Raw genomic sequence first — 70,640 nt, forward strand, 5'->3', positions numbered from 1 at the left:
TACATGGTGATTCCATAATATTTTCCTCAGAAAATATTTTCTGAGGAATACTTTTTTCGCTTAGTAGGTTATGAAGTTATACAAATTAAAATTTTACTATAACTTATAAGTTGCATAAGTTAAAACAAATGTTTACAAGCATTATGTGTGACTTATTTGTAAATAAGCTATTTAAGTTCTAAATTACAGAATGTTAAAAAGCTATAAAATATAAGTTCTAGGTTGTAAATTCAGTTTATTATCGTTTTGATCATAAAGTTATAAGTTCTAAGCTTCTATTTATTACACGTGATGTATTCGTAATTAAGCTTCCTAAGTTATAAATTACAGAACTTTTTATGTTACAAAGCTATAAGATATTCTACAAAAATATGAAAGTTCTAGGTTGTACTATTAGTTTTAACATCACGTATTATCATTTTGAACATAAATGATCATAAAGTTAGAAGTTCGAAGCTACTATTTATAACATGCGATGTAATTAAGTATACTTTCTTTGCATTATTTATATAGTTATAAATTAGAAAATGATACGAATTAGAAGCAAAATTTCAATTTTCGAGCATCACGTATAATGTACAAGAATTAATATTTTACATTACACAGCAAATAACAGCAGTGAAATTACTACAGTTTTTTTTAATTAATAAGTTTCAGGTTACGAAGTTATAAAAGTTAAAAGTTCTAATTTCAACATTAGCTATAACTTACATAAAATAAAATGATTAAATGAAATGCAAGTTATAATAAAAAAAACTATCTAAGTTATAATTTCAGTTTATGAAGATTATTATTATTATTATTATTATTATTATTATTATTATGTAAATAGAAGTAAGTTTTGTAAGTTAAAAGTTGAAATTTCAACATAAAGTATCACTTGCACAAGTTAAAAATCATACTTTATGAGCATTACACATGACGTATTTAAACTTCCATAAGCTAAATATGACAGTTATAAGATAAGTTATGATATGATATGATATCAGTTATTTAGTTTTTAACACATATTTTCCCACATGATCCAGATTTCCAGCTACATAGCTTGCGTCACTGCAGTAAAATTACAGACAATTTCTTTTTTTAAGTTATAAAGCTACAAACTAAAAGTTCCAAGCTGAAATTTTATTTTAGGTGAATTAGATGTATTTAATGTTGAAAAAGTACACAATTTTTTCCACATTACTCAGATCATTTGCTAAAAGCCAGCAGGGTTTTATTGTGAAATTATTGTGAATAATATTTTAGCTGAGTTAGATTTTTTTTTTAGCTAAGTAATTTAGGCTAAAAGTTGTTGTTTTTGGTCAAAGTTCTAAGCTATATAAGGTTACATATCAATTAGTTGCAAATTTTAATCTACAAAATTGTTTTTTATTTAGCCTTTTGTGGTTGTTTCTTTTTTTATTTAGCCATTTTATTTATTTATTTATTTTTTCAAATTCAAAACTTTTTCAATCAGGCATTTTTTCTTTCACATTTCTAAATTTTTGTGTGTTGTAATCATTCACAAGCTTTAAGTTAGCTATGTTTGCTATAATAAATATCAATCACTCACTTTTTTTATTTATTTATTTCTAGTTTTTGTCTCCGGATGATATAGTTGAGTGTTCTAAAAGATGTTATCTTGTATTTAAAAGATTTTTTTTTTGCAGACATTGCTGATGATCTTCGTCTGATCTTTGGCCTTTGGAGGATCGAGATAGTTTATCACTTTGCCTCCTTGCAGTTCAGTCCCATCTTATCTCCATTAGCTAAAATTAGCCCAGAAACATCCAAACACTGATTTTATTACTGCTGAGGAGACGTGAAGCTGCATGACATCAGCAGGTGATTGATTTTTTCAACACAGCGCTGTTGAATCCTAAAATCTGATTGGTTGTTCTGAACGGAAGGAGCCTCCAGCATCAGCAGGTTTTTCCAACATGGAAAAGATTGTTGAGATGGACGTCGGTTTGGAACGTGACCGAGTAGCAGATGATTTGTTTTTATCAGCAGGTAGAGTGTCCAGAGCACAGCTGGAAGAACTCCATAACGTCATACATTAGCTAAGAGATTAAGAGTGCACTCTGTTTGTATGACTGATGCTGTAGGAGTCATAGAGTGCTCCATTTTTCACTCACGGCAAGCCGAAGACTTGAACGTGTCTCAAATCATGACTTAATCCTAACAAGAACTTCCCATGTACTAGTAAACTTCAAGGACTTTCCCTAGTTGCAGATTCTAGTGTTTAGGACAGAGTCAAAATGGCTGACATTCTACTAAGGAATGGAAACAAAACTGTTTTAATAGCAGCTAGTGAAGTAAAAACACTAACTTGTTATGAATTCTGTCATTTGGAACAAGCCCCAAATCCACAATCTACCTGCATTGGGAACATTAACGAGACTTCTAGATGATTTCTAGAATTTAGGATGGAAAAATTTTGTTAGTGCTGAATTTTAACATTTGGGGCAGAACCAAAAAGTTTAACTATCACTAAGCAGGCTACCTAGTGGTCTAACTTCTGGAACAAAACCACAGTGTCTCCCCTATTGGGAAATACACTAACTAGTTTCTAGTATCTGGGACAGGGCCAAAATGTCTGACTGTTAGATCAAACTACTTCAGATGTTTGGGTTTCGTCACAAATGCCAGTGTTCTCTATCATTTAGAGCCGGTATGAACTCTGTAGGGCACCTAGTCACATCCAGTGCACTTTATCTTGATTTTATGGTGAGTATTCACTATCTTGCCCCTGAAAACAACATGTAAAAGACTAACTAGTTAGAAATTCTGGAATTTTGAGATAAAATGTCTGACAATGATTAAGAACACTAAGTAGTGCTGAATTCTAGTGTTTTGAACAGAACCAAATAGTTGTTGTTTTTTTTATTGAATATTAGTATTTGGGACAGTCAGAATGGCTGAATATTCAGGAAGAGCACCAAATACTGCTGAATTCTAGCATTTGGGACAGAACCAAATAGTGTTTAGTGACTTTTAGTGTTTGGGACAGAGCCAAAATGGCTGACTATTCAGGACAAACACTACGTAGTGCTGAATTCTAGCATTTGGGACAGAACCAAATACTTTTTACCGAATTCTAGTGTTTGGGGCAGAGCCAAAATGTCTGGTTATTAGCAAAAACACTATGTAGTGCTGGATTCTAGCATTTGGGACAGAACCAAATAGTTTTTGCTGAATTCTAGTGTTTGGGGCAGAGCCAAAATGTCTGGTTATTAGCAAAAACACTATGTAGTGCTGGATTCTAGCATTTGGGACAGAACCAAATAGTTTTTGCTGAATTCCTGAATTTTGCTGAATTAATTAATAATATCAATTAATAATAATTGGGACAAAGTCAAAATGGCTGACTATTTAGGAAGAGTCCTAAGTAGTGCTGAATTCTAGTGTTTGGGACAGAACCAAATAGTTTTTACTGACCTTTAGTGTTTGGGACAGAGCCAAAATGTCTGACTATTCAGGAGGTGCACTAAATACTGCTAAATTCTAGCATTTGGGATAGAACCAAATATTTTTACTGAATTCCAGTGTTTGGGGCAGAGCCAAAATGTCTGGTTATTAGCAAGAACACTAAGTACTGCTGGATTCTAGCATTTGGGACAGAATCAAATAGTTATTTACTGACTTTTAATGTTTGGGAAAGAGCCAAAATGGCTGACTATTCAGGAAGATCACTACGTACTGTTGAATTCTAGTGTTTGGAACAGAAAAACTGTTCTGTCAGTTTTTATCACTCTCTTAGCCTTTGCTTGAACTTGGAGATGTTCTGTTCCCTATCTAGGGCACTAAAGTGTGTGTGTGTGTGTGTGTGTGTGTTCTTTTACATTGAACATTGAAGCTTTTCCGCTGAAGCAGAATAACCTCAGGATCATCGCACGTTGTCTTTCTCCACATTCCTTGTAAGTGTGTACTTCACCACTTTGTCGCTGGTCCGTTCCCCTGGCTGATTCTCACCAACTGTAAATATTTATAAGACCTTTTAAAGAAAAAAATTAGCAACTTTTTTTCCTCCTCTCTCCAAACGTGCACTGTCTCAATTCACCATCTGCTCTCTTGCACTAAACTCATCTGCACTTCCATTTGTTTACTCTAAGATCCTGGCTGCAGAGAGAGAGAGAGAGAGAGAGAGAGAGAGAGAGAGAGAGAGAGAGCATGCTGGGTGGAAATTCAGGTTGTTGGAGATGATCTCAGAGTTAGTTCCCTTTAGAGAAAGTTCCCTTCTCCAGCAACAAACCCTTCACTCGTTTCCTAAACACAAAATCAAGTGCCCTTTCAGCACTAAACAGCAGAGTACCTTTCATACACACCACACTCTATAGGGTTTAGCCTCCGATCTAATAAAAGGGGAAACAAATATTATAAATTGGATATAAAGTGCAAGGCAACCTACAAAGTGCACTAGGAACCACTAGTCGCCTCAGAGGGTTCAAAAGACATAATACTAATTAATGGTAAGTTCTGCCATTTGGGACAGAGCCGGAAAGTCTAACTATTAGCTAGCACACCATGTAGATCTTGGTGAGTTCTGGCGTTTGGGACGGAGCACAAATATCTGCCTCTTGATGTTTTGACCGTGAGCCAGAGCAAACAGAACCTCAGATAAAACGGACACTTAAAAAAAAGAGCACATACTTGACTGGAGGATTGAAACACGTCCAGTTCTGCTCAGGCTGTACAAACCCTGGACGTCTCCAAAATACACACAGATGTGTTTTACGAAATACACTCTAACCACTGTTTTATGACCTTCTCTCCACCAAACACCCAAAACTTCAGGCTGTATCTCAATTCCCTAAAGACACCAGCACTAACAGGGTCACAGGCCGGTGTGGAATGCCACACAGCTCCACTTATTGTTTCAGCCGCTTATTTTAGCTTCGTGGTCAGTTTATTTTTACAGAGGGGTTAAAAAAAAAGAAAAAGAGGGGGGGCAGGAAGGGAAGGGCAGTGTTTGCCCTTAGGGGACTATATTTGGGCAGTGACCCTTTATCTTGTTCACTTGACGGCTAGTCAGTGAGCATGAAGGCGTCCGTTTATCTCCCTCCAATAACAACGCGGCGTAAAGCTTTGTAGTGCAGGACTGGGGGGAAAACCCCCAGCGTTGTCTCTCTCTCTCACACACACACACTGTGTAGTTCCCCTTAACTGTGTCCCAAATGACACACACACACTTACACTTTTTTTTTTTACACACTATTAACTTCTAAGTGACTTTAATTCAATCACCGTTCACTAGAACACGAGCGCTAGCATTTAGAACAGAGCCAAAATGTTCTCTTCTCAGACCAGATAACTAGTTAGCATGTTAGATGGAATTAAAATGGTGGATGCTTTAACAAGAACACTTTGACAAAGCTAAAAAAAAATCAGAAGGTTACTATCTAGACATTTCTCTTATTTGGGACGGAAGCAGAGCGGTTAACGTTCTAGCAGAAACTGAAAGATTATCCTGATCTTTCTTCTGTTTTAGGCAAAACCCAAATGGCCGACATTCCAGAAAGAATAAGAGTTAATCATGTTTTCTAGCTTTAGGAACTAGTCATGAACTCTGAACATTCGGGATGAAACCAACATGGTGGCAGGAACATTAAAGAGTTCTTGAGAATTCATCCGTTTGGGTTGAAATCGAAAAAAAAGCTACACTGACTAGCTCCTCATTTAGGACAGAGCCAAAGATCCTTCTGAAAACAGCTAACTAGATCCAACGTTGCCGAAATTAGAGATAATTCTGTATAGAACAAGTAGCAAGACTGATGAACACTAGAGAGTTTTGATTTCCAAGCTGCTTTAGGAACACTGACTAGACCCAAGCTTGGGATGGAACCAAAATGGCAGCTGTTTGGGGTGGAGCCAACAAAAATTTTGCTAACTAGACTTTAGCATTCTGGATGGAACCAAAATGGCAGCCGTTTGGGATAGAGCCCAAAAAAATTTTGCTAACTAGACTTTAACCTTTGGGCAGGAACCAAAATGGCTGACACGGTAGAAGCTACACACTAACTACACCCAAGCTTGAGCATTTGGGATGGAACAAAATGGCTGAAAGAGTAAGGAGGTCTTCAGAATTCTAGTGTTTGGAAAGGAGCCAAAAAAATGGCTAGTGAATTTAGCGTTTGGGACAGAACCAAATCTCCAGAATTTTAAGTAGAAAAACAAAATGGCGGCTGGACTGGTGGAAAATATTCCCACAGAACTGGACCATGACCATGGTGCTTTTTTTTTTTTTTTGGCAGACGTTAGATCAGATTCTGTATATTTTATTAGATACTTAGAAAATATGAGGTTATTATAGACATGTAACTTTATAAAGAATTTATAACCCTTTGAATTCAGTAGAAGATGGTTGCCATGGTTACTGAAGGAGTGTGTGTGTGTTAAGTAAGGGACTATTAATCAGTGGAAAACAGATTATATCACTAAAGGAATGGGGGGGGGGTTAAGAGAGATGACTAAAATTGGAAGAAGTGGAATAAAGAGGACAAGTGTGTGTGTGTGTGTGTTCATGAAAACAGGAAACTCTGAACATGCGTTTCTCTAATTGGGAGAAAGCAGTGGACTGGAAACAATCAGAGTCACTCAGTGACACACACACACACACACACAGAGAGTCCTCAGACAAGGACAAAACACAGCTCAGACAGGGTCAAAATATGAACCTGCACACACACACAGTCTTACTTCAGACAAGGACAAAACACACACACAGTCTTACTTCAGACAAGGACAAAACACACACACAGTCTTACTTCAGACAAGGACAAAACATATACACACACACACATCTCAGAATATGAACCTGCACACACACAGTCTTAATTCAGACAAGGACAAAACACACACACAGTCTTACTTCAGACAAGGACAAAACATACACACACACACATCTCAGAATATGAACCTGCACACACACACACACACACACACACAGTCTTAATTCAGAAAAGGACAAAACCCACACACAGTCTTACTTCAGACAAGGACAAAACATATACACACACACATCTCAGAATATGAACCTGCACACACACACACACAGTCTTAATTCAGACAAGGACAAAACACACACACAGTCTTACTTCAGACAAGGACAAAACATATACACACACACATCTCAGAATATGAACCTGCACACACACACACACACAGTCTTAATTCAGACAGAGACACTCAGTCCTCAGACAAGGACAACACACATCTCTGCCAGGGTCAGAATATGAACCTATACACACACACAGTCTTACAGAAAGGGACACAGAACACACAGAGTCACTGTGTCAGACAACAAGGTCAGAAAAAAGTAGACAGGGTCAGAACACACTCACACACACACAACTAGACGGGACAAGAACACACAGAATACCGATATATAGTCTGACCACACACACACACACACTTACTTCCGACAGGGGGACACACACACATGCACTGTGTTAGACAACAGGGTCAGAATACACACACACACAGTCTTGCAGAGAGGGACACGGAACACACACACATGCAGACAGGGACACTGAACACACAACCAGACAGGAGGAGAACACAGACACCACCAAAACTATAGTCAGACCACACACACACACAATTCAGACAGGGACACAGAACACACACACACACAAGACTAGACGAGGCAATAGTGCAATAGTACAGGGACAAAGACACCAACAAACACTCAGGTCTCAGGGAAGGGACACACACACACACCGAGCCAAGCAGACTTTCTTGACAGAAAGGTGAGAAAGGTTCAAAGTCTGTTTGTTCCACATGACGGTTTGAACACAGAGGGAGAATTCAGATAGAGTGTGTGTGTGTGTGTGTGTGCGCGTGTGTGTGTACACACACTGATGTTATACCTCTTGCTACATCAACATTCTAGATTTTGCCCCAATTCATCCACACACACACACACACACACACAAACGTCTGTTCTTACTTTCTTCTTTCTGATGGCTCTGTGGTCAGTTTGCACCCCTTCTGATTCCAGGAAGAGCTTCACACAAACACACACACACACACAAAAGAAGCGATTCTTTCTCTGGAGCTGCAGGTCACCTAAAGTTCACCAGCTATTATTTTTAGCAGGAGGGAAAGAGATCCAGACCGAACAGCCATGAAAACCCTGTGTCACACACACACACACACACACACCAGAAAGCACAAGACAACATTACCAGAATATCATTTTATTATAAATATCACACAAGCAAGGACGACAGGATCTCTGACTCTCTCACACACACACACACACACACACACACACACACACACACACACTCTGTTCAGGTGAGTTTTCTTTCTTCTGTAACACAGGTGTGTTTTCTCAGAAATGCTCCCGGTTACTGCGAGTCTCTCGGAGCTCCGTCAGTGATGTCATCACTTCCTCCAGTGACCTCTGCCCCAGCTGTTTCCCTCCTCTCGTCCTCACGCTGACTGTCCCGCTCTGTCGCTCCTTCTCTCCTATCACTGTGAGTGAGAGAGTGAGAGGGAATGAGGGAATGAGAGACAGAGGGAGGGAGGGAGAGAGAGAGAGAGAGAGAAAGAAAAAGAAAGAGGGAGAGAGAGAGAGAGAGAGAAAGAGAGAGAGAAAGAAAAAGAAAGAGGGAGAGAAAGAGGGAGGAGAGAATTAAAGAGAGGGGGAGAAAGACAGACGGAAAGAAGGAGAGAAAGAAAGTGTGAGAGAGAGGGGTAACAGCAGGGGGGCGAGAAAGAAAGAGAAAGATGGAGGGAGAGAGAGAGAGAGAGAGAGAGAGAGAGAGAGAGAAAGAAAGAAAGAAAGAAAGGGGGGAGAGTGGGGAGAGAAAGAATGGGGGGGCAGAAAGAGGGAGAGAATGAAAGTGAGAGAGAGGGAGAGAGAGAAAGGGGGAGTGGGGAGAGAAAGAAAGAGAGAGGGGAAAAGAGAGAGGGAGGGAGAGAGCGATAGAGAGAGAAGGAGAGAAAGAAAGATAGATGGAGAGAAATAGAGAGAGTGAGCTAATGTACAGCCTTTTTTGCAATAACACAAGGCAACCAATCATCTGGCAGAAATGAAGCCCGGCAACCAATCACCCATCATCAATAACCCCTGGTAACCAATCACACATCATCAGTAACCCCCAGCAACCAATCACACACCAGCAATGAACCAATCACACATCATCAGTAACCCCCAGCAACCAATCACACATCATCAGTAACCCCCAGCAACCAATCACACACCAGCAATGAACCAATCACACATCATCAGTAACCCCCAGCAACCAATCACACATCATCAGTAACCCCCAGCAACCAATCACACATCATCAGTAACCCCCAGCAACCAAATCACACATCATCAGTAACCCCCGGCAACCAAATCACACATCATCAGTAACCCCCGGCAACCAATCACACATCATCAGTAACCCCCAGCAACCAATCACACATCATCAGTAACCCCCAGCAACCAAATCACACATCATCAGTAACCCCCAGCAACCAAATCACACATCATCAGTAACCCCCGGCAACCAAATCACACATCATCAGTAACCCCCGGCAACCAAATCACACATCATCAGTAACCCCCGGCAACCAAATCACACATCATCAGTAACCCCCGGCAACCAATCACACATCATCAGTAACCCCCGGCAACCAATCACACATCATCAGTAACCCCCGGCAACCAATCACACATCATCAGTAACCCCCGGCAACCAATCACACATCATTAGTAACCCCCGGCAACCAATTACACACCAGCAATGAACCAATCACGCACCATCAGTAACCCCCGGCAACCAATCACACACCATCAGTAACCCCCAGCAACCAATCACACATCATCAGTAACCCCCAGCAACCAATCACACACTAGCATTGAAGCTCAGTAACTAATCACAAGCTAAGTTTGTTACATCAACCAGTGTGTGTTTGTGTGTGTGTGTGTCTTACCAAATATATAGTTATACTGGGAAAGCTGTGCTAAGCGAATCTTCTTATTTAAGGTGGAACCATGGTCATCGTCAAGGTCAGCCATAAATCCTGCCTCCTTTAATCTCCGGACCACCTTAAATTTACCAGAGGAACCTCAGATGATCAGTTCAATTTAATCTGTATTTAAACTTCTAGATCAGTTCTAATAATTTACTCACATCCCGGGCAAACTGCTCTCTGTCATCCCCTACTGGCAAAACCATCACCTGCACTGGGGACAGCCAGAACGGCCTGAGAGAGAGAGAGAGAGAGAGAGGACGCCACTGATGTCTTCGGCTTTCAGCCAATCACAACATGCCATAACGAACTGGGTAAATATAATTTCTCTAAATATTTCTCACCACTTGCCGCCAAAGTTCTCAGCCAGAATGGCAATCATTCTCTCCAGTGAGCCCAAAACCGCACGATGCACCATCACGGGTCTGTGAGTCTGTCCATCCGCTCTGAGGGGGAATAATAAAGAATAATAAAGAAAAAGTTTCTCTCTCTCTGTGTGTGTGTGTCTGTGTCTGTGTGTACATACCCTACATATTCCAGGTCAAATCTGATTGGAAGCTGGAAGTCCAGCTGGATGGTGGCACACTGGTGCTGTCGGCCAATCGCATCTCGGATCTGTATATCGATCTTAACACACACACACACAAACACACGTAACACAAACGAGAGAGAGAGAGAGGGAGAGAGAGAGAGAGTAAAAAGTCTGGGGACAACTCAGTGACACTGTTTGTAGTCAGGGTTGGTGTGTGTGTGTGTGTGTAATCATTACGAGATTATAGATGACACTGTGTTCTGGAATGTTTTCCTCAAGGCTACACACACACACACACACACACACAGCATGCAACATTGTCTTCTTATTTAATCTCCAAGGCTGAGTGAGGCCATCTTGGCTGAACGTATGATTGAAACCGTGTGTGTGTGTGTGTGTGTGTCTGTGGCACCTTTGGACCGTAAAAAGCACCGTCGCCCGGATTGAGCTCCCAGTGCTCTCCAAACAACTGCAGACTCTTCTCTAACTGCTACTCCAACAGAGAGAGAGAGAGGGAGAGAGGGAGGGAGGGAGAGAGGGAGGGAGGGCGGGAGGGAGGGAGGGAGAGAGGGAGGGAGAGAGGGAGGGAGGGAGGGAGGGAGGGAGGGGGAAGAGGGGAGGGGGGGGGGAGAGAGGGGGAGAGAGGGAGAGGGGGGGTGAGGGAGGGAGAGAGGGGGAGGGTGGGGGAGAGAGAGAGAGAGATGGAGGGAGGGAGAGAGAGATGGAGGGAGAGGGAGAGAGAGGGAGGGAGAGGGAGAGAGAGGGAGGGAGGGAGAGTGAGAGACGGGAAGAGAGTGAGAGACAGAGAGGGAGAGCCAGAGGGAGAGAGAGACGGAGGGAGAGAGAATGAGAGAGAGAGACAGAGACACAAAAAGAGGGAGGGGGGAGAGAGGGGGGGGAAGAGGGACTGACACAAAAAGAGGGAGGGAGGAGAGGGGGGGGATGAGAGACAGAGGGAGAGAGAGAGAGGGAATGAGAGACAGAGGGAGGGAGAGAGAGAGAGAGAGAGAGAGAGAGAGAGAGAGAGAAAGGGAATGAGAGATAGAGGGAGAGAGGGAGAGGGAATGAGAGACAGAGGGAGAGAGAGAGAGGGAGAGGGAATGAGAGACAGAGGGAGAGAGAGAGGGAATGAGAGACAGAGGGAGAGAGAGAGAGGGAATGAGAGAGAGAGAATTAGAGAGAGAGACATTTGTTCATTTTACAGTCTCTTGTGTGGTTAAGATTTCAGTCATATGTATAATTCGAGGTGTTACCTGTTCTGCGGTGTCCCAGAGGGCGGAGTCTCCCAGAAACTGGGCGGGGCGAGTGGAGAGCAAGCAGTGGAATGTGAAACCGAACACACGATACACGCTCCTCACAAAGTCCAAACACGCCGTCATCTCCTCCTCTAACTGCAGAGACAAAAAGACGTGTCAATACACCGAGCCTGCCTAAGGCCACGCCCACTTGCGTGACTGAGGCTGAAGCCACGCCCTCCACTTCACCGAGCTTGCCTGAGGCCATGCCCATTTAGACTGACTGAGACTAAAGCCACACCCACTTCATTTAGACTGACTGAGACTAAAGCCACACCCACTTCATTTAGACTGACTGAGACTGAAGCCATACCCACTTAATTTAAACTGACAGAGACTGAGCCACACCCACTTCATTTAGACTGACTGAGACTAAAGCCACGCCCACTTCGTTTAGACCGACTGAGACTGTGCCACACCCACTTCATATAGACTGACTAGCCACTCTCTCTCAACTGAGTCTGACACAGAGGCTACACCTCCTTCAGAGACTAAGAGGCCACACCCACTCAACTGAGCTTGACATAGGCCACACCTCCTGACACACAGGCCACGCCCACTCCAGACAGATAATCACAGAAGCCACTGCACCTTAAACTGAGACTGACAGGCTGCGTATTAGAGGCCACACCCCTTTTACTTAAATTAACAGGCACAGAAGATGCAGCCACACCCTTTTGACATGAGAAACATCTAGCTGAGGTCACTTGAGGTCACTAAAGTGTAATTTAATTCTGTTGTTTAGTGACGTGTGACTGTATCACACACTTTCAGACTATATCAGATTAATGTGTGTGTGTGTGTGTTCCATACCTGCTCAGGTGTGCAGAAGATGTGTGCGTCATCCTGACAGAAGCGTCGTACCCTAGTTAGGCCCCCTAGTGCCCCCGAGTGCTCGTTGCGGTGCAGCGCTCCAAAGTCGGCCCATCGGAGGGGCAGCTCACGCCATGACCTCACTCTCTGCTCATACATCACACTGCAGTGGGCGGGGCCACAACACTCATTATCTCATTAACATCAGTTTAAATAGATCAGAGCTCATGAGATGACACAAAAGGTATCAAAATAAATTTAAATAAAAATATATAAAAAAAATAATTCATAACCTTCACTTATGAAATATACTTTTATAAAAATTATGATTTTTTTTCTTAAACTGAGTTTTTTTTCTCATTCTCGTGTCCTCCTCACCAGTGGGCGGGGCAGTTCATGGGCTTGAGGGCGAAGGTGTGAGGCTCGCACGTCACCGTGAACATGTTCTCGCTGTAGTGTTCCCAGTGTCCTGAGCGTTGCCATAACGACGTGCTGTACAGGGTTGGGGTCACAACCTCACTGAAGCCCCGCTGCCTGTACTCGCTCTGACGGAAAGAGGAAAAGACGGACACTGGATTTGGATTTGTTTCGTTTATGTATAAAGTATACTCAATATTCTCGTATACTCATATTTCAATAAAATTTTAATTAGCAAAACATAATAGATGGACAGATTGAATTCAATAAATATTTCTTATTTTAAAAAAAAGGTTAAATATAAATAAAAATTCATTCCAATAATTTTTAAGTGACAGTTTATTGTTCTTATTCTTATTTAAAATAACTAATTTAAATAAATTCTTAATTATAGGTTTTGTGTCTAATAAAACTATATATTATAAATGTTCTTTTAAATATTTATAAACTCCAATATGCAGATAATTATACTAATAATTATAATTAATTATAATAATAATAATTATAATAATAATAATCATTTTGCTCTAGCGCTCTACACTGAGCCATGTTGGAGTGTTACCTTTATAAAATCCGTGAGCGTGTTGTAAATATGAGCTCCTTTAGGTAGGAAGAAGCAGCTTCCTGGACTGACATCGTTAAAGAAGAACAGCTCCTGCTCCTGATTAAAAAACAAAGAGTATTAACCACACACACTCACACACACTCACACACCCTACAGATTTCCTAAAGCTGTGCGTTTTTCCAGACCGAACCTTGCCGATGCGTCGATGGTCGCGTTTCTTTGCCTCCTCCTGCTCGTGCTCCCAACGCTCCCGCTCTCTTGCCCCTGGAAATGAAACTCCCAGAATCCTCTGCACCCCCGTCACGTCGGAATCAGACGACAAAGTCACGGGAGAAACCTGCAGCATCGGAGAGTTCACGGAGAGATGACTTAAATGTGAACAAGGAGGAGTTTAGGACCCTGAGGATTTGGCAGTGGCTCACCTGTAACATCTTAAAGCAGCGCAGGAAGCCTGTGTGAGGGAGAAGTGGACCGGAACTCACACCTACACACACGCCACACCTGCACACACACACACAGTTACAGAAAGACGTTAAAATCTGAATTTTTGCTCAACACTGACACCTAGAGGCCAGATCGCAGCACAGCATCCTCTTTAATCCATAATCTAAATGGATGGCTGTGAATATTTGTGAGTGCAGCTGATGTGAACTCTATACTTAGATAAACACACACAGATTGATGTAAAATAAAGTCAATCAGAGAAAATTTGAGGAGAAAAAACATTACTACTGTCAGATGGGAGAAAGTGGACGGGGCTTCCAGCTTTGTCAGTTAATATGGGGAGTTCTTCTGAAGCAAATAATGACATACTCAATACTTTTTGTCCGTTTAGAGTTACTTTTAACGTTAAGGCTAGGCCTTCATGAGCTGATGTCATGCTACGTGTGTGTGAGAGAGAGACACCTGTACACGCTGACCGTGTCTCCAAGCATCAGCGCCTCCTCGGCACACCGCAGCCTCACCTCGTCGTCCTGCCACAAACATCGCATCACTTCATCAGCGCCACTACAGCTTGCAACAGCTGAAAGGTTAAAGGTCATGACCTGTAGCTGACCTGGAAGAGCTGCTGGAGTTGGTGCGCGCAGAGTTGTGTCGTAGCGATGGGGAGTTTTAACGCCGCCGCCTCCTCACACCTCCGCTCCACCTCGTCTAAACACACCGAGCTGAGACAGACACCACTATTATTATTATTATGCCACTTAAAGTCATGCCATCTACTGACTCATCCCAAGCCCTAACCCTAGATTGATTGATTAAATAAATAATATATATATATATATATATATATATATATATATATATATATATATATATATATATATATATTTATATAATTGAAAAGATAAATAAATAAATAAATAAATAATTATTATGCAATACATAAAAAAAACTGTCAAGTTTTTAAAAACAGTTAATTAAAAATTATGATAAAATGATAAACTAATTTTATAATATAATATACTACAAAAAAGATATTTAAATATAAAAATAAATAAAAACTGAACATGTTTACTAAAATATGAAATTATATTCATTATATAATGTAACAAAAACATTGAAATCAGAATTTAATGAAAACAAACAAAAACAGAAAAGAAGAATTTAGAAGGTATTAGGAGACAGTACTGTGTGTGTGTGTGTGTGTGTGTGTGTGTGTGTGTGTACCTGTGGTCCAGTCTGTAGTCACAGTAGAGTCCGGTGTCTGAGACGCCTTCACGACACACCTGAGCACCAAGCTGTGTTTCCATCACACTTGCTAACACACACGCACCTGTCCTCCACACCACCTACACACACACACACACACACACACACACAGTGTGTAATATGTCAGGGATTTATCTTAAGAACCACTCTCTCTCTCTCTCTCTCTCTCTCTCTCTCTCTCTCTCTCTCTCTATCTCTCTCACACACACACACACACACACCTGTCTTCCCTCCAAGGAGTCGTAGCCGAGCAGCTGCAGCTCACAGTCGACCTCTAGAGGGCGAGATAACTCCCACAATGCACCACTCACTCTGCTCACCACGGCTCCTCTAACCCTGCAAAACCGGTGAGATTTAAGCCCCGCCCCCTTTTGACTCACTGTCAGTAAATAAAACCTGTGTGTGTGTGGACGCACCGTGTGTCCTGCGCGATCTGTAACGGGGTCGTGACCCCTGAAACTCCTTTCACCATTCGCCCATCAGCCAATCGGACGCTCAGCTCTCGCCCAGGCTCCGCCCCTTTCAGGTCTGGTCTTTTCGAGAAGGCCTCAAAGAGTCGCAGTCGCTCTGACTGACTGGCTGAAGGCTGAAGCTGCAACACACACACACACACACAATCAAATAGATGCTACAACACAACATTTAACACAAACAATGATGCTGTAAAAACATTGCTGCTTTAAATCACTCAAACCCACAACACACACACAGCTGTGTCTTACAAAAACACACTCTGGGCTGTGTCGCAATTCACAAAAACACACAAGCCTTAGAAGGGCTCAAGGTAAGCACTTTAGGACTAGGAGTTGGGCAGAAGCCCTGAATCTTCTCTACTCATTTCCCCCTCAAACTCTGTAAAGCACTCTGTGTGTGTGTGAGGACCAGGAAGCGTTAATATAATTTATTTCACTCTGAAACACAGCATGATCCGGTGTGTTGTTCCTCTTGTGTCACAGCAACATTTACAGACTGCAGCTTTAATGCATTTATATGGAAGACCTTTCTGACCAATCAGAATCCAGAAGTCAGAAAGTGACCCTGTGTGTAAGGTGTGTATTTGTCAGACAGACGTTTGTTGCTCTCTTCATTAATCCAGGAGGAGGAATGAGCGAGTGTGTGTGTGTGTGTTTCAGGAGGTTAGGGAACGAGTCAGAGTGTTTGTACAGATGCGGCGCTCTGGCCTCGTTCTCCGGACGGTCATGTGACCAACAGGGTGTCACCACGGTAACGCTAGGATTCGAACACGCTTTGATCTCACTCACACCGACTGCTCAGCTCTTTAACACACATGAGGGGAAACATTAATATAATCTGTATCACTCCTGTGTGCAAAGGTTTGTACACCCCAATGGGTTTTTTTTGGGTCGGAAGGATGCAAAAGACCTGGCTAGAGATCCAAGTGCTAGGAGAACAATCAATCAAGGAACAAACAAACAAACAAACAAACAAACAAATAAATAAATATCAGCAAAATAATGATTTTCAAAAAAAAAAAAAAAAAAGTTTTGTTCTTTGAAGAAAAATAATTCAAGAAATACAAACAATGTAAAACCAAACCAACAAAAATTTGTGGGAAAGAAAAATGAGAAAACTAAAAATAGATAGATAGATAGATAGATAGATAGATAGATAGATAGATAGATAGATAGATAGATATTTAATCAATGTATTAATTAATAATAAAATATCACTAAAATGATGTTTTTGTTGTTTTAAAAAAAAGAATTTTGTACGTAAAAGAAAAATAATTCAAGAAATACAAATGATGTAAAACCAAAGCAACAAAAAAAAAATTGTGGGGAAGAAAAACTACATAAAACTAAATACATAAATGAATAGCTAGATAAATAAAAAATAAAAATAAAAAAATAAATAGCCAGATAAATAAATATATTAATTAATGATAAAATATCACCAAAATTATTATTATATGAGAAGAACCGAGAAGATCGTCCAAAAAGCCAACTTGAGGACGATAGAAACGCTGGACACCGCTCCACCACACAGTGTTATATTCTGTCGCTCTAACTGCATTTCTTTGACCCAAGGGTGCACAAGCAAGTCATTTCTGATCCTCTGTGGACTTCCTTTCGATAAAGGCATGCACAGTGAAGTGTTTCCTGCTCCATCACACACACAAACATACACACTTTATCCTCAGTTGTTGTGTGTGTGTGTGTGTGTTTATGCACCGAGGAATTAAACCATCTCGACTCCACTGGCGCAAGAACGTGAAAAAAGTCTGCCAAGATGAGGAAGAGGAGTACACCTGAGTTTTATTCATCATACATAGCTTTAGATGTGTTCTCACACTCTCTCACACACACAGCTGTATCCCCACTGACCCTAACATCTGCATCACTTCAGTCTATCACTAAAACACAGGATTTAAGAGATGCTTCTTTCTTTCTTTTTTGGTGTCAAGATGAACACTGAGGAATCTCCTAAGTCCTTCCACCTGCGCACGTGCTGCTTCCTGTTCATGTTTACATCATGCAGGATGCCCCTGTTTAGCTGATCAAGCTCAATCATTTTTCCAGATCCACCCACAAACAATTAGCTGACCGTAATCTACTCGCTTCAAACTCGGAAGTGAGAGATGGAAAAGAAAAACATATCTATATATAAAAATCTAAGGTTTGAAAGATAACCTTGCTGTAGCCTCTGTGGCTCCTCAACGCCGACCCCAGGGTCTCGTGGCACAGAGCTCGCCGCAAATACAACGCCACTAGCATTTTATTTTTAAAAGATTCACAAGCTCAGAGTTGTACAAAACAAAAATTCCACCATTTTTTTTAATCCCACAACGTCGTTCCCTGTCGTCCTCTGTGCGCCGCCATGTTACCGGAATAAACCACGAAGGAGGCAGATGATTGGTCGGATCTTTGCCAGGGGCTTGACCAATCAGAAGGCGCGACAAACTGCGTGAGCGCATTCGAATGCGTCAACCGTGCACACACAATGCGCATAAAGTAGCTCCACTAGCTTTAAAAAAAATAAAAAATAATTTTTTTTTTTAAATCCTCCTCCTCCTCCTGAGGTAATTTCTGCGTGCTAAAGCTAATTTACCACACTCTTTGCACTGTAAGGAAAGACACGACGCCGTTCTCATCCACCTATGCCCAAAATGCATCACTGTTGGATGAATAAGTGCACTAATATAGGATTTAAAGATGGAATAATTCCTACTTTAGGTAGTGATCTGTTACCATCTTCAGTATGGAGCTTCTTGGATCACAAATGATAACTGGGCAGCATTTTAACAGTGTTCAGTACAACTTAATGACCGTAATTAAATGAACGCCATAAACAGCTATTTATATTCATTCTCATGAAAACCAAAATCAATAGAATGGCTTTTAAAATTCCACCGAAATACTAAACGAGTATGTTTTCGCCTGGAAAGGCGGTTAGAATGGCCCAAGTCCATCTTTTTAACACCACAGTCTTGTCTAATACACGTTTATCATGGATAGAGGAGATTACGGGGACGGAAATGAGAACGTTCTGGAATCGGGACCTCTTACATCCATGGTGCAACTGAGTCCTGTTGTAAAGCGATACGTCTAAATAATCAGCCATGTGCACCGTTCGGTTCTGGAGTAATCGAAACAGCGGAAGGGAAGTGGACACTTGCGTGATTTGGAAAAGATCTCAACCTACATTTCAATCCTGTGTAGAAGATGATGCTCTCTTAAAAAACCGGTTCTATTTACTGAAAGGTTTCTTTTTGGCTAGTTAGAGCTCCTTAGTTTCTGAAATGTCACAATGTGCTGGACTGACGGTTCTCCAGGACCAGGGTGGGGAACCTGTGCCACCATAGGTGACAAATTAACCCTTAGGGTAACGGTTTTAAGTCCAGATAAATGACCTTTCCTTTTTTCTTTTTTTAAAAAACGCGTGTACCAAAGAAAGGATTGATTAAAACGATAACAAATGTTAGTCCTGATTTAAAACCTGAACAGTGGTCAGCAGTGTGGAAAGGTGTTTCATATATTTATACTGAGAGCAGTCAGTGTTGTGCGTCTCGTACAGATCTGTATAATGAGAAACAAAACAAGAAGTAAATAAATAAATAAAAAAATAGGAACTCATTAGCTGGTGGGATGGAGTGTGTGTGTGTGTGTGTGTGTGTGAGAGTGAATGCAAATGCAAATCATTTGTCAAGTCTTGGATTCGGGTTAAAAAGATCAATTTTACATGGTATGTAATCTTGCCCCAAAATAAAATGAACAAACAAACAAACAAACAAACAAAAAAGGAGCAGTGTGTGTGAAGAAGCTAACAGCTAACTTGCATGTTTAGCAATAATGGCCGTCTCCCAAACATCAGCACTTCATAAAAATAGCTCTCAGTAATGTACTGATGTTAAATGTTAAATCCTGACAGATGACACGGAGATGCTAACACCACGATGCTGTACGTTACAGCTAGTCAGAGATATGGAATATAATCTGTTACCACAGTATTTCTCATCTAGCCAGCTGCTAAAACAGCTAGCAGTAAAGACTGGCTAGTTACCAGCCTCCTAAAATGCTAATTTACCTCTAATAAGACAAACTGAGGTAACAGAGATGCTAAACATGTGACTGCTAGCTCTGTGATACAAGAGAACATTAACTAGCTAGCTTGTTTATTAGTTACAGGTCAACGCATGACTAACAAAACATGTGACTGCTAGCTCTGTGGTAGAGAGAGAATAACAAACTAGCTAGTTTGCATACTAGGCACCTCAGAATGTTATCATCAGTAAATAAGCTTTGCTCAAGGCTAAAAGATACAGGGATGCTAAACTCATGGCTTTGGTTAATATATGCAATTAGCTTTCTTTAAGAAGTAGTACATTTAGCTACAGAGGACACAGGGATAAAGTGCAAGCACTAGCACTAGTCTGAGAACATAGCTAATATGAAGTCTAGCATTTGGGACACAGCCATTTTGCCTGAACCCTTAGCATGTGGTCATACTGGTCAGAGAGAGAGAGAGAGAGAGAGTTGTGTATGCATTCAGGACAAAAGAAGACACCGTATATCACCACCACCACGTTCCTTAAACTTTCACATGTTAGGAACCAAAATGAAGAAAGAAAGAAAAAATAATAATAATAAATCACATGACTACTTGTACAAGCAGTATTAGCAATATTTACATTCATCACAGTTTTTCTCTCAGTGTGGGTGGAGCCCAGGAACAGGACATTCCTCCAAAACACTCGATCCTCAAATCTGAAGTGTTTTATACATATCTAATGTAAAAATCTAATCTGAACTCTTCCTTTTTTTTTAAATATATATATTTAGCAATGGTTGGCTTGTTTATATACACACAAAAACAAAGATTTTGACTCGTGTTTCAATACCGTTTCCTTTAGCACGCCCTCGACCACTTTAAACTGCAAAACGGTCACAAAACGTTTTCATTTCCTTACTAGCTGGCATGCTAAGTGGCTAGCAAAGTAAAGTAGGATGACGGAGGAATAAAAATTTATTTTATTTTATCCTGCTGGCATTGTGACTAGCCAGCAGACTAAAGCAACATTCTAACTAAAGATTCCTCACAACCCAGGTAGTAACTAGCTTGCTCAGCTAGCAACATGTGGCTTTTTTATCAACTAGCTGGCAGTCAGCGACTAGCAGATCGAAGGCAACGTTCTAGCTAGCAAAATAGAACCATACACGAAAGTGGAGAAATTGTGCTAGCTAGTTGTTTTCGTCTCTCTTTGCTAACCAGTTATTACTACCTGAAAGGGTCAATATCATGCTAACTAGCTGGAAGATTAACATTCCAGCTAGCTTGCATGTATAAATAAATTTCTCATATTTCATGTATACTAAATCAGCTGAGTGTAAAAAACAGACTGCAGCAATGCCTTCTGGGTAGTGACAAATTCCTTAGCGAAGCAAATTCACTCAAACTGATAAAGTAACAATGTGAGGAAAAGGAAACTTGTCAACAGGAAGTGGGCTAGGATGCATCAGAAACGGTATTCGAAAGCGATTTTGGGCTCGAAGATTTTGAACATTACGAACTCTTGAAATGCAAACAAAAAACAGACAAAAATACAAAGTGAGTGCATCTCATCAGATTCCGAGGAAAGGGCGTCCACCTTTAACCAGCTATGTGCACGATTTTGACATTTCAATTTTAATTACTTAACGAGTGCTGAGATTCAAATGAAAAGGTTTAAGTGTCAGAGCAAAGTGGGCGGAGCCTACGTATGGGTTTAGACCATAGTCTTGCATTGTTATTGCTCTGACAAAGGGGTGGAGCCTAAATATGCATATACACATTGATATTTAAAAAAAAGAGGGCGGGCTCAAATGCGCAAATTAGATATAGTCTGTAATGGTCAAGTGCTTTTTTTTTCCTTTGTAAATCGCACACATAGCTTGCTTGTGTACAGCTTCAGAAACAGCTACTTATTATAAATCAAACAAATTTACACAACTGGTATTCACATTTTTCTTCAAAAGGAAAAAGAACAACAAAAAAAAAAAACCACACCAAAAAGCAAAACATCATAATCATAAAGATAAAGATAAAGAACTGTAAGCCCCTGACCATTCTTGTTTCTCAACGCAGGGCTTTTATTAATATTAATACACGCAAAAACTAAAAAAAAGAAGAAAAAAAAAGAAAAAAAGAAATGAACCAAAGTCTCAAAAGACAGGAAGTAGAAAGAAGGAAGCAGTAAGATTGACTTGTGTGGTGTTTTGTTTTTGCTGCTAGATTAATGCTGCTTTCATTCCAAGTTGAAACATGAGATTGTTTATCCTAGCTGTAAAGCAACGATAAGCCTGCGTTCACGTTAGCGAGTGACAAAGCCCCACCCAAAAATTCTCTACTCTCGAATATCTGCTTGCGTTTCGTCTCGATTGCGAAAGAATAAAATGGTTTTCGGCAAAAGTCACGTACAAGTTACATAGTAGATTTGGATATGCCACGCCCACAAACCTACAGCGAGTTGTCGAGTTTTAGTGTGAACGCAGGTTTAATCTGGATTTTTTGATATAAGATTGAAGCAGAGGATAAAGGTGTGTTTATAGAAAGAGAGAGAGAGCAGGAATGCAGAAGCCACACAGGAAGGAGAGAAAGCTTCTATTTACATTCTTAGGTACATACCTAGATCATTCAAAAATAATCTGGTTGTACGTATTCACACACACACACACACACACACACAAAGATAAGTGGAAATGATCAGAATAACCACCTTTTCCTCTCTCTGTTCATCTTCCTTTCCTTTTTCTCCCAGTTCATCCCACCATCTTGTCTAAAGTGACTGGCTTTAAAGAAAAACCAAGCTGAGGGGGGCGGGGCTTAGGTACGCATTTGTTTAGGCTGCCAGCATGTGACCTTCAACTTTACTAGCAAGGGAGCAGGGCCTAAGCAAACACATGCGTCTGATTAGTCAGCAACGTACCCCTTAATAGCGAGGAGGCAAAAACGGTCGTTTAGGAGCGTGTAAGGATGCACCTCGGTAGCCAGGGGCAGGCCGCTTCGCACCTGGCAACAAGGACTCTCGGGGAAGGGGGAGGGGCAACGGAAGCCTCTGCGAAGGCAAGCGCAGAAGAGGTCGTGGTGGGGAAGGCAAAAGCGGCCGGGGCTCTCTGGAGAGGGGAGGGGTTGTGGGAGTGGTTGGAGTGGTGGGTGAAGGCGAGGTCGGGCTTTGCCCCAATAGTGGGCGGTGAAGGGGGCGCATGGAATGAGATTTACCCCTAGAATTGTTTGAAGTGATAGCCCCGCCCCCATGGGCTGCCACAGCCTCAGGACGCAGATTGGCAGGTGGCAGGGGTAAAACTCGGTCAATGGGGACCAGGATGCCACCCACCATCACAGCAGAAGTAGTAGGGGAGTGAGGGAAGTCCCTAGAAGGGGTCAAGGGAGGTGGAGTGGGCGGGACAATGTGAGGAGGCGGGACAACTGGAGGGGCCGGGGTTTGAGAAGGAGGGAAGAACGGAGGGGGTGGTGGTGATGAGTACTGCCCCTGGGAAACTACCATATGAGCTTGGGCAGATGTGGCGAGGTCTCCAGAACTCTCGGGGCCATGATTTCCAGGGTGAGGCAGAGGTGGGGCTTCCATAAACTCCGCCTCTTCATACCACACCCCACCCCCTCTGGTCGCACCACTGGACCTTCTGGGACCTCGACCAATCACGCGAATGCTCTCAACTGTCTGGATGCGGTTGCTGTAGCCGAGCGGATCTATGGTCGCGGCTTCGTCGCTGGTTGCCGCAGTAACCACGGTTTCGATGCGATGATAGCGTTCCTTGTCTCCAGCCATCGCTTCCTGTTTCTTTGCTGCCTTTTTCCCTCCTTTTTCGTCCTTGCCTTTTTCTCTCTGAGATCCTACACTCGCTCTTCTCCCTTCTGTTTTAGCTTTCGTGGGAACTTCCTGCACAGAGAAGGAAGACAAAGTGGAAGATGAAGAGGGGGCGTGGCCAGGGGATGACTCATTCCTTCTCTTCCCCATTTCTTGCTCTTTGTTTTTCACCGCGAGCTTTCCCGTGAGGGTTCGGTAGTCTCTGTCTTTCCGGTCGTCTTCGGCGCCCCACGATGAAACGTGGGCTTTGTGGCCCATAACACAAGGGCTGTCAACTATTTCGTCCTGTGTCGGAGTCCCGCCTCTTTCGTCTCGAACCGGCGTGGCGTCTCCACCCACAAGCAGTGGGCTGTTACTTTCCGCCTCAAACACACCTGCAAATCCAGGATTCACCTGCAGGAAGTTGTTGATTTTTGACTCCAAGCTCGGCATCACGACTTCCTGTCTGTCTTTCTCCCTCTCTTTCTCCCTGTCTCTCTCCCACTCCATTACTCTCTCTCGCTCCGACTCATGGCACAAGCTGTTGTTTTCGGAAGCTTTCGGGGTCTTCGGGGTGGTTGGTGCTGTTGGAGTGGTGGTTGTTGTCGTTACTGTCGCCGTTACTGTCGCCGTGGTGACAGCAGAAGAAGAGGGGACAGAGTTTGGGGAGGTGAGAGAGCCAGTGCGGGCGGAGGAGAGCAGAGAAGACAAACCTATAGGAAAAACGAAGGAGTGTGAACAAAACCCTATTTGTGTGTGTAACTTTGTGAAAATGTGTGTGCGCTTGTGTGTGTGTGTTTACCAGGATGTGTGTGTGTCTTTGTGAGTGCATTAAGGATTCCCTCTGGCGATATATCCACTCTCGACAGGATGCTGGCCAGCGGATTGGGCGCCACAGTTCCAACAGTGGGTGTGGTTTTTGTTGTGGGGGTGTGGCCTGGCTGTGTAGTGGGAGTTCCCGGAGAAGGGCGGGACACGGGACTCACACCTGTGTAATAATAAACAAACAAACAAAGGAAAAAAAAACAAAAAAAACAGTTGGAATGAAACAGATGCACATTATGAGCGTAAACAAATTGCATTTTTTTTTTAATTGAGGAAAAATTCAGCCATTAAAACAAAATCATTCAAATCATAACTAGAGGAAAAATTCTAATAAAACAAAAATTAAACAAAAGAAAAAAATGGAATTTTTTTAAAAAAAATTAATAAATAAATAAAATTACAGCTGATGAACGTTAATTGTATAAATTATAATAAATATTAATATTCATTGGATCTAATGTAGTCAGTGTAAAGACTTTAAATCTGTATTTGACTGCATGTTGCTCACCTGTGTTCTTCATGGCATTAGTGATGCTGTTCAAAATGGAGCTGATCTTCCCCAGATCCACATTGGCCAGATTTAAAGGGGCGGGGCTGAGAGTACTAGTAGGCGTGGTCACCGGAGACGAGGATACCGTCTGAACCGTGGCTGCAGGCTCGGGCGTCGTTTTTGTGGAAGGGGTTAAAGTCGGGGACTTGGCTGCTGTTGCATTGGTGGCTTTGGAAATTACAGACGGAATCACTTTTTCCTTTTTGTCTTCAACTGAAGAAAAGAAATAGCTATTAAAAATTTCAGATAAAAAAAAATTATAATAAAGGAATAAATAAATAAATAAAATGCTCACCAATAATGCTTGTGGCGTTTGCAGTCTCCTCGTCAGACATGTCCATGTCCTCCACATCTCTGTTGTCTTTCTCTTCTTTTGTTCGTTGGTTGCGTCCCAATCCAGGAAAGGGTGATTCGGAGCCGGAGGGCGAGGGCGCGTCCTCGGAGGGTGAGGGAACCGGAGACTCAGCATCAGGTAGCGTGGCTTTCAGAGCGTCCAGCTTGCGTTTCAGATTCAGAACGCGGTTCGCAAATGTCTTGTATGCCTAGGCAGAGAGATGGAGGGACGTGTCCAACAATAAGATTCTGCTTCCATGAAGGCACTTCTTTGTACACTTTATGTAATACTTTAATTATTTGACCATGGTCAAGTGATTAAGACAAACATTTAAACCATTTGGTTTTTGTTTGGTGTCAGTTCCTTTACTCCAATAAACCAACACCCGAGCTCTATATGACCATCGCTCGGTATCAAAACACAACTTACATTAGCGACGATTTTGACCTCTTTGTACTGCATTTCGTAAAATATATCAGCGTTCCCCAGAGCCTCCAGCAGCGCCGGCCCTGCCTCTCTCTGTCCCTCCAGAAACTGCACAATCTCCTGCAGCTTCATGCTGCCTTCCTCAAAATCCTTTGAGAATTTATTTCCTCCTGCTTTATCTGGAGAAAAAAATAATAATAAAAGGAGAGATGGCAGGTTTAAATGTTAGTAAGTTTGGACGCGTCACTTAAACAAATTAAACAGGAGACTTTGAACAAACCTTTGAGTTGTTTGAGAGCTTCGGTGCTGCAGACGTCGACTCGGAGAGCGGCGAGTTGTTTCTCTTTCAGCTCACTCTCCTCTAGACCACGTTTGTACGCAGAGAGGCGATCGATGAACGCCTGAGGCTAAAGCGACATCAAAAGAGCATTAATAAGGACAGATTTTTTTTTTGGGGGGGGGGGGGGATAAATCAGACAACATAATCCAAGATACTTACTGCAAACTCAGCTACAATCTTGGACTTGAGGGCAGCTTTAGGTGTAACTGGAGATACAAACAAAAAAACATTAGCACTTTTCCTGCCTCAACAGTCAAATTTCTCTCTCACTTACTAGTATTTTTGAGCCGTTTTCACCTGCAGGGGGCGTGGTCTCTTTTTTCTGCAGATTTGCCTTCAGCTCGGTGATCAGCTCCTCTGGATAAACACTCCGCTCCTGCCAAATGTTGAAGATTCTCTCCACTGACTTACGCACTTTAGCATCCCTACAGCCAAACAAAACGGACCCATTTAGCTCAAATTCATGGATCAACAACAAAAGCAAATTTCCCCCATCTTCTACGCATACCTGACCAGCAGGGCGGCATTGGGAAGGACTTCAGCGAACGCGCCGCGGTAAACGATGGCGTTTTTCCTCTTGCAATTCTGAATGACATCATTAGCGAGGTAGAAGAGATTCAGCCTGTGATTAGCATCCGCTAGGGAAACAGAAACCAATCACTTATTACCACTTCCAAAAATTAAAGCAAGCACTAAATAGACATAGCTTTGGAATTGTAGCCACTGTTACATTCAGAGCAGTTTTATTTCTAACTAAAAAAAAGCTTTGTGGTCTAAACATGTTTATCTATAACTGAGGTTCTGTGCTTGGGAAAGAAGCATTTAAGGCAACCTGAAGGACATTATGTGCAATTTATAACCCAATTCCCAATACAATACTACCATTGAAATATTTTCAGCGTAAAGAGTGAAAATGTGTTTCTAAAAACTGCTTAAAACATGAAACAGACCTGCAACAAGCAACAAGAACATGCAGCAATACTCTTAGACATGTATAAACATGGACAAAACAAATACACCAATCAACCATTCATCACCACACTTCAAAACACCAGCAACAGTATCAACTATGCAGTGATGCCTTCTCTCTAACATCCACCAAGCTGCATTGCCCTCAAACACAGCAGAAAGGGTCTTTAGCATAGCTATAAGGCCCTCTGTCGCGCACAGCGAGAGCAAGGCCCTCCGTCGCGCACAGTGATATCCCATGCCTTGCATCAAGACCATCAACCATACAGTATGGCCCTCTAACTTTAGGCAAGAACCTCTACAAGGCAGCAAGAAACTCCACCAGGTAACAAGGCCATGTTCCATGAAACAAGGCCATCCACCATGCAGAAAAACTTTACACGAGGTAACCAGGCCACCTGCCATGAAGCAAAACCCCCTCGGCTCCCTACCAACACACAATTTCAATAAATCAAGTACCAAACACTCTCCCAAAACCATCTCAAGCATTTAGCACCACATTTGCTTCATAACACCAGCAACACCCATGCGCCATCATGCAACAATTACATGAAGCTTGGTCCAAACACCTCAGCCACACAGCAAGGCCCTCTGCCACTCAGAAGCATTAAGACATGGTCGACGGGGCGATGCTGGCCAACATGGTTGTAAAAATTGTTTGTTGTCTAGTTCTGGCACCAGTGCTAAATGAATACATATAAATTGATTTTCTGCTGTAAAATACTGCTAGTAGAATTCTAGTACGGCTACTAGTAGTCTAGGGTAAAAGATAAAATCACTTGACCTTTACAATTTTCATTCAATGTGTGCAGCAAGACCTGCTGCCATGAAACTCTACCATGATCCATAACCACCTTTTATGCAACAAGACCATGTATTAAGCAGATCAACTCTTTCTGCCACACAGCAAGGCCCTATAGTATACAGAAAGGACTTCCACCAAACAGCAAGGCCCTCTGCCACTAAAAAAGCAAGACTGTCTACCACATCTGCACCACAGCAGCAAGATCCTTCCGTCACAAAAGTGGCCAGGCCCCACCGTCGCAAAAACAGATACATCAGACATTAGCCAAGACCCCTCTGTCATGCAGAGGCAAGGCCCCTCCATCGCAAAAGTGGCTACGTCAGGCAGAGGCGAGGCCCCTCCATCACGCATAGGCAAGGCCCCACCGTCGCAAAATTGGCTACGTCAGGCAGAGGCAAGGCCCCTCTGTCATGCAGAGGCAAGGCCCCTCCGTCGCAAAAGCGGCTACGTCACACAGAGGCAAGGCCCCTCCATCACACAGAGGCAATGCCGCTCCGTCGCAAAAGCGGCTACGTCGCAAAAGCGGCTACGTCACGCAGAGGCAAGGCCCCCTCCGTCACGCTGAGGCAAGGCCCCTCGATCACAGAGAAGCAGGACCCCTCCATCATGCTAAGCCACTATCAGGAACACAATCAAACTACTATCACAGAGAGATAAAAACACATTGCCACCAATTAGGAACAAGTAGAAACCTCTCGTAGTTTCTGATGCTTTTGTAGTACTTCTAGAACCTGGTACTTTTTACATGGAACTGTGGGCCAAATTTTTGAGTTACTGACAGTACTTAGCAATTTGACTGATCTATATAACTGCAAGCTACACATGATTAAACTGCACAACACTTCACACACTCAGGTCTGATACTATAGTCCAGTGCAAAGGTTTATACACTCAAGATGTAGACGGGCAGTGGAATGGAATTTCATCTTTCTTTACGCCATGCCAGCTTCTATGGCTATATTCATGGCGAGAGACAGTTTTTGTTATTCAATATTAAAACTATATAAGATGTTTAAGATTAACTTTTTTTAGGAACTTTAAAACCGAAGATGGGTTTACTTGTTTAAAAACTTTTGAAAAAAAGTGTTGAATGGAATTTCACTTGGATTTATTTCACAAATGTTCCTTCATTACTCCAAGTAACACAAAGTGTATGCCAAGATGCAGTCCACCTTCCTGGACATTCTTCCTGACATTCCTGGTCTAACACTGGCAGTCTGACTGCAGTTGTACCAGACAGACTACCTTACCTTCTTCAGATCAGGTATTCCATTAAGTAAGACAATAAGTCAAAATTTGGCTAATCGTCAGTCTTGGTTTCATGCAGATCATTTTAAACCCTGTTCACTTACATATGTATAACTGTGGAAATTACAATTCAAATAATACTTAGCAGAGTAAAGCCAGTAAAGTCTGCGATACTTCATCATTAGTGTGTGTAACTTATTGTGTAATAAGCAATTCTTGCTAATCAGGGGGAAAAAAGTTTCCTAGCTATGTGTCCTGTATCTTCTAGCTATACTTTGACATACCTCAGGAATGGGAACATAATTTAAAGCTAAGACTGGGAGGGATATGCAACTATACGTAGTACACAACTTATAAAGCCAGAATTGTAATCAAATTGGTCAGTCCATTGTTTTAAACATTTTATTAATTGTATCCGTCAGCACTAAATTGTAATTTAAAATGTTAGGGCTACCTAAAACCATAGCCAGGCTTTTAACTTCCCCCTATACACGTTATAACATTAATTTCTTTGTAGGCTGGACGAGACAGGTCGGAGTTTTATTATTTTCCAGAACAAGAGTTTAATATTCATCTCTTGCTAGCTGCACGACTAAAGCCTTGAGGGAAACGTGGCTAGCGAGTTCATTATACACTACAATATTTCACTGGAGTGTAACTAAACCGCCAGGAAAATCTGATTATGCTTAAACTGATTTTATAATACACTGGATGTAAAGTAGGTGGAACTAATTTTGGGCGTAAGCTCCACCCTCAAAGTTCACAGACGGATCACAACCATGCACTTAAACAGGACACAAGGCCATGACCAACCACATCTCAGATACATCTGGGCAGCAAGTTATCATATTAGTGTTCCATTTTGTCTTAAGGCAAACCTTTGCCCCCAGGATATCCAAATGATATCCACCTAAACCAGATCACAAAACTCAATAACATCAGTACTCAAAAGATCAAATCATTTCAGTAAGCAGATCACGTCGGCGCTCAACAGATCACTTAACTAATCAGAGCCAATCATAACATTCATCCAAATATATCCAATCACTCAGCAGATTACAACTGATCACATCACTCAGTTGATCACCGATCACTTAACCTAGCCCACTGCTCATCCCTTCCATGATCGTATCACTCACCAGATCACATCACTCAGATTATTCTCTGCATTACATCATTAATTCGATCGCAAGTGATCACTTCACATAGCATCACTCACCGGATCACTTCACTTAACCCATCGCATCACTCACCGGATCACGTCACTTAACCCATCGCATCACTCACCGGATCACGTCACTTAACCCATCGCATCACTCACCGGATCACGTCACTTAACCCATCGCATCACTCACCGGATCACGTCACTTAACCCATCGCATCACTCACCGGATCACGTCACTTAACCCATCGCATCACTCACCGGATCACGTCACTTAACCCATCGCATCACTCACCGGATCACTTCACTTAACCCATCGCATCACTCACCGGATCACTTCACTTAACCCATCGCATCACTCACCGGATCACGTCACTTAACCCATCGCATCACTCACCGGATCACTTCACTTAACCCATCGCATCACTCACCGGATCACGTCACTTAACCCATCGCATCACTCACCGGATCACTTCACTTAACCCATCGCATCACTCACCGGATCACGTCACTTAACCCATCGCATCACTCACCAGATCACTTCACTTAACCCATCGTATCACTCACCGGATCACGTCACTTAACCCATCGTATCACTCACCGGATCACTTCACTTAACCCATCGTATCACTCACCGGATCACGTCACTTAACCCATCGCATCACTCACCGGATCACTTCACTTAACCCATCGTATCACTCACCGGATCACTTCACTTAACCCATCGCATCACTCACCAGATCACAACTGTTCATGTCATTCACTCAAACACACCAGATCACATTTCACTTAACCCATCACAACAGATCAGTTCCCTTAACAGATCCCATCACTCAGCCGTTCAACTAATCACATCGCTCACCCAATCACATCCCTCACTTAAAACTGGACAGTAGTTACACTCAGTAAACACCTACAATAGTTGCACCGGATATCCTCGAATATCATCACCACCACACCTGAAAGACACTCCAAAATCATGTCCTACACAGTGAATATGGTATAGTGTGACAGTTCGATTTTCTCTGCACTGCTCCTGCAGGTAATATGACAGATCGAACCCACAACACACACACACACACACACACACGTATATATACACAAATTTATCAGGTTGGTCTTCTTCAGTCAGGTTCACACGCTCAGAAAGCCACTTCATACCATGTGACCTGTGTGTACGATCTGACCGATCTGACCTCACAACCCTCTGAGACCCAGTGATCCGGAAAGTACACGTTATGGCAAAAAAAAAAAAAAACCTGTGCACAGGTGCATTCTGGGACATTAGCTCTATAAAACAAACACAACGTGTCACTAGTTTGAGTCAAAAAAACTATTTTTTGACAATTAAGAAACACTGATTTGCGTTTGTTTCGTTTTCTCCTTTCCTTGAAACATTCTATAATGCCTAAAATTCCCCCAAAAAATAAATAAATAAATTCTACAGAATGCCTTCATTTAGAAAGGTTATTAGACATTTTTTTTAAAATATATAAATAAAACAAACACCAGCAACATAATTCTCTTTTTTATGCTTGTGCATTGAGTGTGTGTGTGTCGTCTGTAAAAAGGGAATCATAAAAAGAAACACTACAAAAATAAGCCTTAATATGAGCTGTTGCAGTTTTGATTCAAAAACATCTAGAGCACGTGAGATTAATGAGAATACACTCCCGCAGTGTGCTCATCTACAAGCCTGGCCTGTAAACCCAAACACCAGCTGTAATAGCATGCTAGCAGCTCGCATCATGGTGTGTGTGTGTGTGTGTGTGTGTGTTCACGCCGAAATGAAACCATGAAAAAAATGAAGAATTGTTCATGCAAATCCAAAAACGAAGCACGCGCTACATTGTGCACGAGTACAACACACACGACGCAGCACAGCGCGCGCTACAGTGTTTGTTGTTAGTGTTGTGTACAAGTCAAGGCGACTCACATTTTTTGAGCCACTTCATCCAGTAGCGCACTACGACCCTGTGGTGCTTCTTATTCTCGAGGCACCAGGAGGATAAGCTCTGAATGGACTCCATGGTGTTCGTAACTCCCTGAAATCGACGGTCCAGACTCGCCTCCAGGGCTGCCGAGGAGCTGCTGCTGCTGCGGCCGCCGCTACTGGCCGCTTCGGCTCCGGCCGCCATCTTTCCTTCACTGTGCCTGGGACGGAGGAGCGCGGCTTCATTTACGGAGAAGACCGCTAGAGGGCGCACGGATGGACAAAAACTTTTCACCCTGTCCGCCATTTTTGAACCTCCTTATATAAATAAAATCGACATATAAATAAAAGACATAAAAAAGGTGTACAAAATTTATTAAACAAAAACAAAGCTATTTATGAAAAGACTTTAGTAAAGAAATGGAGGGAGGTGTGGAAATCAGTAGATTCGGTCACTTCAGCTGTATATATATATATATATAGTTTAAAAATTATATATAGTCTTCTATAAAAGTATATTTATGAACATACTTATAAAAAGCCCATTTTCATTACACCCCACATTCATTTCTGTGCTTTCTTTTGCACATTACTTATCTCTTATACCTATACATTTTTTAGTATGTAGTATTTTTTGTTATATTTTATTTATTTGTTAGATTTTTTTTGTTATATGTTGTACCTTTAAATTCTAGTATTTAGTATTTTTTTGTTATATTTCTTTTTTCTTTTTTTTTTTAATTTATTACCTTAGTACCTATGCTTGTGGATACTGCTGGAAGTTGTAAATTTCCCATTGGGATAAATAAAATATCTCTATCTATCTATCTATCTATCTATCTATCTATCTATCTATCTATCTATCTATCTATCTATCTATCTATTTATTTATTTTTAGTTTTCTCTGTTGTTTTTCTTCCCCACAATTTATTTGTTATATTTTGGACCCTCCAAAATAGATGGAGAATTAATATGAAGTAATATCAATATCAAGCCTTAACCTGAATACTGCTTTACTGAGCTCCAAAATCAAAACATATTTTAATAATATTTCTGACTGAACAATAACAAAAAAAAATGCCATCTCTGCAACTGGACTTCAACAAAATGACCACTAGATGGCATCCAAACTGCAGAAACTGTGAGATGGACTGCATGAAACTAAACACACGACACTGAATATGAAGCTGTGAACATTTATTATAAACAAAAACGGGTGAAACCCCTGGAAGTAATAGTTAGCACACCTGTAAAACCTGTTAGCAAAATACAACATATCTAATTCCATAATATAAACTTCATACTTTGCATATTTTGTGCTAATTAAATCAATTACAACACGCTTTTTTCAAGTAATGTTTAAAATATAGAGGAGAAATGATTTTTTTTATTTTATTTAATGCCTAACAAATCAGAAAGTTTGATTTCTTTTAGACTTACACCTAGATGCTAAAACAGATCTATATCATGAGTAGCAGATATGAAAATGTAATGAATTTTACTGTTTGGTTTTAACAGTAAAATTATGGCTACATCCAGGTCTGTATCTCAGAAAGTAATGTAGACACATGTCTGAAATTCAGCACCTGAGTACCTGGGAATTGTCTCATAATTTCCTGAAAATATGAAGCAAATCGAGCTGGTCAGTCAGGTAGCCTTAGGTGCTTGGACATAGTCCATCCATCCATTTTCTATACCCGCTTTATTCCTAATTAGGGTCACAGGGATCTGCCGGAGCCTATCCCAGCACACATTGGGCAAAAGACAGGGGTACACATAGACAGAGAACCACACACACACACACACACACACACACACACATACCTACGGGCAATTTAGAATTACCAAACAATCTAATGTACATGTTTTTGGGAGGAAACCAGAGTACCCGGAGTAAACCCATGCAGGCACGGGGGAGAACATGCAAACTCCACACAGAAAGGCCCCGCCTGTTCGAACCTGTGTAAGAGTGAAATTGTCATGGGAAAAGTTTCAGGAAATAAATACAAAAAAAATAAATAAAAAAAAACACTTTATAATGTTTAACGTTTACTTTAAACAGAAAAAAATGACGTTTCATTTTGAAACATTTTTTATTTCCATTTCAATACAAACAGTGTAACTTATGGAACCGGTTCTTCGGTCAGTCTTCAGCACAAAGTTCTCCTAAAATGACCCCCACCCCCCCAAAAAAAAAGCAGGCAGTCATGTTTTATATCTTATGTGCAAATGCAAAACAAAAGTCCTGGCATCATGGCACACACTGGCAGGAAAGGGGCGTGTCCTAATTCTTCAACCCTTAATGTGAGGGACTTCCCTGTCTCTCTGTCCATCTTGAACACGAGTCCACACATCCCCGCGTCTCGGAGCTGCTCCAGACGCACTACAGACACACCTGCTGTTTGTGTGTGTGTGTGTGTGTGTGTGTGTGTGTGTGTGTGTGTGTGTGTGTGTCTCAGTCTCACATGCTAACATGCTACTTCATGATTTTTTTTTATTAGCGGATGCAGATCAGAAGTTGGTGTTTGAGCAGGAGAGACAGCACTGCGTCCTGTACAGGTGATGGTTACACACTCCGTGCTGCTGCACCAGGGGACACCAACTGTACGAGTCCTTACACACGTGGTCTATAACACACACACACACACATCAAAAGTAGAGTAAGTGTTTCAGATTCTCAAACATGCAAATGAGAGAGATAAGATGGTTAGATGGACAGATAGATAGAAAGATGTGTGTGTGAGTGTGTGTGTGTGTGTGTACCTCTGTTCTGCTGAGGGCAGAAGTTGGTGTTGCAGATTTGAGACGCAGCCGGTTTCACAGGAAGGGAACAAGTGGACGAAGGGCGTCTGTGGAGGAGACACTGAACAGAGCGGAGCTGGACACCACCACCACACGACACTGTACACTACACACACACACACCCACAGTTGTGTTACTGTGTGTGTGTGTGTACCTGAGACCAGGTTGATGTGTACCACTGTGCTGTGTGAGAGTGGTGTGTGTGTGTGTGTGTGTGTGTGTGTACCTGAGACCAGGTTGATGTGTACCACTGTGCTGTGTGAGAGTGGTGTGTGTGTGTGTGTGTGTGTGTACCTGAGACCAGGTTGATGTGTACCACTGTTCTGTGTGAGAGTGGTGTGTGTGTGTGTGTGTGTGTGTGTGTGTGTACCTGAGACCAGGTTGATGTGTACCACTGTTCTGTGTGAGAGTGGTGTGTGTGTGTGTGTGTGTGTGTGTGTGTACCTGAGACCAGGTTGATGTGTACCACTGTGCTGTGTGAGAGTGGTGTGTGTGTGTGTGTGTGTGTGTACCTGAGACCAGGTTGATGTGTACCACTGTGCTGTGTGAGAGTGGTGTGTGTGTGTGTGTGTGTGTGTGTGTGTGTACCTGAGACCAGGTTGATGTGTACCACTGTTCTGTGTGAGAGTGGTGTGTGTGTGTGTGTGTGTGTGTGTGTGTACCTGAGACCAGGTTGATGTGTACCACTGTGCTGTGTGAGAGTGGTGTGTGTGTGTGTGTGTGTGTGTACCTGAGACCAGGTTGATGTGTACCACTGTGCTGTGTGAGAGTGGTGTGTGTGTGTGTGTGTGTGTGTGTACCTGAGACCAGGTTGATGTGTACCACTGTGCTGTGTGAGAGTGGTGTGTGTGTGTGTGTGTGTGTACCTGAGACCAGGTTGATGTGTACCACTGTGCTGTGTGAGAGTGGTGTGTGTGTGTGTGTGTGTGTACCTGAGACCAGGTTGATGTGTACCACTGTGCTGTGTGAGAGTGGTGTGTGTGTGTGTGTGTGTGTGTGTACCTGAGACCAGGTTGATGTGTACCACTGTGCTGTGTGAGAGTGGTGTGTGTGTGTGTGTGTGTGTACCTGAGACCAGGTTGATGTGTACCACTGTGCTGTGTGAGAGCGGTGTGTGTGTGTGTGTGTGTGTGTACCTGAGACCAGGTTGATGTGTACCACTGTGCTGTGTGAGAGTGGTGTGTGTGTGTGTGTGTGTGTACCTGAGACCAGGTTGATGTGTACCACTGTGCTGTGTGAGAGTGGTGTGTGTGTGTGTGTGTGTGTGTACCTGAGACCAGGTTGATGTGTACCACTGTTCTGTGTGAGAGTGGTGTGTGTGTGTGTGTGTGTGTGTACCTGAGACCAGGTTGATGTGTACCACTGTGCTGTGTGAGAGTGGTGTGTGTGTGTGTGTGTGTACCTGAGACCAGGTTGATGTGTACCACTGTGCTGTGTGAGAGTGGTGTGTGTGTGTGTGTGTGTGTGTACCTGAGACCAGGTTGATGTATACCTCTGTGCTGTGTGAGAGTGGTGTGTGTGTGTGTGTGTGTGTGTACCTGAGACCAGGTTGATGTGTACCACTGTGCTGTGTGAGAGCGGTGTGTGTGTGTGTGTGTGTGTGTGTACCTGAGACCAGGTTGATGTGTACCACTGTTCTGTGTGAGAGTGGTGTGTGTGTGTGTGTGTGTACCTGAGACCAGGTTGATGTGTACCACTGTGCTGTGTGAGAGTGGTGTGTGTGTGTGTGTACCTGAGACCAGGTTGATGTGTACCACTGTTCTGTGTGAGAGTGGTGTGTGTGTGTGTGTGTGTACCTGAGACCAGGTTGATGTGTACCACTGTGCTGTGTGAGAGTGGTGTGTGTGTGTGTGTGTGTGTACCTGAGACCAGGTTGATGTGTACCACTGTGCTGTGTGAGAGTGGTGTGTGTGTGTGTGTGTGTGTACCTGAGACCAGGTTGATGTGTACCACTGTGCTGTGTGAGAGTGGTGTGTGTGTGTGTGTGTGTGTGTGTGTGTACCTGAGACCAGGTTGATGTGTACCACTGTGCTGTGTGAGAGTGGTGTGTGTGTGTGTGTGTGTACCTGAGACCAGGTTGATGTGTACCACTGTGCTGTGTGAGAGTGGTGTGTGTGTGTGTGTGTGTGTGTACCTGAGACCAGGTTGATGTGTACCACTGTGCTGTGTGAGAGTGGTGTGTGTGTGTGTGTGTGTGTGTGTGTACCTGAGACCAGGTTGATGTGTACCACTGTGCTGTGTGAGAGTGGTGTGTGTGTGTGTGTGTACCTGAGACCAGGTTGATGTGTACCACTGTGCTGTGTGAGAGTGGTGTGTGTGTGTGTGTGTGTGTGTGTACCACTGTGCTGTGTGAGAGTGGTGTGTGTGTGTGTGTGTGTGTGTGTGTACCTGAGACCAGGTTGATGTGTACCACTGTGCTGTGTGAGAGTGGTGTGTGTGTGTGTGTGTGTGTGTGTACCTGAGACCAGGTTGATGTGTACCACTGTGCTGTGTGAGAGTGGTGTGTGTGTGTGTGTGTGTGTGTACCACTGTGCTGTGTGAGAGTGGTGTGTGTGTGTGTGTGTGTGTGTGTGTGTGTGTACCTGAGACCAGGTTGATGTGTACCACTGTGCTGTGTGAGAGTGGTGTGTGTGTGTGTGTGTGTGTACCTGAGACCAGGTTGATGTGTACCACTGTGCTGTGTGAGAGTGGTGTGTGTGTGTGTGTGTGTGTGTACCACTGTGCTGTGTGAGAGTGGTGTGTGTGTGTGTGTGTGTGTGTGTGTACCTGAGACCAGGTTGATGTGTACCACTGTGCTGTGTGAGAGTGGTGTGTGTGTGTGTGTGTGTACCACTGTGCTGTGTGAGAGTGGTGTGTGTGTGTGTGTGTGTGTGTGTGTGTGTGTACCTGAGACCAGGTTGATGTGTACCACTGTGCTGTGTGAGAGTGGTGTGTGTGTGTGTGTGTGTGTGTACCACTGTGCTGTGTGAGAGTGGTGTGTGTGTGTGTGTGTGTGTGTACCTGAGACCAGGTTGATGTGTACCACTGTGCTGTGTGAGAGTGGTGTGTGTGTGTGTGTGTGTGTGTACCACTGTGCTGTGTGAGAGTGGTGTGTGTGTGTGTGTGTACCTGAGACCAGGTTGATGTGTACCACTGTGCTGTGTGAGAGCGGTGTGTGTTGATGCAGTCAGGTTGAACACACACTCTCTGCAGCTCGGCTGAAGGTTTGTGTGTGTGTTGGCATTTCTTCTCTGTCAGTGTTCTGTGTTTCCCCGTCATGTCCTTCTCCACACACTGCAGAGAGCGAAGCTGTACACCTACACCACACGTCACTGAACACTACACACACACACACACACACACAAACACACACACACACACACACACACAAAAACACACACACAAACACACACACACACACACACAAAAACACACACACGTTTAACGTGAACAGCCATGCTGTGTTACTGTTATTTCAGGAGTGCTTTTCTGTCTGTCTGTCTGTCTGTCTGTCCGACTGTCTCTGTCTAACTGTCTGTCCATCTCAGTCTGCTTCTGTCTGTCTCATTGTCTGTCTGTCTGACTGTCTGTCTCATGGTCTGTCTCTCTCTCATTCTGTCTGTCTCTCTGTTTCAATCTGTCTGTCTGTCTCTCTGTTTCACTCTGTGCCTGACTGTCTGTCACTCTGTCTGTCTGTCTCTGTTTCACTGTATGTCTGTCTGTCTATCTGTCCGTCTGTCCATCTCAGTCTGTCTCCAACTCAGTCTGCTTCTGTGTATGCATGCCTGTCTGTCTGACTTACAGTCTGTCTCAAAGTCTGCCTCAGTGTCACTGTCTGTATGTCTCTCCATCTCTGTCTGTGTCTCCACCTCTGTCTGCTTCCATGTCTGTCTGTCTGTCTCATGGTCTGTCTATCTCTCAGTTTGTCTGTCTCACTGTCTCATTCTGTCTGTCTTACTATTTATTTCACTGTGTGTCTGTCTGTCTGTCTCTCTGTTTCACAATGTGTCTGTCTGTCTGTCTCTGTTTCACTATGTATCTGTCTGTCCATCTCTATGTCTCTCTGTTTCACTATGTGTCTCTCAGCCTGCCTGTCTGTCTGTCTGCCTGTCTGTCTGTCTGCCAGCCTGTCTGCCTATCTATCTCTCTGTCTGTCTGTCTGTCAGTCTTACCTGTTGCCAGTGAGTGAGGCTCCAGTGTGTGGTGTGTGTTCTTGGGCAGGGTTTCAGTACACAGTTCTCCATGCTGTGTGGTTTGGGCAGGACCACACACTCACTGTCCGGGAGAACAAGGTCACGCGATCCTGGTGTTCTACGCACACACATCACTGCCCTTCTCTGTACACCCTTACCACATTTATGTGAACACTGACAAACACACACACACACACACAGATCAGTGGGTGTGTCTTTCTGCTCATATATGACCTAGAGTGTGTGTATGAAGAGTGCAGTATAAGCGTGTGTGTGTCCTCACCTGTGTCCAGGTGCCAACGCTCCATGTGGGTGGGCAGGCGTGTGTGTTGCAGGTGTGTGTGCGTGCAGGTGGAGGCTGATCACACTGCTCCTCGCTCAACACCTTCACCCGAGTGTGACTCGCTGTCTGAACACACTGCACCTGTCGACTCTGTTCCCCTGAACCACACGTACGACTACACACACGCCAGTCTCCCACACTCCACCTGCGTCATTCACACACACACACACAGAGCATAAGATTAATATAAGATCTGTAGGGTACAAACAACTGTCTGTCTGTCCACCCATCTGCTAATCTCTCTGTCTGTCTGTCTGTCCACCCATCTGCTAATCTCTCTGTCTGTCTGTCGGTCCACCCGTCTGCTAATCTCTCTGTCTGTCTGTGTGTCTGTCTGTCCACCCATCTGCTAATCTCTCTGTCTGTCTGTCGGTCCACCCGTCTGCTAATCTCTCTGTCTGTCTGTGTGTCTGTCTGTCCACCCATCTGCTAATCTCTCTGTCTGTCTGTCGGTCCACCCGTCTGCTAATCTCTCTGTCTGTCTGTGTGTCTGTCTGTCCACCCATCTGCTAATCTTTCTGTCTTTTTGTCTGTCTGTCTCAGTGTCACTGTCTGTCTGTCTCTCCATCTCAGTCTGTCTCTCCATCTCTGTCTGCTTCTATGTCTGTCTGTCTCTCTCATGGTCTGTCTATCTTACAGTGACAGTCTGTCTCACTGTCTATCTGTCTCATTCTGTTTGTCTTACTGTGTAGTTTAGTGTCTCTCTGTTTCATTGTGTTTCTGTCTGTCTCTCTGTTTCTTTAACTGTCTGTCCATCTTTCTGCCTGCCTGCCTATCTGTCTGTCTGTCTGTGTGTCCACCCTTCTGCTAATCTCTCTGTCTGTCTGCCCACCTATTAGTCTGTCTGCCTTTTCATTTCTTTGTCTGTCTAGGTTTTTGTGTGTCTGTCTAACAATCTGCCATTCTGACTATCTCTCTATTTTTGCTCTGACCCATCTTTCTATCTGTGTATTCATCAGTCGGTCTGTTTATAAATATTTATCCGCTTATCTGTCCACATGTCTGTCTGTTTATCTGCCTCTCAGTCTGTACATCTGGTTGTCTGTCTGTCTCTCAGTCTATTTATCTATCCATCCATCTACAGTAACATATTTTCTCCTGTGTGTGTTTTTCATTGCAGTGTGTGTGTGTTGTGGATTTACACCTCACACACTCCAGTGCAGGGAGATCTGATACGACTTGTGCTCACATGCACCCTGAGTGTGTGTGTGTGTGTTGTACTGTAAACTGAACTCATGCTGATGTCAGGTCTTAAATATGATCATGTTCTTATTTCCATGATGTAATGTGTAAAAATACACAAGAGTGTGTGCATGTAAGTGAGAGAGAGAGAGAGAGAGAGAGAGAGAGAGACAGAGAGAGAGAGATCCATTCTGGAAACTTTTTATTCCCATGTCACTTAATAGTATCTGTGAAAATGGGAGTAGCAAAGGTTTGGGGGTGGAGACTAATGATTGGCACAATCAACTTTTTCTTATCTGCAAAAAATTTGAAATTTGAGCTAAATATCTGTCTGTCCGTCTGTCTGTCCCCACCCATCTGCTAATCTGTCTGTCTGTGTCTGTCTGTCTGTGTGTCTGTCTGTTTGTGTCCACCCGTCTGCTAATCTCTCCGTCTGTCTGAGAGTCTGTCTGTCTGCTAATCTCTCTGTCTGTCTGCGAGTCTGTCTGTCTGCTAATCTCTCCGTCTGTCTGTGAGTCTGTCTGTCTGCTAATCTCTCTGTCTGTCTGTCTGTCTGTCTGTGCGTCTTTGTGTACTTATGAGTGAGAGAGAGAGAGAGAGGGAGAGAGAGAGAGAGAGAGATATCCATTCTGGAAATTCCCATGTCACTTAACAGTATCTGTGAAAGTAGGAGGAGCAAATGTTTGGGGTGGAGACTAGTGACTGGCACAATGAACTTTTTCTTGTAATCTGCAAAAACTTTGAGCTAAATGTCTGAGGAAATAAAACATTCAATCTCTATAATGTGACAATGGTGTTTAGCCAATCAGTGATCTGCACCATTTTAGCTCCACCCACATCATTTGGACATGAATTCTCTCCAATGGTTTGAGCCAGTTCTTGTTTGTTCCCTCGGTTCCGCTGTGGTCTATAGAGGTCAGCAGACTAGGCCTATTTCCTACACAGATTTATCCCGGTGCTGTTACCTGGGAGGGCAGGGTTGGGTGTTACAGGAAACGGTGCCGGTTTTGGGACGAGTTTTAGGGTTACAGTAGGACGTGTTCACTTGGACTCGCTGATCCTTGTAACACATTGCCTTCGTTTTCATCTCGCCTGAAATGAAGAGAGAGAACACTTTACCATCCAGGCATCGTTACTCACATTACTGTACTATATTTCTACTTCTTAATGTTCCTCTGGCACTCTGTGGTCTTTTTAAGCTCATCTGTGAAGTACGCTATTAGGTAGGTACTAATCCTGCACTAACTTCAGGGCACTGACTAATTATAGGGTCAAGTAGGATGAGACAATGTCCCTCCCTACTCATTTCCATTGACAGGATGGGAACTGAGCAAAGTGTGCAGGAAACAACCTTAATTCACAACATCTAAGACACAGAAGGTCATGACTAGGTCAGTGACTCGACAATTCCTTTACAAAGGAGACTTTGCTATTTTCAAAGCCATGTGTGTGTGTATACCTCCAGCACAAGTAGCAGAGCATTCGCCTCGAATTACAGCCCATGTGAATTTGTGTTTGGGCTTGGTCACCTTCTCCGTCTTGGTTTTATTTAGCGTGTATTCCCACCTCACACCTGGGTTCGAACCCTGCAGCAGGATCTGTAAACAGTGCATACAAAAACAGTACTGACAAAGCTTAATGCCTTTTATCAATCAGCTAGAGGACGGAAATAAGGACCCTACCTCTACCACTAGAGCTTCACTGGTTGGTCCAGTCGAGGTCAGACTCTCAAGACCGTTATAGGGCCGTTTGTAGTCAAACACTGATCCTGCAATGGAGTAACGTCCAGGCCAGTCCACTTTCCAGTGACCATTTAGATAGTATTTTCTGTGTGTGTTCCTCAGGGCAAGAAAAGATCTGGAGGAGTTTGACTCCACCACACGAATACTACGGGCGCCTGGTGGAATAGTGACCACTCCATAGTACTCTAACACACAAAAGAAGCAAAGAAGAAAGATATTGTCCTCAGAATTTTGAAGTTTTTTGGGTGTAATGCTCTTTCGTTTAATGACTTCAAAATTGGTGGAATGCTGTTTGGTGTATTGGTTTTAAAATTGGTGTACGGTGTTTGGTGTATTGGTTTTAAAATTGGTGTACGGTGTTTGGTGTATTGGTTTTAAAATTGGTGTACGGTGTTTGGTGTATTGGTTTTAAAATTGGTGTACGGTGTTTGGTGTATTGGCCTTACGGTTGGAATAGTGTTGCTTGGTGTATCTGCCTTTGTAGAGTTTGCAGGTAGAGTTTTTGCCATTGCAGACACCACACATGTCCAGTACTGCTGTAGAACCCAGCTCTTTGTCACAACCCACTTTCTGTTGGGGACAGTGTTAGATTTTTAATCCAGATCAACAAAACAAATAGAAACCCTATAGCTGGCATATAGATGAAGATTGATATAAAATTCCAATTAATATTTTCTCAATACTTTGCTATGGCAGTTTACTTTAAACACAATGGCTTGATATTTTGTCATTCTATTTAGCTTAATATAGTAGAATAAACTTTTGCTAGCCTAGCCTAGACCTCAGCCTAGCCTTTGAATGATGCCATCATTGGAATATTCAATAACACTAAAGTTGAAGGAAACATCACCACCACATATCTGAACGATATCTACACGATACCTTTGTACTGGATGTAAGAACACATTACCTCACAAACGCCGTCAATACACACATTGTTGCTGTCCAGCATACACCGCGTGCCATCACGAACTTTGTTGGAAAGAGCATAGAAGAAGTCGTAGCCCTCAGCGATGCAGTAGAGCTTGCACACCTCATGATCTGGGGAAAAGAGAGCAAACGCTCACTCAGCTCATACAGTTCTGCACATTCAATAGAAAAACAAACACACTGACATTCAGCAGGATTTAATATCAATTATCTTTACTAGGTGTGTGTGTGTGTCTGAAAACACACACCTTTAAACTGTGTGTAAGGTTTCCATCTGTAGTAAAGGCCCCGGAAGGGCTTCGTGTTAAACTCGGCGCATTGAGCCGCTCTGAAGTCCATCGCACTCGCAGGACAGTCGAAAGTGTTACACAGTTTATACTCACGAGACACGCCCTCACAAACACTCCCTCTATCCACATGCCTGCAGAGAAAGAGAGAGAGAGAGAGTGATAGTGTTAAAAAGGAAGCCAGACCAAATACTAATGAGGTTATGTAATAAGTGTGTGTGTGTGTGTGTGTGTGAGAGGGAGAGAGAGAATACACACTCGTGGTGGTGCTTGCACTGTCGCTCTCGGGACATCACTCCGCTCTCACATGTCCTCGAGCAGCTCGACCAATCAGACCACTCGGACCAGTGACTGTATCCTGGCTGAGGAATTTCAGCACTCCGCTTCACACACTCTCCACGACGGCACCACTGCAAAATCACACACACACACACACAAAAACACACACACACAGACATCTTAAATCATTTCATTAGGATTAGCTCAGATGCTAAGGTATAGATATATGTTTACAAAGATTTGTTTATAAAGCCTGCAGAGTTAGCAGTTAGCTAGTGTCATAAGAGGATTTTATTAAGAATTTACCAACACATCTGAGGTAAATGTTGATATTCCCAATTGTTTCCACTGTTACTTTGTATTTGTTTTGTCCATACTATATGGAACTTTAACATTAAATTGAATGCTAGATAGTTAAATTGAGATCTTCAGTCTAAGCTAGCTTTTTTGTTCCCAGTTCCACACAAAAACCTGACATGAAATCTTTATTCAGTCCACAACCAGCATCTGTCGTGATGTAACAGCCTGACCAGCTGTGTGCTAGCTTGCTGAATCTTAGCGTTATTTAAGTTTAATCTATTTTAAAGCGATTCACAGAGGTAAATATTGATACTGTTCCCTCTGCTACTGTAGTGACCTGACAGTTGTTGCTAGGTATCCGTGTTGCTATCCTCAGCCCTTTGTGATCTTTAGAAGCAAGCTCCAACTTTAGATGAAAGAAAGAAGCTTTTATAGAAATCCAGTCAGGTTTACTGAAACAGCTAATGTTCTAATAAGAAAAACCGGCTGTGTGTGGAATCTCTCATGGTGTTAATGTGATGGTCACCATCTTGGGGCCGCAGCTGGAGCCCTCGGCCGCCGGCATGAACTTGGTCTCGCATTTTCGTCCTCCACGATGACACCACAGGGCCTTACAGATGTCCTGATTCACACAAAAAGCAATAGGGATTTAAATAGATCGTCTTTATCTTTACCATGTTATCACAAAGTCCAGTATCATGCATTCTGATTGGCTGACAGCAGCAGGGACGATAACATTACAATAGCGTACACGCAGTATTTTGCTAAATCCTTAACATAAGCCAAACGATTTAACTAGCTTAACTTGTCCTTCATATTTTGCCTAAAGACACAACAAAGTCTTTAAATCTTTTTAATGATCAGAATCCCAGTATGTCATGTGGCACTCCTTAAGCCATTACATGTTCGAGACAGTTACAGTAATGAAATAAAAACAGATCTCTGTGGTGGTGGCGTCTGACTTTTTTTTAAACACCCCCGCCCCCCGGTTCCACAGTCCTCGTCCTCGTCCTCATCCTAAGCCCATGTTCAGACTTTCTCATTGGCAGAGTTCCAGTGTAAATGGAGTTATATTTTCAGAAGCGACGTCTGCGGCTACGGAGAGATCTGCACTTTTTGCACTTTCTTATACGTCCCAAAGGTCCTTGTACTATTTTAACTCTGTGTTCGGGACAAAGCCTGTGGGTTGGGTTCAGTGAGTTTATGAAGACGGGATCTACCACAGCGGGGGGTCTCGGAGTCTGAGCCGAATCGGACAGAAGGTTTTCTTGCCTTTTTGAAGCTCAGTGTGCAGAGTTTGGCTTTTTCTCCAAACTGCCATTTGCACTGAGTGTCCGTGTCATAAAGCTCGCCGGGAAGCTTCTCCGGATATTTGTATTCCTCCATCGCCTTCGGTTCGTCTGAAAGACATGTAGCTTGAGCAGTGCTGGTGGAACACACACACACATACACACACACACACACACAGAGGGTATATTCCTTGTAATTAAGTTCATCCAATACAACAAAAACTTCTTGACTTGACTCCAGTCTTTACCCATCTATCTCTCCAGCCACACTTCTATTCTTCTTCCCATCTTCCTATCTGTCTCCTTTCATTAATCCCATCATTAATCCCCTCCATCTTTTGTTCAGCTGTGCATCCAGCCATCCTTCCATTCAGCTATCCAGTCTTTTGAATTTATTTACAAAATGTGTACATCTTTCCAAAGAGCCTTCAATCCATCCATGTATTAATCTGTGCATCCGTCCAATCATACATATCCATCCATCCAGCCACTGATATATAGTCTGTCTATCTGTGTGGCTATCCATCCATCTATCAGTCTATTCATATATCCTTCTGTCTGTCCATCCATGCATTCATTCAACCATCCACCCATCCTCTATTAATCTATTTATCTAACCATCTGGCCATGCCTAAATCTATTTCTATTTAGAAAATCTGTTCATACTTCTATTTCTTCCATCCATCCACCCATCAGTCCATTCATATGTCCTTCTGTCTGTCTATTCATCCATCCATCCATCCATCCATCCTTATATTCTTCTGTCTGTCTTTCTGTCTAGCCATGCAGCTATCCATCTATCCATTTATTCATACTGTATATGCTTCTATCTATCTATCTATCTATCTATCTATCTATCTATCTATCTATCTATCTATCTATCTATCTATCTATCTATCTATCTATCCATTCATATGTGCTTCTATTTGTCTATCCATCCATCTATTTATCAATCCATCCATTCATATATGCTTCTGTCTGTCTGTCTGTCTATCTATCTATCTATCTATCTATCTATCTATCTATCTATCTATCTATCTATCTATCTATCTATCTATCTATCCACCGATCCATTCTTTTTTCCTTCTGTCCATCCATCCATTCATCCATTCATATATCCTTCTTTCTGTCTATTCATCCATCTATCCATCCACCCATCTATCCATCAATCCATTCAAAAAGGCTTCTGTCTGTTTATCCATTCATCTATTCATCCACTTATTCATATATGCCTCTGTCTGTCTATCCATCCATCCATCCATCCATCCACATATCCTTCTATCTGTCCATCCATCCATCCATATACCCTTCTGTCTATCTATCTATCTATCTATCTATCTATCTATCTATCTATCTATCTATCTATCTATCTATCTATCTATCTATCTATCCATTAACATATGCTTCTGTCTGTCTATCCATCTATCCATCCATCCAATTTATATATCCTTCAGTATGTCCATCCCTCTATCTGTGGCAATGCTGTGGTTAAAGAAGAATGAAACAGTTAAAGGAACACTGAGGAAAGTCTCTTATTGATGTTGTGTCCTCTGCTTCATCACACCACAACACTGCACGGCTTGTCGCAGATAAACATTGGACACACACACACACACACACACATACACACAAACACACACACACACACTCTGACGAGACTAATGATCCTAAATTCAGTGGTGTCTGTGAGGAAGCTGATATTTCACACTGGTGTTAATTTAAGCTGAAAACTGAAACTGCTGTTATATCATGGTATCAGCACGGCGGCCATGTTGGCTCTGTTTCAGCACGACTCCACTGTAAATAGTGGCTTTAAAAAAGATGACGCCACGTCTAGACATCGGAGACAGCAGGAGCGCTCTCCTGGTTTAGCCCGAGATATCTCTTTAGATCTTATAGTAACACCACTGTAATGTTTATTTTTAACTAAATATAAAAACTCATTCTAGCTACCCCGAGAACCGAAACACCCGTACCTGAGGAAGCGTGTGAGGTACTGACGGCTGCAGGGTGACCAGGAGAAGAGTCCGTTATCTCCCGCAAGTGTCGGAGACATGATGTTCCCTATGGACTTTTTACACACGTTCCCTTCTCCGTCGTGGATCATCCCGAAACTGACGGCACCATAAGTAAAAATCGACTTTTAATAAATTAATTAATGACGACGAATCAATAGCTTAACCAGGCGTTCTTACTTGTGTCCAGACTCATGGGCAATGGTGAAGGCGAGTCCGAGTCCCGTGTCCTCGTTAACGGTGCAGCTCCGGTATTTACTGCACATCCCACTGATGGGAGCGAAACCTGGAGGAAGATCAGGAGTGGTTTCGTTAAAGCACTTCCTGAAGCATTTTATTCCCTGACAAGTCTCTGATATCTCTTACAGAGCTTTCCAAAGCACTGCCACTGGAGAGAAACGTTCCAGAAACGTTATATAGAAACATTAAAGAAACGTCTCCTTAAAGGATCATTCAATAACAAGACGTTAATTTTTATACAGTTTACAGAATGACTCTCTTTCTCCCTCCATCATCTTTACATTTTGTCAGAGATCCGATGGAACTCAGTGCAGGTTTTAAGAAGGAAGGAAGGAAGGAAGGAAGGAAGGAAAGAAGAAATTAAAAACAGGAAGTAAACAAACACAAAGTTGTCTGCTACTTCCTTAATTGTTCATTTCATTTCATTTCATTTCATTTCATTACATTTCATGAGTGAGAGAGTGAGAGAGAGAGAGAGAGAGAGAGAGAGAGGAGAAGTTTGGAGTGAGGAGAGAGAGAGAGAGAGAGAGAGAGAGAGAGAGAGAGAGAGAGAGAGAGAAGAGAAGTTTGGAGTGAGGAGAGAGAGAGAGAGAGAGAGAGAGAGAGAGAGAGAGAGAGAGAGAAGAGAAGTTTGGAGTGAGGAGAGAGAGAGAGAGAGAGAGAGAGAGAGAGAGAGAGAGAAGAGAAGTTTGGAGTGAGGAGAGAGAGAGAGAGAGAGAGAAGAGAAGTTTGGAGTGAGGAGAGAGAGAGAGAGAGAGAGAGAGAGAGAGAGAAGAGAAGTTTGGAGTGAGGAGAGAGAGAGAGAGAGAGAGAGAGAGAAGAGAAGTTTGGAGTGAGGAGAGAGAGAGAGAGAGAGAGAGAGAGAGAGAGAGAGAGAGAAGAGAAGTTTGGAGTGAGGAGAGAGAGAGAGAGAGAGAGAGAGAGAGAGAGAGAGAAGAGAAGTTTGGAGTGAGGAGAGAGAGAGAGAGAGAGAGAGAGAGAGAGAGAAGTTTGGAGTGAGGAGAGAGAGAGAGAGAGAGAGAGAGAGAGAGAGAGAGAGAAGTTTGGAGTGAGGAGAGAGAGAGAGAGAGAGAGAGAGAGAAGAGAAGTTTGGAGTGAGGAGAGAGAGAGAGAGGCTGAATGAACACAGCTCTAGTCTTTAATCTTCCTCTGACCCGATCCAGGCGTGAGATCTTCACTAGCTCCCTCCTCTCATACACTACAGGCTTTAAAGAGGATTTAATCACAGCCCACGCCCCCAATCACCACCTTCCCAGGTGTCTTTGAACCGCCGCCTACTGGATAAAGAGCACAGCTAACAGGCTAATACGGCTAGAAGGATCAGAGGTCAAAGGTCAACAGGCTTTGAAGCTGGAGGAGAGACGTTCTCACCGTTCTAGAGAAGGAGACGGAGGAGATGTTCTGACAAGCGTGAGAGAAATAAGAAGAGACCAAAGCATAAAGAATTAAAGGTATGTAGTAAGGAGGATGAAAGAAACAAGCAAAACAACAGAGAAGTTGTTGAAAGAAAGAAAGAAAGAAAGAAAGAAAGAAAGAAAGAAAGAAAGAAAGAAAGAAAGAAAGAAAGAAAGAAAGAAAGAAAGAAAGAAAGAAAGAAAGAATAAACAATACCAATAAAGAATTGAATAAGAAGAAGAATGAAAGAAGGAGCACTGTTGGAGAAAAACAAGGAAAGAACTAAAGACAAAAAGGAATGGAGGAAAGAAAGGAAAGATTAAAAAGAATGTTAGTAAGAAAGAAAGAAATAAAGAATGAAGGGAGTAAAGGCTGGTGAAGGAGTGCGGTACCCAGTGTGTCACATGGCTCGTTCTTCCAGGAGCAGATGTCCAGTCCCGTCAGCAGGATGGCGTGATCATGACGACGACCTCCACGACCCGCCAGAGCCGACTGCCATTGACAGAAACTGCTGAGAGTGTGATCAGCATGATGATTAATCACCAAGCCATCCTGAGAGAGAGAGAGAGAGAGAGAGAGAGAGAGGGAATGAAAAAGAGAGGAGTGTGAGGAGGAGAAGAGAAGGAGTGGAAACAGAATGCAGAGTCGTTTCCTCACCTGCTCTCCACTCAGCAGGATCAGTCCCACTATCACCACGTTAATGTCTCCTCCTATCGTTCTGTCCTTAAACAGTGTGGAGACCTGCAGAGAGGAGAAAGAAAGAAAGAAAGAAAGAAAGAAAGAAAGAAAGAAAGAAAGAAAGAAAGAAAGAAAGAAAGAAAGAAAGAAAGAAAGAGGAGGGAATGAGAAGAGGCGTAAGAGAGAGATGAACAGAAAACTATGGATGGTGAAGGCATCTGTAATGAAAGATAGAAATGAAAGGAATGAACAGAGAAAGTGAACTGAAAAACTGACAGATGGATGGATGGATGGATGGATGGATGGATGGATGGATGGATGGAGAGACAAGTTCACCATGTTTTGGATGAAAGAAAGGAATGACTAAAACCAATGAACAGAGACTTGGATAGACGGACAGACTGGGGTGGATGAGTGGATGGATAAAATGGATGGATAGATACGTACATGGATGGTTGGATGGATGGATAAAATGGATGGATAGATGGATAAATAGATGGATAGATGGAGGGATTAAAGAACTGATAGATAAATGGATGGATGGATGGATGGACTGATGGTTAAAATGGATGGATGGATGGACTGATAATTAAAATAGATGAATGAATAGATAAATAAATGGATGCATGGACAAAATGGATGGATGAATGGATAGACTGATGGTTAAAATGGATAGATGGATGGATGAATGGATAGACTGATGGTTAAAATGGATAGATGGATGGATGGATGGATGGATGAATGGATGGATGGATGGATGGATGGACTGATGGTTAAAATCTATAGATGTATGGATGGATGGACTGATAGTTAAAATAGATTAATGGATAGATAGATAAATAAATGGATGCCTGGATAAAATGGAAGGATGGATGGAAGGTTGGATGGAAGGATGGAAGGAAGGTTGGATGAATGGACAGATGGAGAGACAGAATCACCATGTTGAGGACAGTGAGGACGAATGTGGTGACATTCTCTCGTCCATGGTTCTCCATCATCTTCTGATCCACGACCACTAGTGTCTCCACGTTGAGTCTGGGATAAGTGGTGGGCGTCGCCGCTCGTCTTCCTCTCACCGCTGGTTTATACTCATCTGGAGAAACGTAAACATCTTCAGCTGGTGGTTGCGGCATGTCTGAGAGAGAGAATAAGATCTACATCAACATAACAAATAACAATGATGAATATTAATCTGCTTGTTGCCGTGGTTACATTCCAGTATTCCAGGTATTAAACTAATGCGCGGCATCCAGCCAATCAGAATAGAGCATTTCTTGCTGCTATGCAGAACAGAGTAAACAAGTTCTAAAAGAAATAAATCATGTCCTTACATACATTTCTTCCTTCTCCCACAGTAGTGTTGCTTCCGGTGTGCTCCGTGTCCGTAGTCGTCATGGTGACCGTGACGTCGGTGACGTCGCTTGGCTCCGCCCCGATGTTTGGATGTGTGTGTGTGTATCCTGTAGAGGATGTGTGGATGGTGTTCGGGGGCTGCGGTGTAGTTCTCATACTGTAACTGGTGCAGGAGGAGGGGCTTCAAGAAGTAATCAGCGTCCTCTGTGCGGATCAGACCTGACTACACACACACACACACACACAGTTAAACCGTATCATTGCCATTAATACCACAATCATTCAATCGTTTCAGAGGGTTAGCCTTAGCTAACACAGTTCATAACACCATGCTCTGTGTGTGTGTGTGTGTGTGTGTGTGTGTAGTTACACACCCATCATCAGATTACACAGCCAGGCGTAAATAGCGGTTGTAAATACAGATCTGGACAGGGATCCACTCCACACACACACACACACACACACTGTCTTGTTGCCCCACGTGCAGCCTCTGGCACAACCCGTTAACTCCTCATGCTAACTTCTCATGCTACATTCACGTCATACACTGCTACAGTAACGCTAACTACACTAGGGTAAAAATGCTAAACTCTTCTCAGGATAATACACACCAAGCTGAACAGCAGTTTGTTTTATGTATTAAATACCTCAGTGGTGCACCATGTTTTTTTTAACAGAATTATCTTAGCGGACATGCTAACTCTGCTAACTCCTACTGTGGCTTTTTTCACTCGTGTGTTATTCCTTCTGTCTCTTAACCTCACACACGTCTTGTGTTGTCTTCACACTTGAAGCTAACACTGATAAAACCTGACCTTCTTATTGACCGGAATGTTTCTTCTTCATTATGCTACATTTTTTCCTTTTTTTACGATTTCTCTCAAAAGTTCACGTGACGTCACACACAGGTTGGCCGAAACACAGGAACATCACGGGGGGCTTTTGAGCCGAGACTGGATTCACAATGAAGATCCCAATTAACATTCCAGTGAAGCACCTCGCTAGCCAGGGGTTTTTTATTGCACACACACACACACACACACACTATTGGTATAAACTTAAAATTCCTGCTCAGGACCTCAGGAATTCTCTAACACTAATGCTGTTTGAAAAAAATATATAACTTAGCTGGCTAGCTTGTTGCTAGCAAAAAATGAAAATGGAGGCTTGAATGTTTTTTTCCTCCTCTTTGTCGCTCAGAGTGGGAATGACAGGTGGAGAAACAAAGGCCACACCTCCTTCAGTGGAAATGACAGGTGAAGAAACAAAGGCCACGCCTCTTTCAGTGAAAATGACAGGTGGAGAAACAAAGGACACACCTCCTTCAGTAGGAATGACAGGTGAAGAAAAAAGGACACACCTCCTTTAATGGGAATAACAGGTGGAGAAACAAAGGACACACCTCCTTCGGTGGGAATGACAGGTGGAGAACAAAGGCCATGCCTTCTTCAGTAAGAATGACAGGTGGAGAAATGAAGGACACACCTTTAATGGGAATAACAGGTGGAGAAACAAAGGACACACCTCCTTCAGTGGGAATGACAGGTGGAGAAACTGAAGGAGGTGTGTCCTTTGTTTCTCCACCTGTCATTTACACTGAAAGAGGCGTGGTCTTTGTTTCTCCACCTGTGATTCCCTCTTTCAGTGGGAATAACAGGTGGAGAAAAAAAGGACACACCTCCTTCAGTAGGAAGAACAGGTGGAAAAACAAAGACCACCTCTCTTTCAGCGGGAATGACAGGTGGAGAAACAAAGACCATGCCTCTTTCAGTGTAAATGACAGGTGGAGAAACAAAGGACACACCTCCTTCAGTGGGAATGACAGGTAGAGAAACAAAGGACACACCTCCTTCAGTGGGAATGACAGGTAGAGAAACAAACGCTAAGCCTCTGTTTCTACAAGCACAGCTTTAACATGCCATGGCTCTGATATGATCAGAAGCAGATTTTCGGGGACTCTACCAAGTGCCCTGATTCATTCGGCACGCCTTGTCTTTACGCACAAATTAATTCGAGGTGTTGCTCTGGAAACGACAAAGCTTTTAATCACCTCCATCTGACAACAACATAAACAACAACAACAACATTTGGCTGCTTATAGCAGAAAAAGAGATGATGTAAGAGAACTGAATAAAACCAGTGACAGAGTGAGTGTTCCAGTCTGATCACGGCTCCGTCCTAAACCACACTCTACTGGATTATAGGAACCTGTACTTAGCTAACACAGAAGTATACTAACTACCAAGTTAACTAGCAGAGCGCTAGCATAAAACTCTTAATGATTTAGCCACTAAACAAAACTATGTCCAGTCTATTTTTTTTAAAAAGTGACCAGAGGAATTACGACTTCCTGAATCATTTTTCAAGTTTCCATGACAACGCTAATCAGGTTTCTGTGCTAAATTTGCAAAGAATGCTAGCAAAGTCAAAGACTTCAAGCGGGACAGGCTATGTCCAGAGCCGACTGACATCACCACCAACTCTTCATCATGTGAAAATGACAAAAATCTCTGCTGAGGATGAGGACGGGGCAAGTCGGGGGAACTCGGTGTCTCCTGGGCTTCACAGAGGAGTCTCTGTCCTCCAGTAAACACTCACTGACCTCGAATTCATGCGGTTAAAAGGAATTTGCTGAAAAAGTCGTGAGAAATCCAACGGCACATATTTGTTACTGCCTCATCCCGTCTTTTTTTCTTTTTTCACACAAAGAGGTACGAATTGCGATAAAACACAACGCAAGCGTTAACCATCAACAATCCCCAAGTGCTTTATTCCTCCGTTACTTTTAAACCACAGCAACTTTCCTACATCCTGATTCTTATTTATGACAGAATGAATTTTTTATCCGTTTCTAGTTACATTGAGGTTCCTGTACTTATTTGTCATGGTATGTTTCATCAGTAGCCTGTATGTATCTCTGCTTAAAAAACTAGAAACAGCTAAAAAATGACAAAATGGTGACTAAACAGTGACAGAGCGCAGGCTAAGTAAGAAGTGTTCACAAGAAACAACACAAGAGCGAGACGTAGAATACAAAACAATTTTTATGAATAAATTTGTCTGGCCACACCCCTTTAGTCACTGACCAATCCGACTCACCATCCCGGCACACATGGATAGCGCCACCGTAGAGTTGACCTTTGACCTCAGTGACCCTTGATAGAAGCAGAATTCCTCACTGGGGAAGGTCTCCAGTGTTTCAGTGCCGTTTTCCCCCAGAGTTTGGACGGTAAATCCCGGAGCGACGAGCCCCACGGATGGACGAAGCTCCATGTGGAAGTTCTGTCCGAGGCCGTGGAGCCGGAAATGGGTGGTGGAGGCAGGGTCGATCCCGCGCTCGTCCAGCGAGCGTCTCCTGCGATGATGATGAGTGACGGCGTGTGAGACGTAGCGGCCGTGACGGTCCACCTCGTACGGAGCCACGATCTCGTACTCTGTAGCACAAAAACACACAACCAGGTCAAACCTCCAGCATGGGAGAAGAGACAGACAGACAGACAGACAGATAGATAGATAGATAGATAGATAGATAGATAGATAGATAGATAGATAGATAAATAGATAGATAGATAGATAGATCTATTCCTCATGCTTGACTCTGATATTTTCTTTTTTTCTGGACCCTACAGAAGTCTTCTCAGAGAGAGCAACTAAATGCTAAAAATATCAAGACGCAGGTCCAAGAATAAAGCCGTCCTGCAGTCTGCGTGCTCCAGACATCCTTCCTGTCTCGCTGTCAATCACAGAGACACGGGCGTCTTTCAGCTGGTCTGGACACAACACTCTCACCTTTCACTGCTTTGTTCCAAATCAGTCAGAGCTCCAGTGGGAGGAGGAGGAGGAGGAGGTTTCAGTAGAGTTCACGCTTCCCTGTCCTCCACCTGCCTTCAGCTACTCAACCACCTTACACCAGCAGGAGGAAACACACACAGTGTGTGTGTGTGTGTGTGTGTGTGTGTGAATACTGGATGGAAGAAAGAAAAATGAAAGAAAAAAAGAATGAATTAATGAATGAAAAAAAGAAATGTGAGTTGTAGAAAGAAAGAAAGAAAGAAAGAAGGAAAGAAAGAAAGAAAGGAAGGAAGGAAGGAAGGAAGGAAAGAAAGAAAGAAAGAAAGAAAGAAAGAAAGAAAGAAAGACAGGTAAGTGGATGAACGGATAGCTGGAGAGACAGATTGAGTGGAGGACTGTGATTGGATGAGAGACAGCAGGGAGGGCGGGGCTTTTCACACTCATCTGTGTCTCTGTACTACAGTGGGAGGAGCTGGGGGCGGAGCCACTTTCCACAACAATGTAGATAATGTAGTATCATAAAGTAAAGACAATGTAGTAAACATGTCTGGAATCGAGGAGCTGATGTTAGCATGTAGCTAAAGAAAAACAAACACTGTGCTGTTCTACACACTGCCTCTAGTTTTTACTTCTAATTTTTTTCTAATTTTACTTCTAGAGAAACAAACATCAAACAAATAAACAAAAACAAACAAAACCATTGTGTAGTTTCTGGAAGCTTCTGTAGTAAAACCCTGCGGTTTCTACAGCTCTCACCTGTACCAGAAGATAACCTGAGAGACTCCAGCAGTGAGAGAGAGCCGGATTCAGCGCTCTGAAAACCAAACAAATAGTGTTTTATTCCTCTTATACAACAACAACGTGACAACAAGTTTATTTATTTATTTCAGAAGCATTCGGAATTGATTTGATTGCAGGCGTGCGATACTTCAAAGTGATGACGTCACTCCCTTTGGTCTTCGATATGACGCTACAGGTTATATTTACTGTATATTGTGAAGATTTGTTTACAAATATTCTGTGAATTTATATAATAAAAAGAACAAGCTAATTATGACTCAAGATGCCTGATTTATTAATTATATATATATATATATATATTATGAATAATTAATTAATTAATGTATTTTTGCTCACCTCGAGACATGACATAATGAGAACAGACCCAAGCAGCACGAGCCGCCGCACAGTCCACGTCCTTTTTTTATGATCCATTTCCTGTCAGGATTAAGAACTAAAACTCCTGAAGCCGGTGAGTGAGGATGAGAGATCCTGTTCAGTCCGTCACCGCACCGGGAAGTGGCGCGCGCACCACCAGACCACCGGCACTTCTCCGGTATGTAGCAGTCCTATATCGCTGCAGGATATTTGTTATATTTATTTATGCATCATCACCGGTTCAGATTGATTCCAGTGCACGTGCATTAAAGAGCAGAATCCACACGAGTGCAAAGAAAAAAAAATCTACAAAGCTGTAAAGCTGGAGACTCATCCCGGAGCGCGAGACCGCTTCAGAGTTTCCCCCGTAAACTGAGTGATTCCACTCTCTCTCTCTCTCTCTCTCTCTCTCTCTCTCTCTCTCTGTCTGTCTGTCTCTCTCTCTCTCTCTCTCTCTCTCTCTCTCTCTCTCTCTGTCTGTCTGTCTGTCTCTCTCTCTCTCTCTCTCTCTCTCTCTCAGTGCCCCCCCCAGGGGGTCTGCTCGTGCACACCCACAATAAACTCATGAACGCATCTTAAATTAGAATAACGTTTCCCTAATCACAAAACGTGCAACATCAGCAGTTTCGACTGTGTGTGTGTGTGTGTGTGTGTACTTAATTAAATTTGGGAACAGCTCACAGTCTCTAACAAAAAAAAAAATGACGCGAGCTAAATTTCACATCTGTCCCACATGTTTTGATGATCCCAAGTGATTCAATTTTTTTTCCATTTATTTATCCATTTATTTCCACATGTGATATTTAAACACATTTGACTTTATTTTCAAGTCGAAGTCACCATTTTCCCCCACATGATTCATTCATTTTTACATGCGACTCTTTGATTCACGCGTGATTCTGTTTTCTATATATGATTCTTTCACATGATTCATTTGTGTGTGTGTGTGTATGTGTGTGTGTGTGTGTGTTTTGTTTTGTTTATTTTCATTTTACATGACCCCCCTCCCCCCACATGGTTAATGTAAACAAAATAAAGCACATGTGAAAATAAACAAAGCATGTGAAAGAATCACATGTGAGAGTAAACGAATCATGTGATAATTACAAAAGATAAATGAATCGTGTGTAAAGAATCATATGTAAGAGTAAACGATCTTGTGTAATCCCATGGGAAAGTAAGAATTGTGTATAAATTACACAAAAACTAAATAAATAATGTGTAAAGAATCATATGTGAAATGAAAGGAATCATGTGCACAGAATCATATTTGAAAATAAATGAATCATGTGAAAGAATCACATGTGAGAGTAAACGATCATGTGTAAAAGAATCACATGGGAAAGTAAATGAATAATGGGTATTATTACAAAAAATAAATGAATTGTGTGTAAAGAATCATATGTGAAATGAAAGGAATCAGGTGCACAGAATCATGATCTGAAAACAAATGAATCATGTGAAAAAATCATATGTAAAAAATAAATAAAATGTGTTAAAATCACATGAAAAAACAGACAGCTAGTCACTTCACTGTTCCACGTTGAAAGCTGCTGGTTCTCCATCCTGAACCTGGAGTAACTTCTTGCCTTCTACAAACACACGTGATTCAGTTAGCAGCTAATTAACAAGGCTGAAGCTGGTGTGTGTGTGTGTGTGTATGTGTGTAATAGAGAAGAGAAAACAGAAGAACATGGCTTGAGGTAAGGGAAACACTTTTCATTATTTCTGTTAGCGGTTCGGTTTCCGGTCTTTTGTCGCCATTCAATACGTCACTCCAAATATTCGGCTGGAATAGAAATATTTACGATCCCATTCGCTGTACTTTTCAGCTACAAGTAGCCGTGACTAATCCCCAGCTGTCTGAGTGAGAGTGTAGAATTTATCCCTCAGCGTTACACTGGGCTTTAATTATTAGCCACAGTGAAAATAAAGAAGACCTTTTTAAAATGTAAACAAACTCTGGCTCTGTTCCCATGGCGACTGACTCAGAGAATGATTTCAAACAGTGAGATTTCACACAAATTCAACAAGACTTTATAAAAGTATCTGGAGATGTGATCTCTGAAAGCTCTCTTACTCTTCTACTTACAGGTGATGGAGATCTATTTAAATCAATTAACTTATTTTTAATAGATTTAAAAAGATTCTTTCTGCATTTATAAACTATATAATTAAAGTATTTTAAAAACAAAAATAAAACCTATAAAAAAAAGGCACATACAAATAAATACATAGAAGTAAAATACAGAATTTATTTATGTTTTTAAAACAATTTTAACTAAATTTGAACAATTAGCTCATTATTACTAGACAACAAAAAATTTTAATATCCTAATCTAATTAAAAAATAATAATAAAATGCAAATATTTTGTTAAAACTATTTTCCTAGAAGCCTTTTTCTATTTTGGTATTACATTTTTGGATGCAAACCAAACAAAACAGAAAACAGCATGCTTTTTTATTTCCTGCTACTTACTATTATAAAATTTAATAATGACCAAATTACAGTAAGCTAAAGTTTATTTTAGAATATAGTTTAGATTAATTTTTTTTTAACAATTGCTTCATTATTATACAGCTACAAAATTCCAAACTATGATGGCGTTAAAATAAATAAACAAATAAACAAACAAATAAATAAATAAAACTGTTTAGTGATGATCTGCCTTGAATTTCAACAAATTACAACATTACTAAACAAAAAGAATAATTACTTAAAAATAATAATATTAATAATAAATAAAACTAAAAAATAAATTTATTAATGATATCCACTAATCTACTAAATAATTGCCTTTATTTGAAACATTTCTCTTTATCTCTGCATTATTATTATTATTATTATTATTATTATTAACTGCTAATTTAAACACATTTTTTAAAAGTTGGAAAATAAAAGTGGTTGGATTTGATTTAGTTACTGATAAAGTTAATAAGTGAGTTGAGATTTCTGCACCTGTCATCCTTCATTAAAACAAACAAGAGTCTGTTTTCAGTTCTCACAGACTACACACACTGTTTGCTGAGTGGAACAAAAGATAAGTGTGTGTGTGTGTGTGTGTGTGTGTGCTGTCCGGGTGAATGGAGGGGGAATTTCTTTCCCCAACATTTGGGACACGTCCAGTTTCCCCCTCCTGCTAGATTTACCATCGACAAACTTCATTTAGTCGGCATGGAGTCTGTGTGCATTCGAGCTGCTTCTCTCCGAGGCGCATTTTTTACTCTGCAGACCATCAAGAATCTTTTTCTGCTGCCAAAATACCGCCACTAGACTTTTCCAGTTTCCATACAGCAGGAGGATGTGTATTTGTGTATATAGGATTGTCTTGTAGAACACATGTAAACTGACCGGTGTGAAACTTCATACGTAAGAAGCATAAAATGCCTCTGAGAATGGAGGAAAAAATAGGTTTAGGATTATGGGAATTTTTCACCATTCCTCTAGAAGCACATTTGTGAGGTCAGGCACTGATGTTGGATGAGAAGGCCTGGTTCACAGTCTCCGCTTTAATTCATCCCAAAGGTGTTCTATGGGGTTGAGGTCAGGACTCTGTGCAGGCCAGTCAAGTTCCTCCACACCAAACTCACTCATCCATGTCTTTATGGACCTTGCTTTGGTCACTGGTGTGCAGTCATGTTGGAACAGGAAGGGGTCATCCCCAAACTGTTCCCACAAAGAGCATGAAATTGTCCAAAATATCTTGGTATGAAGCTGAAGCATTAAGAGTTCCTTTCACTAGAACTAAGGGGCCGAGTCCAACCCCTGAAATACAGCTCCTGAAGTCAATGATTTGGAAGGGTGTCCCAATACTTTTGGCAATATAGTGTATGAGACTCAGATTTAGATTTGTACATAAGAATGAGTTTATGTTTAAAAGGTGCTGCTCTAATTGTGAGCCGAATTCATATGTTATCTTTAACTCAAAAAGATAATTTTCAAAAAGAGCTGCAACTTCCTGTGACATGAGCAACAGCAAGCGTTGTGGCTACATGCCTGCGATTAGCGACACGTCAAAGTTGGTAAAAAGTTGAACTTTATGCAAATATTGAACGACACGGTGCACCAGGTTTCTCTGTAACATGACAAACTATTGTGAGAGAGAAAAAATGAAAAGGCTGGTGAAGAATCGACTGTTTAGAAGCGACATGTTTCAATGTTAAGTATAACAATAAAAAGAGGGAAAAAAGTCCTGAAAATTTGCTAGTGTTGGAAAGATGGTTGTGGAATAAAAGAAATGAAACTCTCTGGGGATATACTGCTATTAAAAAACTCCTTCATTACATCACTTCCTTGTTGATTGTTTTCCTGTAACACCGTTACATTTCTACTGAAATTCCATTAGGTTCTATGTACATGAAGATTGGTCTCCTCTTTATCCAAACCCTATATACAAGAACCCAACAGGCGCACTCTCTCAGTCATGCTCACATTCCTAGACAAGCAACTCTGAACTGAACCCGTGGCCTTCTTCTTGACCCGTGCAGGACAAACGGCTGCAATTATCCTCCTTCTCATCCGTGTGAGCATTGGGGCAGAAAGGACACGTTCCCCAGTGAGGTGGATAAAAAGAGCGAGCATGGCGGGATCAGTCTTATGATTCTCTGCAGAAGGTACAGGTCAGCACCTCGGTGTTTGGTACACAGCTCGGCTTTTATGGATTAAAGGGTCAGCACGTCGATCGGCACTCATAGGATCCATCTGCTTCCAGAGAAAAGACTCGTCCCAAATTCCACACTAGATAGCTTGGTGTGTTTCGGGAGTTGAGGGATGGATTATAGTCGCATTTACTCATTTATTTATTTGTTTGTTTGCTTATTTATTACAAACATTTGTGAAATGAAAAATGTTGGTGTTTGCTGGTTAATGAAGATTGGTGTTCAGTGTAAATAAAGGTTTGTGTTTAATGGATGTTAGGTGCAAAATTTGGGAAAGGTTGGTCTGGTGTATTTTGGGAATTTCGGTCTTTAGGAATGTTGGAGTTGTTTTGGAGGAAAATATTGGACAGTCTTAATGTTTGATGGTCTTTGTTGGAATATTTATGTTTGTCAGAACGTCTAATGTTTTGGTAGCGAGTGTTGGAGAATGTGAATGTTTTTTGAAGAATGTGAGGAAAGCTTTTGATGAAGCATGTTAGGGTTTGATTAAAAAATGCCGGTGTTTAAAGGTAATGTGGTGCGTTGAAGCTTAACACTAGTATTTGGAATATGTTGCTGCTTGGTGCTGGTGTTAATTTGAGAATGTTAGTGTTTTATGGACAATTACAGTATTTGTTGGTGAATATTGATGAACACTGGTGTTTTAATGAAAAGTGTTAGACATTTTTAGGCATGGATAATGTTTGTGTGTAATTCAGGTGAATATCAGTGTTTATTTGAAAATGCTGGTGTGATTGTGAGTGCTGGTGGTTGATGGACAAAATACTGTGTGTTGGTTAAACATGTTTATTTACATGGAGCATTTTTGGTTTTTGATGTCCTGATGATGATGAAATTGGTGTCTGGTGGAAAATGATGGTATTGTTACATGGAAAATTGAGAGTTGCTGTTTTCTGGAGAATGTTGGTGATGTTTGATGGTGCTTGGTGTTTAGTAGAGAATATCTGTGTTTGACCAAAGCAGAGTGGTGTTTGTTGGAGAGTTTTGGTATTTAGTGTGTTGGTAAATTGGTGTTTGATGGAGAACACTGCTGTTTGATGGTGGTGGTTGGTGTTTAGTGTACAATACTAGTGGTAAAGGTTGTGGTTGGTATTAAATGTCACATAAAATATTGTTTTAGGCCGTGAATAATGGTGTTTGTTGGCATATGTTGGTGTTCAAAAGAGAACTGGTGTTTGGAGGATTTTGATGGTGAAACTTGGTGTTTAGAGATTGCTAGTGTTAGTCTGTGAGGGTGTTTCTCTGTATAGTGTACTATACCCCACGTTTTATAACAATACTTAAAACCAGGCATAAAGCGCTGAGCACTTACAGTAAGACTGACACTGATAGTTTAGGCCTGAGGACAAAGGAAAGTCGTTACAGTGGTGTTCTTGTCAGGTTAGTTAAACAAATACAACTTGGAAAAACTACCATGACGACGCCTACGAGTGAGCTCCTGGGTGAGAGTTCAGAAGAGACAAAGAGGTTTAAATCTGGTCACATTCCTCTGATCTGTTACAAATGATTTACTCAAATGCCAGTCTGTGTGCCAGAGAAAGATGGAGAGAGGGAACAAAAGAGAGGAAAAGAGCCAGAGTGGGCTAAATGAGAGAATCCCACAGCCAGTGTGTCTGTATGTGCTTCACTTCTCTGACCACTGAAGTGCCCTTAGAGAGAGGACATGGGAAATGATTGAATGGTTGCGTGAGAGCAACGATGCCAAATCTCAGAGTTCCCTGATGATCTCCTGCAGCCGGGGACTGTGATCCTGGCCGGAGTGGTTCAATTGCTACGTCTGTATCATTTCGCAATATTGCCGCTTTGAGAAATTAGCAAATCCGAGCCAGTTTGTAAGACGAGCTTGGTCATCAGTTTTAAGTATCTGAGACACATTTAAGATCCGCTCCTTGGGGTAAATTCCAGAAATTTAACTCTGAAGGAAGCAGATGCCAGACCAAATCTTACATGGTAGAAAAGGGTCTTAAGTTGCAGTTTCAGGAAGAAGGTAGACATTCTGTTGTTCCTCAAAGTATACATGTACCCTCAAAGGTAAAACAGTGAACTCAAATGGCATTGAATTGAGGGTACCATGCCAGGCAAGTGCTGGTACCAGTAACAGACTGCACTGCTTCCACAGCTCAAGGGTCCTTGGTTTGAACCTGAGCTCCGGTTCCTGTCTATGTACAGTGTTACATGTTCTCCTCGTCTGTCCACAGGTTTCATCAGGGTTCCCCAGTTTCCTCGCACCTCCCAAGTGCAGTACTCTGATTCTGACTACCTGGGGGACCCTGTAATGTACTGGCATCCCATCAATGGTGTATTCCTTCTTCACATCCAGTGTTCCCAGGCTTTGGATCTACCATAACCCTGACCAGGATGGAGCTTTTATTTGAGTTAAATGGGAAGCTGGTGAGAGAACATGTGTAAATGTTAACATGAAGTTGTTTCACAGATCTGGAAAATTGTTGTGGTGGAAAAGGAATAAAACACAGCATACTGTTATTGGAATTTATTCAACTTCAGGATGGTAACAGTAATCCTACTTCATGACATTCCTTACTCATACCTGGGATCTTCTCTATTTTGGTAAAACGTATTCGCACTTCAGTAAAATTGGCCATAAACCTGCATTTCCTAATCTCAGATGCTGACCAGTGACCGCCTGAGCAAACACAGATCCATGTTTCTTACTCCACTAAAAGCAAAGCTCTCGGGTCAGTTCACACCACTCCAGTTTAGCCTCAGCAGGTCAGCGGGTGTTTTTCCTTTTAGAGCAGCAAATCAGTCTTAACCACACTCACACTCAGGGTCCCTGGGATAGGTTTTGGCTTCACAGCAACAAGGATAAAACTCTATGGAGGCGTGTTCAGAGTCAGTGCAAAATAAAGTTATTTGTAGTTGGGATACACAAGTCGGTATTCTGACCTTCCTATTCCATACTCTATCTGTAAAGGAAATATGTCCATGGTCTGAAGGACAAGCTGACTGAGCACTCATCACAGTGTTGGGGTTAAGTCAAACTTTTACTGTTCCTTGGCTCGAGTTGATATCTTGTGTAATTTTTTGAATAGCGGTTAAGTCCAAGTTCTAAATCCTGGTCCTGTATTAAATCATTTACTTTGCTCTGAATATGTTTGTAAAAGACTTAACTATCCTCTCTTTTCTAAATCTGAATGTTTCAGATCACATTGCCTTTTGGGTAACTCATGACACTGAAATGATAGAACAGCCCTTAAGATTCCAGCGAGGGCAGAGTGACTTAGCAAGACCGTATTGAAAACTCTTTCTCTCTGTCCGGGGTGCCACATCGTCCCACATCTCGAATGAAAGATCTGAGTTGTTCTGAAGAACGTCATAGTGCGACACATTATTGGTTGGCATCGCTGCCCTCTGGGAAAGAACGTCCTAATGGTAACACAAGGCCTTTCTCTGCCACGAGGAGAAAGGAAAAAGAGCAGCAACAATGACTCCAGTTGAAACGTTGATTATTCTGAAGAGGAGCACTGAGGTTCAGCACAGCATTCCTTTTAGGAGCTCCTCCTCCTATATGACAATTTGGTGTAGGTTGTTAGCATTTATGCTTGTTTAACAATGTGCATCTTTCAAATTTATGCAAATGAGCTCCTGCTTTTGGATGGTGTTTAGCCAGGTGACAGTGACAGATCAGGTGACAGTGGTCATTTTCTGAGCAAGAAGTGTACATATACTGTAGCATCTTGTCAAATAAACCATGTTCGGGAGACTGCTAACTCCAAGTGATAGTGATACATAGGGAATATAACACTCCGTGTCAGGTAGTTATGTGGAAAAAATAAACAAAACAGGGTGGTGTGACGAAGAATTAAGTTCATGATATTCTAATAATAGCAAGGGTTTTTTTTAAATTCCTTGTAGACCGCAGCAGTTTTAACTATTACAGTTTTCAGCTTATTAACAAACAGAACATCTAACTTAGCTATCCTGGCAAATGGTTGGTTACCATGACAACCAGTTATTACCTGTAGCTACATTTTGTTGTGTCTCAATGGAATATGAGTTCTCTCCACGTACCTAGCTGAACCAAGAGGTGCTACCTCAGATGACTCGAAGGTGTGTGTGTGTTTGTGTGAGTGTGTGTGTGTTTGTGTGAGACAACTGCAGCCTCCTAGTTTAATCCCACAATGCATTTCTCAGCATCCGGCTTGCAGCAGCTGCGGCGACTCCTGTTGCACCTCGACCAGACATAGAGACGGACGTAGAGGCACATGACTTCACACTTGCCGTACGCATGCTGTTATATCTCAGGGCATGAGTGGACATGCCTCATAAGTTCCTCTTGTGCTGGGAACACTGGGAAATCCCTGATTTCACTGGTATTACAAATAGAGAGCTGTTGCAGAGGGAAAAATCAGCCAAGCTGAGCGATTGATAATGTGAAAGAGGAAGGAAGTGGGTGAGAGAAACCTCGTGAGAAAAGATGCTAAATGACTTATGAAGAGTGATGTGTTAGCACTTGTTATTACTACCTGGCAACGTTTTGTTCTCTATAGGTTCATAAGGAGTACAAAATCAGATCAGAGAACCTGCTGATGCAAGAAATAAACCATTAAGGTCACTTTTTTGTTAGCGAGGTAAATGTTTTGCTGTCACAACAATTCAAAACAACACTCTAGTGTAATGAAGTATAACAAATTCCATTGTTTATTTTCCTTTTAGAGAAAAGTCTGAAGTGTCTTCTTCCACAACAACTTTCTATTTTTAAACATTTATGAAGTATTTTTTTATCCAGTTACTTTGTAGCTACATTTCAAGTTATGGAAAAGAAGCTAGTTCACATCATTGCTTTCGTTATAGCAGCTATAAACACTCTTTCCCTCACCACCTTTTCTTTTTTTCTCTCTGTTGATGTTAATAAAATGTAGCTTGTCGCTTTTCCAAACTATCTGTTGCTTCTATGATAAATTCTACGAAAGATCATACTAATATAAACCTGGGATTTGCAGCTGTGCTACTGTTACACTGCTGTCACAGAAACACCTTGACATGCTACTTACTAAGAAAGTTTCCAGCTAACACTAAGCAGCCAGCTAGTTATTTTATTCTGTTGCTAAGAGAGATTTTTTTTCCCATTTTAATTAGCAGTTTTGCTAATCAGTGAGGCTATTCCTTTTGAATTATGGGCTTCACATACAGAAATTATTTGGTGATTAGTTGAAGTAATTTGGTCATTTTATTGCTGTTTTCTTTCAGATTGAAACTCAGCGCTAATTAAATATTTTCCTCACCAGATTTCCTTCTCCAGTATCTGTGACTAGCGCAGGAAGTTCTCTTGCCATGACTGCTCTGTGATGACTACGCATTTTTTCCTTTTGGAGTTGGGAGGGAAAATAATTTGAGATGGGAAAATCCCCGACATTTGCCGTGTTAGAAGCACTCACGGGGTCACGGGAATGAGAAAATCCTCCAGTGGACATTTTTCAGCAGCTGATGGTGAGCTCATTTTTCAAAAGTAGCATTTTTATTTTAAAACCCTTGTTATCAGAGCTGATGGATTGTTTTAGACAGGTTTGGGAATTATGAAACTAAGAGGCAACAATTTTGTTTCACTACCCAAAACCCAAAACAATTCCTGTTACAAAACCTTTGATATCTTGGCCATGATACTGTATATTAACTTAGCAATATAATCAATAAAGACTATTTAAAAAAAAGAGTTACAGTGTTAGTGGTGAAAAAGACACACATTCACAGTTAATTATCCTTATGAGGACCACACACCCCCTTATGAGGACCACACACCCCCTTTATGAGGACCACATGCTCCCTTATGAGGTCCACAGACTCCCCTTATGAGGACCACATACCCCCTTATGAGGATCATATACCCCCTTATGAGGATCATATACCCCCTTATGAGGATCATATACCCCCTTATGAGGATCATATACCCCCTTATGAGGACCACACACCCCCTTTATGAGGACCACACACCCCCTTTATGAGAACTACATGCTCCCTTATGAGGTCCACAGACTCCCCTTATGAGGACCACATACCCCCTTATGAGGATCATATACCCCCTTATGAGGATCATATACCCCCTTATGAGGATCATATACCCCCTTATGAGGACCACACACCCCCTTTATGAGGACCACACACCCCCTTTATGAGAACTACATGCTCCCTTATGAGGTCCACAGACTCCCCTTATGAGGACCACATACCCCCTTATGAGGACCACATACCCCCTTATGAGGATCATATACCCCCTTATGAGGATCATATACCCCCTTATGAGGACCACATGCCCCCTTATGAGGACCACATACCCCCTTATGAGGACCACATGCTCCTTATGAGGACACCACAATCCCCTTATGAGGACCACATGCTCCTTATGAGGACACCACACCCCCCTTATGAGGACCACAGACCCCCTTTATGAGGACCACATACCCCCTTATGAGGACCACATACACCCTTATGAGGACCACATACCCCCTTATGAGGACCACGGACTCCCCTTATGAGGACCACATACCCCCTTATGAGGACCACAGACCCCACTTATGAGGACCACATACCCCCTTATAAGGACCACATACCCCCTTATGAGGACCACACACCCCCTTATAAGGACCACCAGGCCCCCATATGAGGACTACATGCCCTTTATGAGGACACCACACCCCCCTTATGAGGACCACACGCCCCCTTATGAGGACACCACACCCCCCTTATGAGGACCACACGCCCCTTATGAGGACACAACACCCCCTTTATGAGGACCACACGCCCCTTATGAGGACCACACGCCCCCTTATGAGGAGCACACTTCCCCCTTATGAGGACCACATACCCCCTTATGAGGACCTTCTACTGATTTAATAATAAATGCAATGCTAGTGTACACCTAAACACTAAAACCATCTATCGCTTCAGTAAGTTTTTCTTCTGCAAGTTTTCATAACCACAAGGACCAACCAAATGTCCCACAAAGTTCAAACTGTCCAATATTTCTGTCCTTGTAGGGTCCTCACCAAGATAGAAAAACATGCAAGGGCAGAATGGCAGGTTTTTAAAAAGTATTTCAATTGAAAAGTTAAAGATATGGATTCTGTATAGTGTGTGTGTGTGTGTGTGTGTGTGTGTGTTGGAGCAAGTTTCTTCTTTTCTATATATGTGAACATTATAAAGTTTTTTAAACATTTATTTTAATACGCTGTATGAGGATAACACTGAAAGGGTTTGTGTAGTAGTGTGGTGTTTAACACTTTGCTGCCATCTGCTGGTGAAAAGTGAACACTGCACACTTATTGTTTTTATTTTCATACAAATACACCACAGGAAAAAAGCTCACATTTCAGATTAAACCCCCTTCTGTTCTGAACGACATTTAAATTGAACTCTTACTTCATATTTGTTAATTGTTTGTACTTCTATATATCTATATATACATAGAGATATTAGCATGTTCTGCTAGCTTCCCGATGTGCTAGCAACGAATGGACCCTTTGTGTTTGTTTGTTATTAGCAAAGTTAGCGTTTATGTAAAATATTCCTCTCAGGACATGTTTAATATAAAGGTGTATGTGCAAAAAGTGTTGAAAATGATGAATTGAAAACATTTATTCTGAGTGGTGGTTTAAAATTAAGCTAGCATGGCTAAACTTTCAGTTAGCAACATTAGCATCCGGATGAGACGGAGAGAGAAATCATTAAATCTGCAGAAATGTAAACAAATTAAATTCAATCTGTTGCAGTTTTTGAACAGGTCTGCAGTCAACACGCACACACACACACACACACACGCACACACACACATACACACACGCACACACACACATACACATACACACACACAAACACACCCCTTCCTATTTGTCTCTATTGCTACTATATTTATTGTAATAATTATCAGCATCTGGAGATTTAATCCTGATTAAAGCTGACTTTGCTCTGTGTGTGTGTGTGAGTGTAGAAATGTTGTACATGTTAGTTTGACCTTCTCTTATTGCTCAAGTATGTAGGGAGACTTTGCCCTGGAACAGTTAGGAGTGATTAGTGATGTGTGTGTGTGTGTGTGTTTGTAGCATTGCGTGGTGGTACCGGTCAGTCCATCGTGAATGGACGCTGGGCTGTTGATCCTCCAGGTGAATATGAAACAGGAGGAACAATGTTCACGTACACGCGCAACTGCAGAGAAACTCTCTCCACCCCGGGACCCACAAACTCATTGCTGCAGCTTTATGTAAGTGTCTCACACACACACACACATATACACACATATACACACAAATATGCCCACACACACACACACCACTAAAACACACACACATACACACACACACTCACTGCTCTGAAACATACACACACACCACTGAAACACACACATACACACACACACAAACACACTCACTGCACTGAAACATACACACACACCACTGAAACACACACACATACACACACACTACACCACAGAGAGACACACACACACAAATATGCCCACACACATTTACACACACACACACACACACACAAATATGCCCACACACATTTACACACACACACACACACACACACACACAAATATGCCCACACACATTTACACACACACACACACACACACACACGATATGACCTAAGCGCCCTGGAATAAACCTCTTTCTCCCTCTTCCTCTCTCCGTAGATCATTTTCCACAAGGAGAATCCAGGTGTGGATTACGAGTACTACATCCCCGTGAAGAAGGACACAGTGAGAGAGTGGGACGGAGGGAGCGCGTCTCTCCGAGAGACCGGTAAGTCTGCCAAAACCAGTATGTTCCAGTATGAAGGAAAGCAGACTGACCGTGACTTCCTGTCTGGGTTTCATTCCACCCTCTCAGACACTAGCAGTATCTAGCAGTAAAATTCGGGACATGAGTCAAAACAGGGTCCTTTAACCAGAACGCCGTGTTCTGACATGAAGACCAACGTCTTTTATTCTCCCTTATACTTCCAGTTGAAAAGTCAAGGGCCAGATGAACTTCTGAACATCTGTTTGTGGTCTGAGCTTCCATCTGGTCTTAACTATCCGATTCTTTGCATCGCTTCTTCATAATGAGCTCACTAATTCATTCTCTCTCTCTCTCTCTCTCTCTCTCTCTCTCTCTCTACTCCATATGTGTTATGTATCTAGAAAGCTATCAGGATGATGTTACTCTACTCTATGTTACTACGTTACTGCAGTTGCTTGAGAAAAAAAAGTACTACAGGATTAGCAGAAAAGATTACGAAGAGTTTACGACATATTTACGATAATTGTTCGTATTTTTCAGAAGCGGTGTTTTCTCCTGCAGGTGCTGTAGTAGTGTTAGAAGACTCCGCCCCTCCTCCTCCTATTTCCACTCCCTCTTCGTCTGATAGGTGGACACTGGAGAGGTCACACCCCCACAATGCCGGGCCTAATCGTAATGCCAGGATTCCTCCAAGGACTGACATCCCACTGGATAATCAAGATTCAACATTCAAGAAGCTTTTATTGTCATTTCAACCACATATCTGACACAGTACAGAGTGAAATGAAACAACGTTTCTCCAGGACCTGGTGCTACAGAAACATACAACATAAAGATCAAACACAAAAAACAACACAGAGCTAGGACAGAAGTTTGTCTTAGCCACGTAAAGTGCACAGTGTGCAGCTAGGTGCAAACAGAACAACGACAAGACAGTGCAGAAATAATAAGTAGAAAAAGACCACAAAAAAAAACAGGACATGTGCAATGAAATGTAAATGAAATGAAATAAAATGAGATGATGTACAACTCTGAGACCTGACAACATGTATTGTGCAGAAATACAGTAGCAGCGCTTGAGGTAGTGCAAAATAGAAATAAA

The 70,640-nt window shown here is 42.2% G+C and overlaps 4 protein-coding genes across 7 annotated transcripts in view; 1 reads left to right on the forward strand and 3 right to left on the reverse strand.

Annotated features, from left to right (window-relative positions):
- Positions 1-8,178: 8,178 nt before the first annotated feature.
- On the reverse strand, positions 8,179-22,640 carry tars2 (threonyl-tRNA synthetase 2, mitochondrial). Of its 2 annotated transcripts, none has more exons than XM_058393104.1 (18): positions 22,500-22,640; positions 15,703-15,878; positions 15,508-15,622; positions 15,245-15,366; positions 14,634-14,742; positions 14,483-14,550; positions 13,999-14,077; positions 13,767-13,913; positions 13,574-13,672; positions 12,973-13,139; positions 12,595-12,757; positions 11,740-11,877; positions 10,899-10,976; positions 10,481-10,581; positions 10,299-10,400; positions 10,116-10,188; positions 9,916-10,030; positions 8,179-8,463 (listed from the first exon to the last, which is right to left on the reverse strand). In XM_058393104.1, the coding sequence occupies exons 2-18, from the start codon at positions 15,756-15,758 to the stop codon at positions 8,321-8,323; spliced, it is 1,875 nt and encodes a 624-aa protein (XP_058249087.1). In that variant the 5' UTR covers positions 15,759-15,878; positions 22,500-22,640; the 3' UTR covers positions 8,179-8,320. The 2 variants fall into 2 exon arrangements, with proteins under 2 accessions (XP_058249087.1, XP_058249079.1); XM_058393096.1 differs by lacking the exon at positions 22,500-22,640 and adding an exon at positions 17,938-18,152.
- A 69-nt stretch (positions 22,641-22,709) lies between these two features.
- On the reverse strand, positions 22,710-32,414 carry rprd2b (regulation of nuclear pre-mRNA domain containing 2b). The gene is made up of 10 exons (XM_058393086.1): positions 32,184-32,414; positions 26,572-26,701; positions 26,361-26,488; positions 26,223-26,269; positions 26,004-26,130; positions 25,727-25,902; positions 25,259-25,505; positions 24,922-25,176; positions 24,391-24,576; positions 22,710-24,301 (listed from the first exon to the last, which is right to left on the reverse strand). The coding sequence occupies exons 1-10, from the start codon at positions 32,383-32,385 to the stop codon at positions 22,713-22,715; spliced, it is 3,087 nt and encodes a 1,028-aa protein (XP_058249069.1). The 5' UTR covers positions 32,386-32,414; the 3' UTR covers positions 22,710-22,712.
- A 2,173-nt stretch (positions 32,415-34,587) lies between these two features.
- Positions 34,588-56,576, reverse strand: LOC131357304 (A disintegrin and metalloproteinase with thrombospondin motifs 16). 2 transcript variants are annotated; one of them, XM_058396236.1, is made up of 23 exons: positions 56,117-56,576; positions 55,736-55,793; positions 54,287-54,621; positions 51,170-51,410; positions 50,773-50,969; positions 49,814-49,897; positions 49,549-49,708; positions 47,702-47,807; positions 47,483-47,620; positions 45,490-45,643; positions 44,744-44,839; positions 43,897-44,048; positions 43,600-43,772; positions 43,332-43,462; positions 42,868-42,991; positions 42,362-42,606; positions 42,139-42,277; positions 41,645-41,771; positions 39,438-39,642; positions 39,134-39,328; positions 38,091-38,300; positions 34,944-35,088; positions 34,588-34,807 (listed from the first exon to the last, which is right to left on the reverse strand). In XM_058396236.1, exons 1-23 carry the CDS (start codon positions 56,192-56,194, stop codon positions 34,692-34,694), a joined length of 3,609 nt encoding a protein of 1,202 aa, XP_058252219.1. In that variant the 5' UTR covers positions 56,195-56,576; the 3' UTR covers positions 34,588-34,691. The 2 variants fall into 2 exon arrangements, with proteins under 2 accessions (XP_058252219.1, XP_058252302.1); XM_058396319.1 differs by lacking the exons at positions 55,736-55,793; positions 56,117-56,576 and adding an exon at positions 54,977-55,130.
- A 9,524-nt stretch (positions 56,577-66,100) lies between these two features.
- LOC131357646 (thrombospondin type-1 domain-containing protein 4-like) overlaps positions 66,101-70,640 on the forward strand; it is a 5,160-nt gene continuing 620 nt past the window's right edge. The window contains exons 1-4 of one of the 2 annotated variants that reach the window (XM_058396808.1): positions 66,101-66,248; positions 68,855-69,012; positions 69,451-69,559; positions 70,079-70,640. The exon at positions 70,079-70,640 is cut by the window's right edge and continues 620 nt beyond it. In XM_058396808.1, coding sequence (XP_058252791.1) covers positions 66,209-66,248; positions 68,855-69,012; positions 69,451-69,559; positions 70,079-70,305 — 534 coding nt within the window. In that variant the 5' untranslated portion in view covers positions 66,101-66,208 and the 3' untranslated portion in view covers positions 70,306-70,640. The remainder of the gene's footprint in view (positions 66,249-68,854; positions 69,013-69,450; positions 69,560-70,078) is intronic. The other variant, XM_058396816.1, reaches the window with a different exon arrangement.

This window comes from Hemibagrus wyckioides, linkage group LG01 (assembly GCF_019097595.1).
Source record: "Hemibagrus wyckioides isolate EC202008001 linkage group LG01, SWU_Hwy_1.0, whole genome shotgun sequence".
NCBI classification, from domain to species: Eukaryota; Metazoa; Chordata; class Actinopteri; order Siluriformes; family Bagridae; genus Hemibagrus; species Hemibagrus wyckioides.

What these genes read in the sequence shown, in the direction of transcription:
- tars2 (XM_058393096.1), bottom strand. Translation starts at nt 18,021, where the DNA reads ATGCTAGTGGCGTTGTATTTGCGGCGAGCTCTGTGCCACGAGACCCTG. An exon ending in AACTCCAGCAGCTCTTCCAG is followed by an intron (nt 14,551 to 14,633) that starts GTCAGCTACAGG and finishes TGTTTGTGGCAG; the next exon opens with GACGACGAGGTGAGGCTGCG. An exon ending in TCTTCTGCACACCTGAGCAG is followed by an intron (nt 11,878 to 12,594) that starts GTATGGAACACA and finishes TTGTCTCTGCAG; the next exon opens with TTAGAGGAGGAGATGACGGC.
- rprd2b (XM_058393086.1), bottom strand. Translation starts at nt 32,385, where the DNA reads ATGGCGGCCGGAGCCGAAGCGGCCAGTAGCGGCGGCCGCAGCAGCAGC. An exon ending in AGGTCAAAATCGTCGCTAAT is followed by an intron (nt 25,506 to 25,726) that starts GTAAGTTGTGTT and finishes CTCTCTGCCTAG; the next exon opens with GCATACAAGACATTTGCGAA. An exon ending in AAAGACACACACACATCCTG is followed by an intron (nt 24,302 to 24,390) that starts GTAAACACACAC and finishes TTTTTCCTATAG; the next exon opens with GTTTGTCTTCTCTGCTCTCC.
- LOC131357304 (XM_058396236.1), bottom strand. Translation starts at nt 56,194, where the DNA reads ATGGATCATAAAAAAAGGACGTGGACTGTGCGGCGGCTCGTGCTGCTT. An exon ending in CAGTGCAAGCACCACCACGA is followed by an intron (nt 43,773 to 43,896) that starts GTGTGTATTCTC and finishes CTTTCTCTGCAG; the next exon opens with GCATGTGGATAGAGGGAGTG. An exon ending in GTGAAGCTCTAGTGGTAGAG is followed by an intron (nt 42,278 to 42,361) that starts GTAGGGTCCTTA and finishes CACTGTTTACAG; the next exon opens with ATCCTGCTGCAGGGTTCGAA.